General features: G+C 37.9%; 2 protein-coding genes across 2 annotated transcripts; both read left to right on the forward strand.

Annotated features, from left to right (window-relative positions):
* Window positions 1-17,232: 17,232 nt before the first annotated feature.
* LOC149203475 (WAT1-related protein At2g37460-like) lies at window positions 17,233-19,709 on the forward strand. The gene is made up of 3 exons (XM_089400193.1): window positions 17,233-17,419; window positions 17,573-17,635; window positions 19,282-19,709. Exons 1-3 carry the CDS (start codon window positions 17,372-17,374, stop codon window positions 19,486-19,488), a joined length of 318 nt encoding a protein of 105 aa, XP_089256319.1. The 5' UTR covers window positions 17,233-17,371; the 3' UTR covers window positions 19,489-19,709.
* A 4,491-nt stretch (window positions 19,710-24,200) lies between these two features.
* LOC149203476 (uncharacterized) lies at window positions 24,201-27,986 on the forward strand. The gene is made up of 3 exons (XM_089401887.1): window positions 24,201-24,508; window positions 24,611-27,697; window positions 27,923-27,986. The coding sequence occupies exons 1-3, from the start codon at window positions 24,201-24,203 to the stop codon at window positions 27,984-27,986; spliced, it is 3,459 nt and encodes a 1,152-aa protein (XP_089258013.1).
* Window positions 27,987-72,089: the final 44,103 nt, after the last annotated feature.

The raw sequence follows: 72,089 nt of genomic DNA on the forward strand, positions 1-72,089 counted from the left end.
TTCAATCCATATACAGGATCTGTTTATGATTTAAACAACTAATTCACAAACTATCTGATTGCCCTTGTGATAGCTCTTAGATCCTCCTTAGATCTACCCCTGATTGTTGCATTACTGATTGCTTTTTGCTCGGCCAAAACCCAAGAACTGAACTGTAAACTGTGACCCGGAACCCAAACAGAATCTCGTTTCTGGCCTAGCGCAGGTACTGTTCAGAGAATCTGAACTTTAGCGCACTTCCCGAGTGGACAAGGTGCGCTGCATTTCAAATTCTCTATGTTACAGGTGCGCTGATCAGACTAGGCTCTATGCAATTTTGGTTTCTGTGATTCATTCTTTCCAGTTCTATTCCTGAATTTTGCTACCTGTGATCAGTAAATATCTGTTTGAAACCCCTTTTCCTTGCTGTTATTCCGCCTCCTTTGTACAAAATAACTGTAGATGTTTTTGTGTGTTTGTTGAGTCATTTTCAGTTCTCCTTTGCAAAAGTAGCATAATCGTACTGTCGTCCTTTGATTTGAAACTGTCGCAAGTGTCGATTTCAATCGTAGGAAAGAGTTTGATTGCTGTTGATGGTCGGTTATCCTATTACTGTTGTTATTGGTCTGAATTTGTAATTTTCTAGTGTCAAGAACAAGTATTCATTTCAAAATTGTAAGGTGTTGTGATCGTCTCCATTTTTTATTTCGAAAGGAAACTTGTTGATATTTGTCACTTGAAAAGAAATTCAGATTTGTGCATCAACTTTCTTTTTAGCATTCATATACTAAGAAAGTCGAAAACAAATACATGCATGTGCATTTTCATATAGACAGTCTAATTGGCTTGATTTAGGGAAGTGCATTTAGAGTGTGCTCTTTTCTCTTTGTGAAAGGATTCTGTCTTTTTTTCCTTAGTAGCTAGGATTTTCATTGCAAAAAGAGGATAAAAAGTTTGTTTATCATCTTAGATTGCATTTTAGGAATTACATTTACATCTCGCGGTGAACCTGAAAGGCAAACTTCATAAACAAGATCAAGTTAAAATAAATTCAATGAATCTAACAATGCTTTGGAACTTAACGCACAACATTTAGAAGTCTAGGCTAGAGACGTATTCCGGCGTCGTAAAGCCTGGTAACTGTTGTTCTCACTGATGGTTGGGTGATTCCTCCACTTTGAGACGATAAGTGCCAGTACGGACTTGTGCTCCCATGTACCGTCGAGTATATTTTGGGAGACCCCAATAGGCTTAATCCTTTATCCATAGGAAGCCGTGTCTGCCGCCCTATCGATCGCAATGCACTGAACACAGCATTTGGGAAGATTGACTGCCGTACCATAAAAAGTATTCTACAGTTTTGCGATTGGTTTGGTAATCCCTCTACCTAGATTTCCAGAGCAGTCCCTTTCGTTCCTTTTCAGACTCCTTAACGGAAAAGGTCCATCTGAGCACTTGTCACTTCAGGCTCATTAAAAATCGAAGGAGACTAGAGCCATCTTTTGTTTTTTCTCGACTCTTAAAAATTGAAAAAACAAGTTGTGTCAAAGTGTTTAAAATTCATTTAATTCGGAAACATACTTCCCCTTTATTTTAGTTGATCGAGTAATCCGCAATCGTGGAAGAAAGTTAATTGAAACCCCGTCATTCGCGGAGGCTTACGAGTCAACCGTCTTTGTCTCCAGAATTGAAGATAGTACGGACAAAGCGAACTTGTTTAACCGGTTCCAAATCTCCTATTAAAGTTAGAACAAGTGTTACAACAACATCAGAGACTCCGGTTACTCCAAACATTTCTGGAATCCCTGCCTCTACAGAAGAAGTTCAGCAGCCACAGAAGGACAGTAGTACTGATCCTAGTCTGAGAGTAAACACTTGTGTTACCGAACCAGTTCCATTTACAACCGGTTCGGAGAGTCTTACTCCTCAAACATCTGTCGCTGCCGATTCCATACCTTCTTCGACACCAGAAATATTCTACAGACCTGACGGTCTCCCCCTTCCACCTGGTCTGATTGCCATAGAAGAGATTGTGGAAGATCCTCCAACTACTACTCCATCGCAATTTGGAGTCGGGATCACTCTATATCCTTCTTCATCAGAAGTTAGTCTACCGCCAGCGGAAGCTCATGTAGAATCGCTAGGTAATATTTTGGATAGACTAGAAACGTCTGAACAACCGTCAACATCTAAGACTGTGTCATCTGACACAGCGACGGCAGAACTCCCTGCTATCACTCCAACAATGTTCGTCGGTATACCATCTGTCCCAAATAGCTCACAACCGCTAGAAGGAGCCCACTTAGAGGCCGTTTCAACAATATGGTATGTTCCTGTTTGTTCAGCTGGAATTATATCCGGAAACTCTTATGTTGAGTCTCAACAAATTGTGCCATTTGGAGGTCAATTTGGGCAGTCCGGCCCTCAAGGGCAAACCATTCCTTTGAGTTCTGGATTACCACCGTATGGGGGGCACTATGCCCTTTCATTATCCCCTCAAGGAGGACAACCATACGGGAGTTCACAACAAAATTCGGGTTATGTTGGAATTACCTCTAGCGGTTGGGTACCGATACTACCTCAACAACCAAGAGTTGTATACTCGATGCAACAATGCTTACCTATGTCAAATATACCGACAACGCCAGCTATTGTGACGGTGTCGCAAGTTCAAGCACTGCCTGTTGTATGTCAACCTCAGGTTTCTCAGGTTGTGATGCAACAGCCCCTTGACCCTGCGACTCAACCACAATCACCGACTGGTGGAACGACACAGGTTCAGACGGGTACAATTACCCCTCATCTTGGTCAAACTGTTAGTATCGGGCAACAGCACATGGCTTCACAACCATGGCTAGTACAATACCAACAACCGCAATTCCAACAAGTATATCAAGGTTTTGAGCAACAAATCTTTACAAATAGTGGGCAGCCATATATTCAAAACAGTCAAAATCAACCATTTCACAATGTTCATGCCCACCAACCTTACTAAAGTTACCAGCATCAAATGCATTATGCCGGTATGCAAAGACCAACTGCTCAGGCAATCCCATCTTATCCTGGGTATGCTTCACCTAACCTGAATCAGCAGTTACCCTTTGTGGCAACTTTAGAGTTACCTGATTTAAATCGGTTAACAAACGATCCAATCGCTTACGCCCCTTGGTGGCCAGCGATTCTGCATAAACTTCCATCAGATATTCCTAAATTTAATGGAAATCCGGGTGAAGATCCATCAAATCATGTGATGACCTTTCATCTGTGGTGTTCATCAAACACCCTAAATGATGATTCGATAAGGCTTCGCCTTTTTCAGAGGACGTTAACTGGTCCAGCGGCAAAATGGTACATCGAATTGCCTAGAGCTTCATTCGACAACTTCAGTACCTTAGCCACAACCTTTTTAACCCATTTTCAATTACCAATAAGGTACGAAACGAGAACAGAACTCCTTACCAACTTCAAACAGACGATGGCCACTCACATATATGATCATATACATGAGTGGCAACGTCGTCGTAGAATGGTAAAAACGTATGTTCCTGATCAGCTCTTAGCTGAATGGTTTATCAAGTCATTACTACCTTCCATCATGGAAGATGTGGCAAAGGGGGGAGTCATAACAGAAGAGCAATTTATCGCTCGTGCGCAATATTTGGACTTGATTTACACTCAGTCCGGCACGCTCTATGATAAAGTACCTGACGCCCCTAGACCAGAATTCTCAGTTCCTCCTCCTCCTAAATCGAACAATGACTCTCATGCCGGCGATGGCGTGATTGGCACAACAGACACAAAATCGACAAAGGCTACATCCAAAAAGGCCCGTAAGATTTCAGGTCAAAATGCAAAAGATGAACTTCTTTCCTCGGAAGTAAATGCCGTATCGACAGATAAAGGCAAAGAAACCAAACAACCAGGGGGCAAGAAGAAAGGCAAAGGGAAGAAGAAGAAACAGGAAGAATCATCACCTAAAAAATCTTCTGCAAACCCTCCTGGAGATAGGAAACCAAAAAATCCATGCTTTATATGCGATGAGGATCATTGGACCGCAAATTGTCCACACAGAGCTGAGCTTAAAAAATTCTTCAAGAATTCAAAACCTCCGCAGTGTTAACTGATCCGTTTCCAAATCCAGGAACAAATCTGGTTGAAAGTGGAAATGCTTCCCCGTCTCAAGTGCTAATGTTGTCGGTTTCAAAACAGCAAAATGATGCTTTGATATCGACAAGGAACAAAGATTATGGGAATCCACAACTGTCAAACAACAAGGATAAAGATCAACCTAGTAGTTCGACAACAACTTCGACAGAAGTTGCACCGCCCATCATTCCTGAATTGACAATAAAACTGCCGAAGGGAGTAGTACACAAGTCAACGTTTAATCCCCGCGCTAGAGCGGCACAACATTATAATATAGTGGAAGATTTGGCCCAATCGCCATCCGCTATGTCGACTCTTGAAGTACTACAAAATTGCCCATCCCAAAAGCAGGGTTTATTATCAGCCATTGGTGGGATAGACCCAAAGGATTCCAATCTTGTATCCTTCGATCATAAAGGATACGATCCTCAATTACCAGCTCAACTAGCTTTCCTTGTTCAAGTGAAAGCCCTCAACAAAACTGTTCATCGAACAATTATTGATGAGGGGGAATCTACATGCATTATGTCGATGAGTTGCTGGAAAACTTTAGGATCTCCAACCTTTTCGCGATCTTCAACGACATTAAAATCATTCGACGGAAGGACATATACCCCATATGGTATTCTAAGTAACTTGAAAGTTGAACTAGGAGGGAAAACAGTAGAAATAGATGTTGAAGTAATCGATAGAAATCTCGATTACAACATCCTACTAGGAAGACCATGGATATATGCTATGGCTGTCGTTGTATCGACCTATTTTAGAAAGATTGCATTTCCCTTCCAAGGAGGGATTACAGTCGTCGATCAACAAAACTTCCTCCCCAATGGTTCTCAAGTTACAGGAAGCATTCCCATGATCCATGGAAGCCCCCATTCGCTTCAAAATATCGGAGTAGGCCTACTAAAAGACCCTATATTAATGGGAGCTTTCGCCCTTCCGCCTCCAATCAATCTGGCGGAAGTAGTGTCGGTAGGAACCTGCAATATGATATCTTCTAAAAAGATCTCAGAAAACAATATCAGCATGGATCATGCAATGGTTTTGCCCCCAAGCCCAAAGGAAATATTGTAGCAAACAATGTTCCTAGCCTGGATGGCAAACCCAAATCAACGCTCATCAAGCGTTTGGATAGATAGGTCTGAAGAATATGGTACCCCTTTAGATCCTTGGTCGCGAGTGCATGTCACCGACGAAGGAATTGTTCAATCAATGGTAATTGAAGGAGCACCATGGAATGATTCCCACCATCGTTCCCTTCTTCCGGATTGTGGAGAATATACCCCTGATGACATTTATCATCCTTCAGTTTTTTGTTTTCTATCAAATACTGTAAACACGGTGGATTCTGAGCGAAACTTGTCCAACATTGAAGAGACTATCGCCATAAATATCTCGACCAAAACAGATGTTGTAGAGAATATTTATGTTGGCAAATGTTGTTCTCCTTCAGAACTGGGAATATATAATGCTCTTTTTCACGAATTCAGAGATGTGTTTGCTTGGTCATATAGTGAAATTCCAGGCATTGACTCGAGTATCGTTGAACACGAAATTAAGATGTATCCAGATGTCAAACCAGTATGACAACGGCTACGGCAGGTGCACCCCAAGAAAGCCGCTGCCATTAAGGCAGAAGTTGAGAAACTTCTCCATGCTGGTTTCATTTACCCGGTTCCTCTAACCGATTGGGTATCGAATATTGTCCCTGTTATGAAAAAACAAGGAACAATTAGAGTGTGCGTCGATTATAGGGATGTAAATCAAACTTGTCCAAAAGACAACTACCCTACACCCTTCATCGACCAGATAATTGATGAATGCGCCGGATGCGAAATCTTTTCATTCATGGATGGATTCTCCGGGTATAATCAAATAAATATCCGCCCACAGGACCAATCAAAGACTGCATTTATTTGTCCATGGGGCACATTCGCATATCGAAAATTACCCTTTGGTTTAAAGAACGCAGGGGTGACGTTTCAGAGGGCAATGAATTATGCCTTCCATGACATCAAAAACATCGTTCAACCATACCTCGACGACCTTCCGGCTCATTCGCGAAAGCGGACTGATCACCCGCAACATTTAAGAGCGATATTTCTACGTTGCCGACACTACAAGATACGACTCAATCCACACAAATGTGTATTTTGCGTCAGTTCTGGTCGTTTGCTTGGCTTTGTAGTCTCAAAGGACGGGATTCGTCTCGACCCATGTAAGGTCCAGGCAATCATAAATTTGCCTCCACCTTCGAATTTGCTTCAGATTTAGAAACTCCAAGGGAAAGCAAACTTTCTGAGGAGGTTCATTCCAAATTACGCCGAACTTGCTAAAGGTTATACGCGTCTTTTGAAAAATGGAGTACCCTTTGTCTGGGATCAGGTTGCGCAAGCTTCCTTTGATGCTTTAAAAGAATCCCTAATGAAAGCATCATTAATGTACGCTCCTGATTATCAAAAAGATTTTAACCTGTATCTGGCTGCAGTGGATACGACCATCGCAATGGTCTTAGTTCAAGAAGACAACGGAATCGAACATCTTATATATTATTTAAGTAAAAACTTAAATGATACAGAAAGCAAATATTCTTATGTTGAAAAGCTAGTGCTCGCAGCTGATCAAGCGATACAGAGATTTCGACACTATGTCCTCTTTCGAAAAACTACCATTCTGTTAGATTGCAACCCCATGACTTATATATTGTCGCGACAGTTACTGGGGGGAAAATATTCAAAATGGATAGCAATCCTACAAGAGTTTGATCTGGAATTTGTAAAATCCAAGTCAAAGAAAGCTCTGGTTTTCGCAGAATTATTATGCGATCTCCCATCGTCGTCCAACGATGAAACATCCGAAGAAACAATCGTGGATGAAAGTTTGTTTCTGATATCTTCAAGCAATGAATGATATGGAGATATAATAATTTATCTCCAAACCCAAAAATATAGGCCAAACACCTCCCGCTCCGAACAAAAACGTATCTGATACCAAGCAAAAGACTACATGATCGTTGGTGATACACTTTACCGTCGCAGTATTGATATAGTATTGAGAAGGTGCCTCACGCATGAGGAGGCCGAAAAAGTCCTGAATTATTGTCATTCAGGCACGTGTGGGGGGCATCAATCCGGTTATGCTACAATGCAAAAAATCTTACGAGCAGGATACTTCTGGCCAACAATGTTTAAAGATTGCATAAACGCAGTCAGAAGTTGCCATGCTTGTCAAATTTTCGATAGCAAAACCAGAAGACCACCCGCACCTCTGCAGCCAATAGTTGCTGTCGGGCCATTCGCCAAATGGGGCATCGATTTCATGACATGTAACCCCACCTCGACCGAGGGGCATGGGTATATCATAGTCGCAGTTGACTATTTTACCAAATGGGCCGAGGCGATGCCTACATTAGATAATACTGGTGAAACAACTGCCCTCTTCTTTTTCAATCATGTAGTCGCCAGATTCGGCGTACCACAAGCTATAGTCACAGATCATGGATCGCATTTTCGCAATCACATGATGGTTGAATTAGCTGCCAAACTAGGGTTGTCTCACGATAGCTCTACTCCATATTACCCGCAAGCCAACGGACAAGTTGAAGCAATCAACAAGGTCCTGAAACGCATGCTGCAAAGGATGATTGGAGTTCACAAAAGAAGATGGAACCTAATCCTGTACTCAGCTTTGTGGGCTTACCGAACATCGGTAAGGAATGCAACCGGGTTTACACCTTTCCAACTGGTATATGGCCTGGAAGCAGTCTTACCAATCCAGTGCGAAATCTCATCCCTCAAACTCGTAATTGATCTCCTCCCCGGAACTTCAGAAGAAGAAGCTCGTTTCGTGGAACTAATCCAATTGGATGAAACCCGTTGTGATGCTGCTTTGGCTAACGAAGCCCATAAGAAACGAGTCAAAGCACAGTTCGACAAAAATGTCAAACCTCGTGTCTTCTCAGAGGGTGACTTGGTCTTGCTTTACGACCAAGAATCCGATAAATTGGGAGCAGGTAAATTTAAGTCTTTATGGATGGGCCCCTATATTGTTAAGTGGGTGTTAGCAAAAGGAGCCTACGAGTTAATGGATTATGACGAAATTCCACTGGTGCAACCTCGTAATGGGTTGTACCTCAAGCGTTACTATGCGTAATGGTAACCTGTATGCTTTTGTTATGTTTTTTTTTTTTCGCTAAAGTGTTTATTTTTGTCAAGTAATCCACTTTTTACATTTGTTGCAGATGTCAAACCTATTGGAGTCATGTGTTGGATATGCCGACGGACCGAGTTGTAGTTCGCGGAACCTATGTTCCGCAGCCTGGGCCATTTTTGATCCAAGCGGCGAGTTAGTAAGTTTCAGAGGGGTATGTATTGGTCGATCAACAAATAACATCGTTGAATATAGTGCGTTGATAGAAATTCTCTCTAATGCCATCACACATGGTATACGCCGACTGATTGTCAGGCTAGACTCACAACTCGTAATACTACAACTCACTAGTATCTATTCTGTCTGAAATCTAGCTATTTATCGCATGTTCCTGAGGGTTAAGATTTTGGAAAGACAATTTGATTTTATTCAATATCAACATATTTCTAGAAACTTAAACAAATTAACCGACTCATTGGCAAATTATGTGTTAGATAGACATTTGCAACATTTATAAAAAGAAACATACCATCAATGTTTGCATTTGGATTACGTAACTTAACCAAAATAAAACCCCGAAGATCAAAAATATATATAACTGTTTATGGTTTACACATAATGTTCTGTAACCAAGACAAAATCGGTCAATTGACCAAAAACTCAAAATGCTAGGGGGCACCCTAGTCTAATGATGCTCGTGATAGCAAGTCACAGCCTGTGCGATCATGCGTAAGAGACGAGTCCATCGTCTTGGCACACCAGTAGTATGCCGCTGCAACCTCAAGGGCAGCTCGTCAGTCCTCACATCTAGAATACCAAGAGTGAGGCCCTCAACCTGCTCCTGTAATGCTGTGAGAGTCTCGGCCACATCGAGGTCACGAAGGATAGCCCTTCCAACAGCCTCTCCTGCTGGGGCAGCAGCTGGCACTCTCAGGCGTGCTACGGGCCGAACAGGACCAACATCTGCATGTACACATGAGTTTGATTAAAGTCTTGATAGAATAAAGCACAAGGACATTATAAATAAAAAACGATAAACAGGAATATGGTCAAAGGATTTACCAATGGCGCCCCATTGTTCGCCATCCGGCAGTACTAAATCTGGATCACCCCGGAAGTCCATGCCAGCATATGGATACTCGGAATAAACCATCTCCTGACGATCAAACCACCTGAAGAAGGTATCAGAAAATGAAATCTGATACTGACCAGCATGCCTAGACATATGGTCAACCCATCTCTACATACGTGGTTCAGTAGGTGAAGGTAAATCGAGTGCAATATACTGCGGCTGCATCAGTGGTACCTTCTCCAAGGCAAAGGCGGTCAAAATAGAACCATACACAAAGTTATTCAACCTCCCGCTCTTTATCTTGGTCAACTGTTCTTTCATCACAAGAAGTATTGCGTCGCACCAGTTGAACACCTTCGATTGGAAGCATTCCAAGGCATACTGCATATAAGATCGGTTGGCTACATGAAGAGCCGCACCACCAGCCATCCTACCAAAAGTAAACAGAATAGTCCTGAGGGACTTTTCAGTGACATCATGGATGATGATTTTGCCGTCTTTACTCGGCTGAGATCCCTCTCTGCAATACCGGCGAACATAATCTCTCACAGAGTCACCTCCTCGGGCCGAACCTGATAAAGAGATGGGGGCACCCTGCCTCGACAAGCCAGTCAAGAAATAGATGTCTACTACAGTCAAGGGGATATATTTGCCCCTGATCTGGAACATCTGGTTGGTAGGATCCCAAGCATCGAGCAAACACTGTAGTAAGTTGATCTATTGTCTCATGCTAGAAATGAGGAAAAACTTCAGTAAGCCACAGTTCCACAGTGCGTTTACTGTAACCGGATCATGTAGGGCAAGCATGTCCTCTTCTTCATGCTCACATTCTCGCCATGTAATGGTCATCTTACTCCAAAGATCTCTGAAAAACAAACAAGAGAAGAGTTAGATCCTGATTTTGGTAAGAAACAGGCAAAATTTCCATCAAAAACTGTGCATAAAATTCCTTCTTTGCGCCCATCACACCTACAGTAGTGCTCTGGGTGCATTGCATGTCAGATGGCCATTAGACAGGCCAACATCCAACGCACCTTTCGATACACAGAGGGTGCGCTGAAGGCAGAACGAGTTTTTCAAACTCCAGAGGCTCAGAAAAACTAGGAATCAACCTCAGAATGCAAAATGGAAAGCATGAAATGAAAGAGCTCAAGTTTAGCTCCTACCTGGTCCAAACAACGCCGAGAATTGTCCACAGAATCTCCCGAAATCAGCTGATGAAAATCAAAGGGGGAAAGCACCTCCAAAGCTCCAACAAACCAAAGTTCAAATGAAATGGTAAAATGAGAGGTAAAAACACTTTTTCATTACTTTTACGTAGTTCAAAGTAAAATATTAGTGTTCTAACTCGTTTTTCAAGCATATATTGTTCATTTCTGACTAGTTTGATAAGCATTTGAAAATACAGTACGATCTTTGAAAGAACAAAGCTATTTATGGTAAAGTCAAAAAGAGACCATTCAATCGAGCAGTTTTAGCACATAGTTCAAGCTCGTTAAAAAATAAACACAAGACATGAGCAAATGTTTCCCCTCGCATTTAAGCTCATTAAAAAATGAACTATTCACCGGTAAATAACCATCGTGAATGTAGTACTTCAGCCATTTAAAGCCTTGGTCGTGTTTGCACCACCACCTCCACTTTTGCATTGGCTGATCATTCACCTCCATTTGATTGTTTACCCATTTTGAGGAACAGCTGCGAAGAGTGATTTCACTAGCCATCCTTGTAACACTGCCGTGATTGGAAAATTCCAAACCTTACCTGAAATCAGTTGCTATCCATTTTATCACTTGTTCCTCAAAAGACGAGTCTCCTTTAAGCTCTTTTCAATTGACTCCTAAAATATGAAAAGATTGCCAAGCCATTGGCCTCTCCAGCTCGTTAAAGGGACCGGAAGTGCTATCTCTCCTCTAAATTTTAATCTTTTTGGACCTGAGAGATTATTACACAAAAAGATCGAGTGCTTGTCTTGTTCGGCTCGTTAAAAGTATCGAAAATTCATCCCTTCTGTATTGTTTTATACTTTTTGGAACTTAAGGGATTAGATGACGAAAAAGGAATTTTGGAGTTACCTTTACGTTCCTTTTCAGACTCTCTAAAATTGAAAAGGACCAAGTTATCTTTGTCGTTAAACTCGTTAAAAGTTTAATAGCGACAAACTTGTCTATAGACGAGAACGAGTTTCACTGTAACTAGGCTCGGTAAAACATAGTGATGGGTTTTCCCGAAGGGAAAATTATAGAACAAGCATATGTTATCCTCCTCAAGCTTGACAAAAATAAAGAGGTACTGGTCAGCAATGACTAGGGAAAATTGGGAAGAAAACTTGAAGAAACTTTGTTGGTAGCAAGTCGCTCTTGAACATGACACTTCCACTCCGCGTCCGAGTCGGGTTGGGTTGTTTCATTCACTGGTCATATCACCATGGTCCCATCATACCATCTACATTTGGGGTTAATGCTACCAATCCATCACATCAGTGTCGCCGATATGTTCAAGAGAAGTCATTCAGATAATTCACCTGTGTCTCACCCACTACCATACATTTAAACTCCATTCTTTGATGACCGCCACCCTGAACCTTATATCATCAGATCGTTTTCACCTCCATTAAAATCATTTGCTCCGTTCCGTGTCATTGATGTGGGATTCATTAAGGCCCTCCTGTGACGGATCGCTTCTTGTCGACATTAGCTCATTATCCTGAAGTTGATCTAGGAACACCCCATTCAGTACTTTGAAGCTTGCATGCCTCAATGGCAAGTTTCTCACTTCCGGCGACAGGTTTACATCGATGGCCTTCGACCGAAAGATTTTGCATGGTGTTTGACGCCAAGTCCTTTATTCACACCACGTGAATTGTATTGCAGTACCTTGAGGGTCATTATCATTATCGGTGATTCCTCTCGCACTTGTTAACAGTTTACATCATTGGCTGGTAATCAAGCGATGTCTTTCCATGTTCGACTTCAGAACATTTCTCACATGGATCGACTTGTACTTCGAGTGAAGATCGAACGAGATTGAAGACCCCGGATCTAGTTTCATCCATCCGGGCTGCGATATATATTCAGGGAAATAAAGACATCAAATGTACATCATTGCCGCACAGATAATCATCCAATCAAAAGGATGATGGCTCTATCAGAATCATCAGTCTACACTCAGACGATTGTCTGTCCTATGTACATGAAAATGAATTTATAGAGCTGAGCATGGGAATGCCCGCCTCATCTAGATCATGAAAATATTATGAAGATAATGTATTGTATTGTATCTTATTACAGGTCTCCTCCCAGCTTGAAAGAACTTCGGATCCTCATAATAAAGCATTTCACCCGACATCAAAAGATTAACGACCTCATGCTTTAGGGGGCAACTGTTATAGACATTTTTGGGCACTACAACCCCAAGCATGAAATGTCCATAAACCAAGGGCTCCTAAGTCCCTAAAAGCGTTGTTCTAACCCCTAAAGGAACAAGGTCGACAGATTACAGCTTCTCCCAGAAGTTCTCCATGAAAAACTGCTCAGAATTGGTCAAAACAGGATCATTTCAGCTGCTCCACTGGCCAAGTGTGTTGCATCTCACCTAAATACACTGTGTAGGTGCGTTGCATTTCAAAAAGCCCTTCTATGGGGTGCGATGGGCGAGAAATGACAAATGGTAGTGTCATTCCGTGAGGTGGAGAGGCAATGGAAGCTTCCAGAATCTTCTCCTGTGACACTTGCCTCACTGAATTCGACCAAGGATGAGTAAGAGATCATCAATCTCCAAGTGGAAGAAAGAACTATCAGAGGGAAGACACTAATCAAATCATAAGTTGACTCATCTCCATTACAGATATCTATATATGGATCCCTCATCCCAGAGATCCAGAGGCTGGAATTTTGCATATTATAAGGAATTGCTGTTGGTTTCTTGAGACAAACATCAGATTGTTGGGTGATCTAAGCTTTGTTTGAGGTGAAGAGGGGCTTCTTTGCTGGGAGGTTGATGCTGGGTCAGAACAACTGGTTGTAACTCCTCTTGGATCTTTCTTGTTTATCAATAAAAGTTGTTCAAGTTTTCCTCCATGCTCTTGTGTCATTGATGTTTGCTACATTTATATGGTCAATTTACATCTGATCCTAAATTGTTTATGATTATAGATCCATGTCTTTGTATAGTGCTATGCTACTGTGATCTTACAGGTACTTTGTGAAGTTGGGCGTGCGAGGGAGCAGGTAACTAAAGACTATCAAAGAAGAGAGGAATCAAATCAGGAGATTAGCGCAAGACAGAGGTTGGTCTTTCTTTTCCTCTCTATCTATAATTCATAAAGGAAAAACGAAAGTAGCTTTTCTCTGTTTGTTTCTAAGGCAGCTGTCACACCTTAGTGCGATAGAGCAGTTCTATATAGACACTTTTCCCTGTAACACTAATGTAAGAAAATAAATAAGATGAGAAATCAACATTTACACTGAAATCAATGCATCTAATGCAAACAATCAAATATAATTAGAAATCAACATGTATACTAAAATCAATGCATCTAATGCAAGCAATCAAATAGGATTAGAAATCAACATCTACACTGAAATCAATACATCTAGTGCTAGCAATGAAATAGGATTAGGAATCAACATCTACACTCAAATCAATGCATTGAAACCAATGCACTTAATGCAAGCAATGAAATAGGATTAGGAATCAACATATACACTAAAATCAATGCATTGAAACCAACACATCTAATGCAAGCAATCAAATAGGATTAGAAATTAACATTGAAATTAATGAAATCAATGCATTATGCATCTAATGCAAACTATCAAATAGAATTAAAAATCAACATCTACACATAAAATCAATGCATATAATGCAAGAAATCAAATAGGATTAGAAATCAACATCTACATTGAAATCAATGCATCTAGTGCAAGCAATTTTCTTCCCTTTCTCTTCTTCTTTGTCTCTCTATCTCACAGCCCCAAACACACACACACACTCTCTCTTCATATATATATCTATCTCTCCCTCCCTCCCTCTTTCTGTCTCTCTCTTCTTCCCTCTCTCCCCCTTCCATCTATATCTCTATCTCCTTTTGTCTCTCCTTCTTCGTCTCTCTATATCACCCCGCAAACATACACATTGTTTCTCCATATCTATCCATTTCTCCCTCCTTCTCCCTCTCCCTCCCTCTCACTCTTCCTCTTCTCTCCTTCTCTCTATCACTCTCTCTCTCTCTCTTCCCCTTATCTCCCTTTGTTTCCCCTTCTATATCTATTCCCTCCTACTCTCATTTTTCCCTCTCTCCATCTCCCTTGTCACTCCCTCTCTCTCTCTCCACCTTTCTCTCCATGTCTTTCTTCTTACCTCCCTCTCTCTCCCCCTCCAACTCAATCTCTCTCTCTCTCTTTCTCTCCTTCTCAAGTCCTCTCTCTCCCCCTCCAACTCAATCTCTCTCTCTTTCTCTCCTTCTCAAGTCCTCTCTCTCTTCCTTCATCTCTCTCCCTTTCTCTCCCACCTCCCTCTATCTCTCCCCCTCATCTCTCTCTCTCCTCCAACTTTGTCACTATCTACCTCCCTCTATCATTCTCTCTCCCCAAGCTCTCTATCTCTCCTCCTTTGTCTTTCTATCTCACCCTGAACAATACACACTCTCTCTCCATCTATGCCTTGTCACTCCCACTCTCTCTCTCCACCTTTCTCTCTATATGTTTTTCTTCATCCCTCCTTATCTTTTCCCCTAACTCCGTCTCTCTCCCCTTCTTTTCTCCTCCACTCTCTCATCCTCTCCATCTTCCTATCCCCTTTTGCCCTTCTCTTCCCCTCTCTCTCTCCTCTCCTCTTCTTTTTCTTCACTCCTCTTCTCTCTCCATCACTTTATCTCAATCTCTCCCTTGTCGCTCCCTCTATGTCTCCACCTCTATCACTCTAGGTCTTTTTTCTTCCCTCCCGTATATATTTGGAGCTAATATACATCCTAATATATTAATATATATTATCTTAGAACAAATTATATATATATATATATATATATATATATATATATATATATTGTAAGCGTGGTAGGACTCTGTGATTTTTCATGTTTACATGTCCATTATTCAACCCCACTATGGGGGAGGGTAGCACAAAATTCAAAACCAAGATCTTTGGTTCGATGAGACTTCATTTCCACGACCATCGCCACTTGAGCTATCCTAGACAGACTATAACAATTTTTATATTATATCAAAGTTAATATTATATTAATCCAAAATTAATAAATGTAATAATATTAATATTAAGATATATTGATATTAAATTTTTAATATTAATATCATATTTCATAATTTAATATTAATAGTAATAATATTTTTTAATATTAATATTAGATTTAATAATGTTTTTACATAACATGATAACAAAATTTATAATAAAATTTGGAATTTTAATGTGGTAATTTTTTTTGTGGAAAGTAAATTTATGATCCATTCAAATTCAACGTATATGATAAGTTATATTTGGAGCACAAACAAACATACTTACACCTTGAATGCCCCTCTTGGAGCAATAACATAAATCATATTCTAATGTTGTTCACATAGGGATTTGAATTTTTTTAGAGGCTGATCGAGCCCCTCGTTAACTAGTAAATGGATCGATCCCTCTTTAACTACGTAAATGGATCCATGGAGAGTTTAGGAATCCCTCGATCGAGCTATTTGAATTTAAAATTTAAGCACTCAATCGAGCTTTTGAGGTCCTAAAGTCAACAATTTTAGCACCCCTTCTCCAAAGTTTTTTGCAACACCATTTTTTACCCTAGCAAACTTAGGGCAAAATTTGTGATCATGTTGAATTCATGAAGGAATCCTCTATCCAATGGCATATGAGTTTAACATTTTCAAATTTGTATGATATTTTTAATAATAATAAAAAATTAAATAATAAATAAATAATCACATAAATAATTATTATTTTGTAATTTGAAATACTTTGAAAATAAAATTGTAAATTATATTTAAAATATTTTTTATATAATATAAAATGGATAAAATAATAATTTAATTTTATATTTCATATTTAGAATTGGAATTTCCAAACAGATTCATTTATTAAATTTGAAAATTTTCACACTTCCCTTACTCCTTTAATGTTTCAAGAAAAAATCTCAATAATTTATAAAATTTTTAACTATATTTGTCAAATAAATCACTATTAAATTTCATCTTACTTGATAATAACATAAAATTTTAAAATATATAAAATTATTAAAAAATTAAATATAAACTTAAATGTCTCTCCTTTTCAAAATAGAATTCTAATATATTTTTCAGCTTTGAAAAAAAATAAAAAAACAAACAAATAAATACCTCATCGAAAGTTAAAGTTAAAATTAAAATATATATATATATATTTCCACTTGAGATATGATTGTGCCCTTCGACTATGGTGCTTGGTACTTGATTTTGATTGTGATTGAAGAAATAATTTTTAATCGGAGAGGCGCTAAACAGTTTTGGTGATTGGTTTTGGATGTGATTATGCTGTTTAAATATGGGCATACTCTCATTTGAACAATTTTGATGCACCCTGTCGAGAGATTTATTATTCCACATCAAGGTATTTTGCATTATAAAAAGGAATCAGTCACATAATTTTTGTATTATAAAAAGGAATCAGTTACATAATTAGTATATGCGAAGAGTTGCAGAGTCATCGAGATGTACCAAGCAACATTATTGAACCGAGGACAAAATAGTAAAATTCATCTTTTATCACCTAACAGTCTTGATTCTTCACCTACTTATTTCTATCCTCATTAAATGACATTTGAAGAAAATGAAATTAACTTGAATTAAATCCCCTTACATAATAGTTTTCCAAAGAATTGAAAACGTTAAATTTGATTGGTTAAGTTCTTCCGGGCTGGACTCCGAAAAAATGGGTAGTTGGTTGGCCTCATTCAAGCCTCATATAGCTATTCTTGCAGCTCAGACATGCATTGCAGGAATGAATATCATTACCAAAATTGCTCTGTAAAGTGGAATGAACCATTTTGTCTATTTAGCTTACACAGAAGCTGCTGCAACAATGGTGATCAGTCCTTTTGCTTATTTTCTAGAAAAGTATAGTATATGATACATGGTTTTTAACAGTTGGAAAATCTTGTCTAAACTGGAACAAAACATGTTGATGATTTCTAATCTATTAAACTTTTGAAATTATGCTATTTTCATGTTTTTGCAGAAACAAACGTCCTGCAATGACCTGCCCCATATTTTGCTAGATATTTTTGCTTGCACTTTGTGGGTAAGTACATACTGAAATGGTAATTTCATTATCATTTTTTTTGAGTGGGATTGATTTATAAAGATTGGATTTGTTTGAATTACTTTTTTTTCCAGCAGGAAAAAAAGCTTTATGATTATATTATATGCATCCAACAAAAAAGTACAGCAATAAATCACTTATCCATATGATGGATGAGCGATAAATGCCTCATCAGAAATGGCTGTATAGAGGATCATATCCACATGGAGAGAATGGATTTAAGGAGCCATATCAGATCTGGAAAAGATAGGACGTATAGAGAAATATTGCTAGTAGCACCTATGCATAGAATGTTAGTTCAATTGTCGGTCCCATATGCCAAAGATATTTATGGAACAAAAAACAACATAGGAGTCAAAAGCTTAGGAAGAAAAGATAGTCGTACCAGATAGAGATCACAATATAGAAAATTATGTACCCAGCATGGAAAAGTCTTGGATCTGATGAGAGATGTTGTCCACTGTTAATTGCATCCTCCATATACCCTGTGGAGATGATAGACCCTGTTTTGATAAAGCATCTGCCCTCTGGTTTTTATCCTTGGCAATGTGGGAAATAGTGCAGTTCTTCCTAGTGCTCCACATAGCCACAACCCTGTTCAGCTATCCTCAGAGGTGTATATTTGTTATGATATGTTGAGAGGTGTATATTTGTAATGATATATTTAGACTGTATGTGATCGATGATGACTTTCGAATCCCGAAATATATGAAACTTTTACATAATATTTCATAACATAACTATTATCAATTAAATTTAGAATTTCATTAATAATTATAATATTATTAGATTAATAAAGTATTGAATATTTCCAATGATATTGGGGCAGGATCACCGTATTTGAGAATATTTACTTTGCAGGCCTCATAGACACTTCCGCCATATTTGCTTTGCAATGTCAAATATCATTCCTGTTTTCATATTCCTCATGGCCACAGCTTCTGGGTACTCCTACTAATGATATCTCATGCTATAAATATAGGGGTTCGTAAATTTTTATGAGCAATCAGTTTTCAATTGTTTTATGCATATGATAAATTGTTCAGAAGGGGGAAAGCTGATATGACTAGCATGTATGGGCAAGCGAAAGTTGTGGGTACCATTGTGTGCGTTGGTGGTGGAATGATTATGACTTTCTACAAGGGCCCTGTACTTCTTGCAAGGCCTAATGGGCTTACACTCGACACATGGATGCTGGATGCTGGGGGCCTTAATGCTGTTTGTGGGTTGCTTGTTTCGGTCCGGATGGGTTACTTTTCAGGGATTTACCCTACTCAACCGTTGAATGTCCAGATAGATAGAAGAACCACCATTTCTCTCGATTTAAGATTTCAATATCTATAATTTAGTATATTGAGTAAAATCAACAAAACTCTTTAACACACACATAAATAAAAGAATTACCATTTCTGAGTTTATGTAGATTGCAGATTTGAATATCTACTATGTACATGTAGCAAAATCAACCATTAACTTTAGTTTTTTGAATATGCAATACATTGAACACTGAACCTAATATATCTATCATATACACATTTTTTATTATTTTGATTACAGGCTCCAGTGGCCAGGACATGAACCTAATATATCTATCATATACATATTTGGTATTATTTTGATTACAGGCTCCAGTGGCCAGGACATATCCAGCTACACTATCATCAACAGCAATCATGTTATCCCAAGGAGCACTACGGTCCATTTTGGTGGCTTTAATCTTTGAGCCTAGGGCCTCTGCATGGAGGCTAAAGTGGGACATTCAACTTCTCAGCATTGTCTACTCTGTGAGAGTCTGTAAATGTATATTCCTCCTCTGTTATCTGCCCACTTAATAAATACTTTGGTTTGAAACTGTGTTGATATTGGTGCAGCATTGACATTAGGCAGCCCCTTTTGCAAGATGCAGTAAGAGTGTAGTATTCATCTCACAATCTACAATCACAATTGTAGTCGTTGAACGAAAGGGCAATGTATCCATTCCTTTATATCTTAGTTTTTGAGTTTGTCCATGCAATCTTTTACTGAAAACAATAGGGTACGTGTTTCAATGCAAATTCAAAGTCACTTGTGGGGTATCTACTCTGACCTACACTAAACTCTACATCAATAAATTGACTTAGGCTATGTAAATTTATAGTTATGCACTATAATTTTATTTGAAAAATATTTATAATATAATATTTCATCAATAAATTGACTTAGGCAATGTAAATTTATAGTTATGCAATATAATTTTATTTGAAAAATATTTATAATATAATATTTCATTAAAGGTGGGATTTAAATGGAGTGAAAGGGTGTAAAGTTAAAGTACTCACTTGCAAAAATCACTAGTTTAAATTCTCCAATATAATTTAAAGTCTATAATTCAAAAAAAAAAACCAGATTGAGTATTTTATGGATCATTATTTTATAATTTAGCTTGAATATTTCATGGATCTTTGTTCTATAATATCAGATAAAGTGAAGAAATTTTCAGATCATTATTCCATAATATTAGATAAAGTGAAGAAATTAAATTTAGAGATCATGAAAAGTGATTAAAAGAAAGATGAATGAGCATTGATTGTATATTTTTTATATCAAAAAATAATTACTGCAAAGTGATATTTTTCAAGGTGAATTGTTCATTCATTGAATGATATTTTTCAAGGTGAATTATTCTTTCATTTATTGAATGACTAAAAATAAATCTCCAAAAATTTTAATTTTTGTAATTTATTTTTCTTGAGCCATCATGTGAACTAGTTTGAGAGCTAGAACTTTACATAAAGTATTTGTTGCAATACTAATTCTAGCTCTCTTTTCCTTTTTTAATTCAAACCTAGAGTCTAGTAGGATGGACTATCGCTATACTCCTAAACCTAATGCTACTTACCACAAGCACACTATGTGGGTGAACCAAGTCTTGAACCTGGATGGGCCCCTATATTGGTTGGCAAACGAACAATCTCCACTAGATGGTATGACTAGGGGTAGGAATATAATTCCCCAGCCATGCCTCTAGGAGTATCTTATGAGGTGTTGTCCTTTAGGCTGATCTCTGCTAGGGATTAATGCCAAGCCATCCTATGGAGGTTAAGAAAACCTAACCACAATTGGATCAATGCCAAGGCACCCTACCGAGGTTAGGGAAAATTGGCCAGGTTGTTTAAGTTGAACCTTAAACCTAAAGGGATAACCTTCAATATAAGATTAGATTTACCAGTGACACAAACAATAAAGCATTAATAATAACAATAATAATAATAATAATAAATTAAAGCTATATTCCAGTAATTGTTGAAATACATAACAATTAAATAGCTCAATGTAAGAAATAAATTAGTCTAACCCACTCTAATTATAGAAAATAACCTATCATATCAAGCATCAATTTCACATCTAATAGCAATCACATTAGAACGAAAAATTTTATCAAACAATTTTGTGAGATATTAGATAATATATAAACACATAAAAAATAAAAAAAAGGGCTTTAGTTTGGTAATTAAATAAATGAAAAAAGTAAATTGTAAAACAAAGAAAATAAAAAGTTACATAAATGTGTTAGTTATGTCTATAGAAATGTCTATTTCCGAATAGGGATTCCATAATTTTAATTTAATTACCAATAATTATTAGGTGGATGATGGAGATTTAAGCTACATAGAATATTCTAAAATATTCTTAATAATATACAAAAAAAAAAAAAGTTGAGATTTATCTCCAAAGTAATTTTGCCCTTTTTCCCTTTATTAATTAAAAAGAAAATGTCATATGAACAAGTATCATATGAACTTACCTATGATTTTTTTGGGCATGTGATATTGATAAGCCATGGTATTGGTCCATAATATTGTAACAAAGCCTATTTATAGATAAAGAATTTCGTTGGTAAAATGAGGTAAATCTTCATAATTAAGAATCTTGTTCCATGCTTTTAAATGTAAATATGTTTAAGTGGTATATTAATATCATTTTATAAATAATAATAATAATAATAATAGATGGCACCACGATGAGATGGCTCTGCAACGGCGATGGCGGAACCCTAGCTCGGGATCTGCAGACCCCATTCTGCTGGCGCGCTAGACGACATTGGAAGCTGACACTTGGGCCCTCCAAGGTATTACAGATGGGGCCACTGCCATAGGGCAGGGCTGACCGCCTGCCGCTTGACATTTTACTTTGCTCGTTTGCTCGTGATACGCGGCTTCGTTTTGGGCGTTTACTACCTTCTCCCCCGGGGTTCCCTCCCTCCTCGCCATCACTTGCCGTCGCCATCCGGTTCTGTTGCTGCCGACCCGGTATCGAACCCACCAACGCCACTTTCTGTTTCCCGCATCCGACGGCTCCAGTCACGAGTCCTACTATGCTCCCACCGACAGTTAAATATGCTCGAGGAGGACCTGTTAGATTATGGGGAGGACCCCATGCCCAACCAAGAAATATGGGCACATTCCACCAGACCGTTGATGATACCGCGAAGCGTTGCTCTTGGGGTAACGGCTGGCACTTCCGCACGGCCTCAGCAACAGCTGCTGACTGGGAAAGGCAAGGGACCGGAATATCCTCCACTGGACGTCGCTCTTGACTGCCCACCTCTCTCTCCGGCGACTCTTCAGCTCTTGGGTCCATGTTTCCCAGCTTCGCCATCTCTGGATGCTCCTCTCCATCAACCCATCCGACCTCCCCTCCCTACTCCCCCGACCCCTCCCCCTCCATCTAGCTCTCACTCCCTCTCGGTCTCATTTATGCCGCTGAATCAGCGTTTGCCCCCCCCTACTTCCGGCCCGAACCTACAGGGTATCGGTTCCTCGGCCCCTCGCTCCCCTATTCGTTCTGGATGCTTTACTACGCCTACCCCTGCACAGTCGGTACATTCAGCTCAGCAAAGCTCCTCGGACCCGTGTCGCAGGTTACTCCGAGAGACACTCGCGGGAAAACGCTCGGAGAAGTTTACAAAAGGAAGATGCCTTAAAGCTAATAATTCTGGTTTTAAGGTAAACTTGGGACCTGAAGCTCCGCTGCCGGACATTATGGATGTCGCGCGAAAGGTTCTTGTTGGCCGTGTACGTGGACGAAATTACACGGCGGAGAGGCTTAAGTCGTGGGTGGAGGAGATATGGGGACCGCTGCTTAAAGAATTACCGGAGGTGATGGTTCTTTCCAAAGGATGGTTCGCTCTGCACTTCTGCCACCAACAATTCGCTGAATGGATTCTGGGCAAATATTGGCACATTGAGCTTATGCCTGTACTCCTTAAACGCTGGGATCCCTTATTTGATCCTGAGCGCGAACAACTTGGAGCTGGCCCTATCTGGGTGCGCTTACCAGGCTTGCCATGGCAATTTTGGAGTCCCTATGTATTCAAGAAGATAGGCGACACCCTAGGCACCTACCTGGAGCATGATCGCTCATACGAGAAGTCGGGTAAACGCTCCATGGCTCGAATTTTGGTTCACATGGATACTAGACCGGGACTGGAGGAGATTATCGAAATCTATCACAACCATGTCACCAGGAAGCAGATACTGGACTATGAAGGAGTACCCTTTCGTTGCCACAGATGCCACAAGACTGGACATCTCTATAAGGACTGCCCATTGATTACAGGGGGGGGCAAGGAGAGCATGCATGGTCCCAGAAATCAACCTCCTGTCACTCCAAAGGTAGATGTCAATGCTATGGAGAATGACCCGAGGCAACAGGAAACGCCAGCAAAGGGGCTGGGCGAAGGGGGGAAAAAGAGAACATCCAGGAAATTTGCTGTGCCTTCAACTGAGCCGCCGCGTACCAGATCCAAGACAGCTGAAGCCGCAGCAAAGCCGATGGAGACGACATCTTCACATTCAGGTGCTAACTCCACTCCTTTTTGTCAACCTTCTATTTTGAATGAATTGCAATCCAATATGCACTCTGCATTCAGAACCTCCCTTTCTGAAAGTGTATCCTTACCCACCATCCATTGCCCCATCGATCCCCCCCTCCCCACTTTCTCAACTACCCCCCCTTCCTATTTCCCGGAGAATGGTGACCCGGATTCCCCTCCCTCCACGAAGGTATCTGGTGGGCACCATTATCTTTTGCGTTCCAGAACTCGGCCTAAAATACTTGGGCTGGGATCCTCCCCAGGTAGGCATCGTAAACAAAAGCGAGGCCGGCCATCCCAAATTTCTTCTACGAAATTATCTGCGGTGGCAGATGTGGCTTCGGGTCGACAGATCACTATTGAGAGGGCACTTAGAGCGAATGAGCCCCAGAACAGGGTGACCCCATGATTTTCCTCTCCTTCAACTGTAGGGGTTTAGCCAGCCCTAAAAAACGTTTGGCTCTCAAGAGACTGGTACTTGAATCCAGATGTGATATCATTTTTCTTCAGGAAACCCTATGCTCCTCTGAACTAGCAGTTCGATGTCTACACTCTTTCCTCCCTGGATGGTTCCTGCATGGGGTGGATGCCTGTGGTAGATCTGGTGGTCTACTCATTGGTATCAATCCTAGAATACACAGACCTCTTTCGGTTTGGGGAGGAAGAGGATTCCTTGGTATGGACATCACTATGGGTGAATTGGGCTTACCCATCAGAATTCTCAACATCTATGGACCCAATCAGAACAGGCTCGACTTTTGGCAAAACTTTCTTTCAGAAGGACATATTACACAGAGCACTATTATTGGGGGTGATTTTAATTTCTCATTGGGATCTGGGGAGACATGGGGGACATCATCTCAAGGGGATCCTATCGCGGAACAAATGTCCATGCTCCTCGAAGCCCAGCAGCTTGTGGACATACTCATGAATAAAAAACTACCTACTTGGCACAATCAGCGTACTGGAGAGGCGGCTTTAGGAAGGAGGCTGGACAGGTACATGATGCATGAGGCGCTGATACAGAAATTCCCATTATATAGACAGTAGGTCAGCATCGGGGGTTTGTCTGATCATCACCCCATCTTACTACAAATTAGTGGCAACATTCCAAAACCGCGCTCCCCTTACAAATTCTTTGCTGGCCATCTTCAAGACCCAGAATACAACAAGTTGGTCACGGATTTCTGGACCACTCAGCCCCAGTTGACAGAAGGGAGGAAAGCATCGGACTTCTGTGACAGGCTTAAAAAGCTCAACAAAATGTCAGAAACCTGGGCTCGTCGGAAGCGAAGCAGAGAGGAACAGAACCTGAAGGATAAGGAAGATAGAATTGGCCAATTAACAGACGAAAGGGGAATAGGTTATCAATCGGATGGAACAAAAGCTGAACTCTGCCATCTGATAGAGGAAAAATCGAAGATCTTAAAGGAAAGAGAAGAACTCTGGCGTCTGAAGAGCCGAGCCATCTGGCTTAGAGCAGGGGACAACAATACCAAATTTTTTCATAATATTGCCAATGGCAGGAAGGCCGCTAACACTATATGGAAGCTTCCAATGGAGCCTGATGGTTGGGCAACCACCCATCAACAGTTGGCTAGACTGGGGATCACTCACTTCAAGGGTCTCTATACGGCCCCAAATTCAGTTAACCTCCCAGAGATTATCAGACTTGCTGGCAAGTTTCCAAGGTTTGTGTTACAGGAGGACTTTGAGGATCTCTGCCAACCAGTCAGCGTACAAGAGCTTGAAAGCACGCTTAAGTGGTTCAAAAAGGATAAGAGCCCAGGACCAGACGGATGGCCTGTGGAATTCTACCTGGCTTTCTATGAGATGATGAAGGATGACCTATTGGCGGTGGTGGAGGAAAGCAGGATCTCGGGTCACATCCACCCACCCATGAACCAGACCTTCATTGCCTTGATCCCCAAATCTGACGAGCCCTCATCCTTCCATGACTTTCAGCCTATTTCCCTCTGCAACTGTCTCTATAAAATCATAGCCAAAATCATCGCCAACCGCATAAAGCCAATCCTATCCTCTCATATCTCAGCTGAGCAATTTGCCTTCCTCAGGAACCGACATATTCAAGAGGCTATTGGCACTGCCCAAGAAGCTTTACACTCTATCAAGCAAAAGAACCTGAAAGGCATCTCCTTAAAAATTGACCTTGCCAAGGCTTTTGATAAAGTTAATTGGCTATATTTGAAGATGATACTTACTCATTTAGGTTTCCCTCATATTCTCATTAATTGGATCATGGGCTGTGTTACTTCGGTATCTTTTGCTATACTCATCAATGGTGCGGCTTCGGAACGCTTTCATATCTCCAGGGGGATCAGGCAAGGATGTCCACTATCCCCATTACTTTTCCTCATTGTTATGGAAGGTTTGAGCAGGCTTATTGCGGAAGCTAGAAGGACGGGAGACATAAGTGGTCTCAAAATTACGGAGCAGTTTGTACTTACCCACCTATTGTTTGTGGATGATATATTAATTTTCCTGAATGGCAGTATCAGGGACAGCGTTGCCCTTAATGACATCCTACTCCTCTTTTGTAAAGCCACGGGCATGGAAATAAACGAACAGAAGTCCACCAGGTCCATGATGAATTGCTCACAGCAGGAAGCTCTTCTAGCTGGCCAGTTCTTCCCATTCTTAGAATGCCAGTTGATGGATGGTTTCAAATATCTGGGATTTAGATTGAAGTCGGATGGGTATAAAAATACTCACTGGTTTTGGCTTATTAACAAAATTGAAAGAAGGATTACAGGCTGGCAGCACCGTCTATTGTCTAAAGCTGGCAGACTCCTACTGATCAAGACAGTCCTGGAGGCCACCCCTGTTTATTGGATGTCTCTGACTTGGATCCCTAAAGGCATTTTGAACAGGATCCAACAAATTTGCACCCGCTTTCTTTGGAATGGAAACAAAAAAGGCAGGGTATTTGCCTGGACCAGATGGTCTACCGTTGCACTGCCAAAGCAATGGGGTGGTTGGGGATTAAAGTCCCTACAGGAATTTGCACTTGCCCTCACGGCCAAGCAGGGCTGGTCTCTCACCAAGATGGACAGTCTATGGGCTAAGGTTATTCACCACAAATACATATGGCCATCCTGCTTCACGGAGTGGCTTCGCAGACCTTCTTGGAATCAACAGGGTATTTCAGCGATCTGGCGTGCCACTCTCAAGGCGATGCCCCTTATTAGAGATAATCTACTCTGGAGGTTGGGCAATGGGGCCCAGGTTCACATTGGACTCGACCCTTGGCCTGGTTCGGCGAATGCTCACATACTGCCCAGAGAACTGATTCAACACCTCAATCACAGGGGCATCAAATTTTTAGCTCAGATCGGAGATCGGGAGCGCTCCACTATATTTTCCCAAGCTTGGATCAATGACAGGCATGGACAGATCCCGGAGGCATGGACAGAACAGTGGAATGGATATATACGAGCACTAATTGAATCTCATATTAAACTTCGGGAAGATGAAGATCAGCTTATATGGGCCCCTGCTAAATCCGGGACATACTCACCCAAGCTAGGATATATCAGGCTTATGGAAGCCAGAAAACCTGTAAATTTGCTAGGCTGGTGGAAAATTGTGTGGAAGTTACAGGTGCAGCCCAGAAACAGGCTGCTCCTGTGGAACATAATTGCAAACAAATTGCCTACAGGGGATGCCCTCAAGAAGCGGGCCATTGCAGGACCATCTTGGTGCGTACTTTGCCAAAGTAATGAAGAATCCTCGAACCACCTTTTCCTCCACTGTGAGACGACTAAAGGAATATGGCAACAGGTCACACAGGTACTGAATATCAGATCGAATTGGCAGGGCGAGGACATACCGACTGCATGGACATATTGGTGGGCAGCGTTTGCCACAGAAAAGGCCCTAAATCTCCCAGCAGTGATTTCGAGCTTCATATGGCAGAGCAGGAACGCCTATATTTTTGAGAACCGTAGAGTCAACAATCAGCTTCTCTCGGCTTCCATCTGTGCTGCATATAATGAAATTCCTTTTGAGAGCACACCCATCCGACCTAGACTTATTCAGCCTGAAAACATAAATAAGGATATGCCTTGGGCATATTTTGACGGGGCAGCTCCGCCACAAGGATGTGGTGGAGGGATTGCTTTTTTCCTATCTGAGACACATTTTTTTCACCTGAGACTGGGACTGGGGTCGGGATCAAATAATTTTGCGGAGCTTATCACTTTGAGACACCTTCTCTATTTTTCCCTCACTAAACATTGCAGACAAATTCAAATTTTTGGGGACTCAAAGATAGTGATTGATTGGATAAACAATAAATCTATCTGTCATGCATATTCTTTGGAACATATCTTGGAAGAAATTGTTTTTCTAAAAACACATTTTGACCATATCACTGTTTCTCATATCTACAGGGAAAGAAATGCGATTGCTGACCAGCTTTCGAAAGAGGCGGCGGATCGGCCTCTAGGAGACTGACAGATTGATGAACACACACCAGCTGGGATACACAGGTTCTATCATCGTCCCTACATCGACGGCCTTCTGATAGGGGGTTCTCCCCCTCACTAGTTCTTTTTGTAGCTGCTACTTGGGAGCTTCTTTTTGTATAGCAGGAATCTTCTTAATCGGATATATATTGTATGGACATATGGATGTACTATTTCCTATATGGCCTTGGGGCTTTATTTTTTTGAAATTTTGGGGAATCTGTATTACTGGTGATATACAGCTCATGTAATCACCTAGACTCATTCTGGATATTTATATCTAGCTTCTACTTTGTAACGTGGCTCTGGCCACCCTTCAGCATACGCCTCGGCATCTACAACATGTAATATCTATTAACAACTTTTTAATAGAAATTACGAACTCTATTTTCCACGGAAAAATAATAATAATAATAATAATAATAATAATAATTATTATTATTATTATTTAACATAAAATTATAATTTAGTTTATTTTTATAATTTTATTAATTTTAAGAACATGAAATATATCATATCTAAGTATTTTGATATTTATCATGAATTGATTTTTATTGTTATTTATCAATTATTTAATTTATATAGTTTTACTAATATTACAAATTAATTGAACACTAAAACACCAATAATAAATATCTATAAACATTAAAAAATTAAATTCATTTAATTAATATTTTTTTATATATAAGTGTATAAAAAATTAATAAAATAAAATCTTAAAAAAAATCCTGTAAAACCAGCCTTAATCAAGGTCAAAACTTCAATAAACACGTCAATTACACAAAATACATGAAAAATATAAGATGAGTTGTTAAATCAAAATTGTATTGATCAACATGAAATGTTATACCCTACATATGAATCCATAAACATTATAATTCTCAAGGTGTAATTGAGTTAAAAATATATCGTAACATAAATGGACATTGGGTTAGATGCTACTATGTTATTCTCTAATTCTTCCCTTCTAAATTAGTTACAAGATGGCTTGTGTCTTCTACCTTCAACGTTGTCCTGTCTGACTTTTCCTGCAAAGTGATATTATTCCTGTCTTCTATCCATGAACCATGGTTAGCTTGCATTTCAATAGCATGATTGTTAAAATCTTGATAGGGGGAAAGTACAATTTATTAAGGTTAGCTTGCATTTTAATAACATGATTGTTAAAATCTTGATAAGTGGAAAGCCCAATTTTTTTTGTTTGTTCAAAAATGATGGGGAAGGATCATACTTCCACATAAATATTTCCTGCCATTTTAAACATAAAATATCCCTTTCAAATAGATCACATGCACTTCTCTTTTAATAAAAAGAGAGAAAATTTATGAGATAAAATAAACATTTTTTTTTTAATTTTGACATCAAATGAGCATTATCCATTAGCCATTGCAAGTATTTGTCTAGCCATCTTAAATACAAAGATCCAAGGAGTAATGAAGGTTGGTAAGTAAAAGGATTATTCTTCAAATCCACAAATTCCTATAACTATGTGGTTTTTGTAAAACAACCAATCCCCTATCTTGGGTTTTTTACTTAATTGCAAAACTCTCTTATATTCTTGGGAGTGTAGGTTTAGTCATTAGAAGGTGGAGACTAGCTAAGAAAAATGTTGGCATATTCTAAATAACCCCTCTAGATTTCTAAATATATGATATTCATCTTGTCACACTTTCATTTTCCTTCATTGTCAATAATGTTAATTTCAAATCATGATTTTAAAAAGAGTTAGGATAATCAAATAAAGTCAATTTTATCAAATACATTTAATATTTAAATTTAAAAAAAATAAAAAAATGTGCCAATGGTGTCCAACTGAAAGTAAATAACAAGAGAATTGAATACTATGTTTAAAGGGTTTGGCATTATCTCTTGAACACAAATAAATTCCACTTCATCCATCTCCTCATGATCATCACAACCTAAGATGGCCATTGGAAGTGAAGGGTTTGGCATAATATCGTGAACACATATTAATATCACTTCATCCATCTCATTATCATCATTACAACATAGGATGGACACTCGAAGTGAAACTATGTGTTGAACCTTAGTTTTCAACATGTTATTTTTAATGGGAGAAGTAACTTTTAAAGCACTAAAAGGGTTCACCAATATATCTTCTACAACTTGTAGTTTATCCACTCATTATGAATTTAGAAAATCTTTTAGGGATAATTTTAAGAGTTATTTTGAGTATGTTATCACTTTGTAACTTCCCTAGGTTGAGGAGAGAAACTCAGAGGTAACCAAAAAACCACTTTTAAAGCTGGGGTCTAACCCTTCTAGATTCAGAGAGGGATTGCTCTATCAGATTTAGATTTCTGTTTTTAAGATTTTAGGCTAGCTATTAAGTTTGAGTTAGGTTTTTCAAAGGTTTGGTTGAAAGATGATGGAAAATTATATTGAACATGGAGTCATAAAATTATGAGTAATCAATAGAAAAAATGATAGAGGAATTGTAACAGGGCAGGGTAGGCAAACTCCTGGATCTTATAGACTGCTTGTGGTGTGAATAAGATGAATTATATTTAAGTTCAATTAAATATAGAGCATACAAAGATGAATTATATACTTAATATCAGAAAGAAAACATTGATATTGTTAACAATCCAGAGCATAATACACTTAAGAAAATTCGGCCCTTAATCTTCTTGCAACAATAAGGAGGGAAAAAAAAATATGGAAACTGAGGAAAAGAAACAATTTTACATGAAAGAACACATCACCAATTGCTTGACATGGGAATCCTAGAACAAACTTTCTCTGTATTTCTATAAATTGATCACTTTGAGTACAATCCACGGCTTACATCAATGTACAACTCTTTTCTTCATACAAATTCCAACATAATCCAACACATTCCAACCCTTTCTAAGTTTTATTACAAAATATTTATAGATTGTCTTGAATAAATTCGGACTTCAAATCAAAACTCATTACAAAATAATATCTAACAAAGACATAGATATTTCTTGAAACAAAACTAGAAAATAGGAACTCTGGTCAAATTTGGTTGTTCTGTTGAATCTTTAGAGGAAAAATGTTGCTGATGGTAGGAAAAATAATTGAAAAATACACTAAAGATAAAAACAATCACTGGAAAACTGCAAGAAATTTAGAACTGCTGGGAAATCTTCAACCTTCAAATCTGTAAATTGGTTCATTAATGTTGATCCTCTGCCTTTAAATTTGGAGTGGATGTAATTATTTTCACACAAGCTTGTTGGTTGTCCATTCCAAACTACCAACCCCCTTTTTCCTGCATTTCAACAACTTCTGACCCATCCACCTATTAACTCTCTGTATGATCTTATTGGAAGAATCTTGCTTTATTGTTTCAATGATACTCCTCAGCCCATTGCACTTGCTTCTTTTGCCTTTATTTTGTTATATAAGCGAGCCAAGTGATTGTCAACTTAATGCTATCGGAGCCCCTTTATATAACGTAACTTAACGCACAATTCTAATTTTTCCTCGCTCCTTTTGTTTTAGCCCTTCCTGCATTTCTTCACCATAAGACCAAGGGTTGTGGCCATACCTCCTAGCTTTGAGGTCCTAAGGATTTGATTTGTTGCCGGGGTCCATTTTCCTTTGTTAAATGCTTTTACAACCTCATTTCTTTAAATCTTAATGATCATGCACCAACCCCTATATCGGAGACCACTCTCATCTGAAAATTTTCAATTGGAACTTTTCCAAGTGGCAATTATTACAAAACGCTAATATCCTCAACCTCTGATACGTCGATCTCCGATATGACGTCATCACTACCACGTGGAATCTCGTGAGTGGTGACACATGTCACCTCAATTTTCCCCCTTATGACCCCTCAAAACACCAAAAATTCCTTCCATGTGTCCTTTGTACTGCCAAGTTATGCTGACATCAGATGCCACATAGCTTTATCAGAACCAATCGTATTCTGCCACGTGTTCCTTATAAAAAAACCAATCATATTGTGCCATGTGTCCTGCTAGAGGAGAGAGAAAAAGCCCATGCACCTCTAGTTTTTCGATGAATTCCTTTGTTAATTTGTTTAGGCGTTCCCTAGTGATTTAACATTATCGACTCTTTTTCCCATAATTTTAGCATTATCGACCCTTTTGTATATCGCAACATTGCATATCATCACATTTATGTATCACAACATTGCAATTCACACTATTTGCAATTCGCCAAACGCCGAACGTCGATATGCTATGGACTTGCAATTCGCCGACCACTAATTGTCGATATGTCATATGTCATGTACCTCCAACATGTGATATGTGATCACCAATGTGCTTTATCATTGATATGCCTTGGACCTTCTAATATGCCTGATCGACGAGTGCCCCTATACCTTTGATCGCTGATATCATATGTGTGCTCTGATGTGCCTCTTACATATCCTTCTAATATGAAAACATCGGAAATTCTGTGATGTCACACCGAGCTGACACGTGGCAGAAGGAAAATACCCAAAACTTAGAATTTTTTTTATGTTTTTCTTTGTTTTCTGGTTTTGAGGAGCAAAACTTCAACTTGATCTATCTTTTGATCTAGAAGTCAGTTTGAAGAAATAGATATACCATTGGAAAGCTGCTTCTAAGCACTTTCCAATGAGAACACCTGCAACATGATTTGAACCATAATTTATATGCAAAAAATCTCCCAAACTTTCAGACTTGTCTTGACCACAAGACTTCAAGAACTAAATGGCTCCTTTGACAAGTAAACCTTTAGGCTATGACACCTTAGTGATACATAGGCTAAATTGACCATCAAATTTTTGAAATTAATAACAAGAAGTAGACACTTCAACCTTAAATTATATGACCCTGACATTGGCTCCAATGGGGTTGGAATCCTCCCTATAAGGTGCCAAGAACATCGTAGATCAGTAGCCTTATCACTCGGGCAATGGAATAAAAAAAAAGACTAAAAATCAACGGACTAAAAACTGATTACAAAGCTGAAAGCTTTAAAGGACATAAAAAATTTGACAACACATCACCAAAGTCCTAGGGCCTTCTCCTCATGCTTCAAACGTTGATGATGGTTGTCCACACCCGCTGAAAGTATATACATTAGGTGATCTCTTCTCTCCAATGTAGCCACTCAAGAAAATGGCTACTTGACTGAGTTATGCTCACAGTTGCCTTGAGAAAACAGAAGAAGAAAGTGAATGGAAACTAAATCTCAAACTGAATCCAATCTTTGCACTGGTGAACAAAACAATATCTACCTTGACTGATGATTCCAACAGTATTGTAAAAGGATCTTCAAATGAATGATCATTGAAATTCATCTCATTTGACAAATTACAATTTTTCTCCAGGTGGTTTACATACCAGGACTACAAAAATTTATATGCATTCTTGCTTTTATGCAATTTCAACTTATAGCTTTCATGATAGGGCTGCAAATTTTCATGTGACTTTTGTAATGAAACCACTATTGGAAAAAAAAATGATGTTGGCTGCCAAACTAAGTATTCATCACCCCTGTTTTGAAGTTCACAACTGACTAAATGAGGAGAATTTTGATTGTAGAAACAATCCAAAAGATTGGCTATTTGATCATTGAAAAGTGAAAAGGGTTGATGTAATTTATTGTGTATTGGTTCCAAAGAGACTATAGGCCCCTCTCTAAGCTCACCATCCTTTGCTCCAGTGATAGTTTTAACATTTTTCTTCAAGAACTCAAATGAACCAAAACTTAATGGCACAGAACCACCATGAATTAATTCACAATGTTCTTCATGTTTCAACCCTCCAACCACGTCTTCAATCTCTTGGTTACTCAATGGCTATGATTTCGAATTAAAATAATCATCCATATAACAAATAACAGGGTCATCAAATACATGAGAAGGTTGCTGCCAATCTATGCTATTGTCGAATTTCTTCCTTGTTTCATTAGTAATCTTATAGTTTTCTTTCAATAGTTCAAATGAAGCAAAAGATAAGGGTAGAGGTTTACCATCATGTAACTCATTGTTTTCCTCATGTTCGATGTCAATACTATGAGGTTGTTGAATTATAGCACTATGAAAGTTCTCCTTCAGTAATTGAAATGAAGAAAAACACAAGGGCAAAGTTTCTTCACTTGATTCAGTATCTCCTTCATGTTCTTCATTAATGCCTTCAAGTGAATATATAACACAATCAATATATAGCTCATGGTGACATGAATCAATAACTTCTCCTTCTTCTACAAAATCTACTTGGAAATGAGGTCTTCTTTGTTGCTCCTTAACAATAAGTTTGTTTTGAAATGTGAATTTTTCCATAAACCTCTGCACGATTTTCACTAATGCATCCATCTTATTGTATGATAATGGAGGAAACTCCTCCTTAACCACTCCTCTTCTTTCAGCTTCCATTTTGGTCGTTTTGATCAACATATATGCTTCTATGTCAACTACATTTTTCTTGCATTTCTTTTAAAGTTGCTAGGTTTCTTTCCCTTAATTGATAGGCTATCTCTGCATCAAATCCATCTGGATAGTGAAGTAAAGCCAATCCCAAGGAAGGTTTTATGTTTGCTGGGATGGAATTGTAAACTTTATTGAATCTAGTTGAGAAATCTTGTACTAATTCTCTCAATTTCCTCTCTAGATTCCTATACTCAGCCATAATATGGAAAAGGTTATTTTTAACTTCCCATCTATTAAGGAAAGTGTGCTCAAACTGTTGAAGATTAAAAATACTTCTTGCTGTTAGTCCTCCATACCATTTTCTGACCTCTCCAACCAGGCTTTGGGCAAAAAGCCTCATCTTAACATCATCAAAATCAACTTCTTCAACATCTACAAAGTCATTCATTTTGTCTATGTGTTGTTGTGTTGTAGTGGGTCTAGTGCCATCAAATTTAGGCAACCTTTGACCATAGTTCTGTGGTAAATCATGTAAAGGAGCTTGTAGATCTAATGGAGCATATCGGGCAACAACCATGACTGTGGTTTTTTGAGATGGAATTGTACTGATTTGACTATGATTATCATTTGGATCTTGTTCAGGATCACTAATACAATAAGGAGATGCATTTGCAACTTCAAAGGAATGATATACAATTTTAAAAGGAGAATTATGTGCAGATTTGTAATCTTTGTTTGGATACAGCAGGTAAAGGAAAATCCTTTTGACATTTTTAGGAAAGGACAGAAGGTACCTAATGAGAAAGAATATCTGATACCTGATTTTTCTGAGATGTGCTTCCATTCTTCTGTCAACAAGTTTCATTCTCTAGTGGAGTCTCTAAATCTAAATGTAACAATGATTGGAATCGCTAGGAGAATGTTTCATCCTTCTTGTGTTTGATCACTATCCACCATCAACAATAAAATCTAAACTCTATGGATCTTTCCAATGGAATATGGAACCTTCCTTCCCTAGTATGGTCGTTAGAATGTTATCACTCTGTAATTTCCCTAGGTTGTGGAGAGAAACCCATAGGTAACCAAAAAAACACTTTTAAAGCTGGGATTTAGCCCTTCCAGCTTCAGAAAGGGATCTCTCTATCTGATTTAGATTAATGTTTTTAATATTTTAGGCTAGCTATTAAGATCGAGTTTGGTTTTTTAAAGGTTTGGTTGAAAGATGTTGGAAAAGTCCATTGGAAATGGAGTCATAAAATTATGGGTAATCAATAACAACAATGACAGAGAACTGTCACAAGGCAGGGTAGGCAAACTCCTAGATCTTATAGAGTGCTTGTGGTGTGAATAAGATGCATAGAAAAATGAATTCTATAATTAATATCAAAAGGAAAACATTGATATTGTTAACAAGCCATAACAGAGTACACTTAAGAAAATTCGGCCCTTAATCTTCTTGCAACAATAAGGAGGGAAAAAAATTGTGGAAACTGAGGAAAAGAAACAATTTTACATGAAAGAACACATCAACAATTGTTTGAGATGAGAATATTGGAGCAAACTTTCTTTGTATTTCTGTAAATTGATCACTTTGAGTACAATCCACGACTTACATCAATCTACAACTCTTTTCTTCATACAAGTTACAACATAATACAACACATTCAAACCTTTTCTAAGTTTTATTACAACGTATTTATAGACTGTCTCGAATAAATTCAAACTTCAAATAAAAAATCATTACAAAATAATATCTAACAAAGACATATATTTCTTGAAACAAAACTAGAAAATAGGAACTCTAGTCGAATTTGGTTGTTCTATTGAATCTTTAGAGGAAAATTTTTGGTGATTGTAGGACAAATAACTGAACAACACACTAAAAATAAAAACAATCACTCGAAAACTACAAGAAGTTTAGAACTGCTAGAAAATCTTCAACCTTCAACTATGTAAATTGGTTCATTAATGTTGATCCTCTGCCTTTAAATTTGGAGTGGATGTAATTGTTTTCATATAAGCTTGTTGAGTGTCCATTCCAAACTACCAACCCCCCTTTTCCTACGTTCCAATAGATACTGACCCATCCATATGCTAACTCTTTGTATGATATTATTGGAGAAATATCACTTTATTGTTTCACTGATACTCCTCATTCCCTTATGCTTGCTCCTTTGGCCTTTATTTTGTTATATAAGAGGGCCAAGTGATTGCTGACTTAATGCTATCAGAGCCCCTTTATATAACGTAACTTAACACAGAATTCTGATTTTTCCTAACTCCTTTTGTTTTAGCCCTTCCTACATTTCTTTGCCATAAGACCGAGGGTTGTGACCATACCACCTAGTCTTGAGGTGCTAAGGCTTTTATTCACTACCGGGGGCAAATTTCCCTTTTTAAATGCTTTTAGCACCTAATTTCTTTAAATCTTAATGATCATGTGCCAGCCCTGATATCAGAGACCCATCTCATCAGAAATTTTTCAATCAGAGCTTTCCCAACTGGAAAGTATTAAAAAACATTGATATCCTCAACCTTTGATACGCCAATATTAGATATGACATCATCACTTCCAGGTGACACCTCATGAGTGGTGACATGTGTCACCTCAATTTTCCCTCTTATGACCCCTCAAAATGCCAAAAATTCCTGCCACATGTCCATCGTACCGCTATGCTATGCTGACGTCAGATGCCACGTAGCTTTATCAAAACCAATCATATTTCACCATGTGTCCCTCATCGGACCCAATCATATTGCACCCCACGCGTCCCGCTAGAGGAGAGAGAAAAGGCTCGTGCACCTCTAGTTTTTTGATGAATTCTTTTCTTAATATGTTTAGGCATTCCCCGACAGTTTAACACAATCGGCACTTTTTCCTGACATTTTAACACTATTGGCCCTTCTGTATATCACAACATTGCATATCGACACATTTATATATAGAAACATTGCAATTTGCACTATTTGCAATTTGTCGATCGTTGAATGTCGATATGCCCTGGACTTGCAATTCGGCGATCGCCGATTAACGATATGCCATATGCCTTGTACCTCCGACATGTGATATGCGATCGTCTATGTGCTTTATCATCGATATTGCTAGGACCTTCCAATATGCATGATTGTTGATTGCCCCTGGACCTCCGATCGTCAATATCATATGTGTGCTCCAATGTGCCTCTTACGTATCCTTCTGATATGAAAACATTGGAAATTTTGTGATGTCACACCAAGCTGACATGTGGCAGAAGGAAAATACCCAAAACTTAGATTTTTTTATGTTTTTCTTTTGTTTTCTAGTTTTGAGGAGAAAAACTTCAACTTGATCTATCTTTTGATCCGAAAGTCAGTTTGAAGAACCGAATATACCATTGGAAAGATGCTTCTGAGAAATTTCCAATGAAAACACCTAAAACATGATCTGAACCAGACTTTATATGCAAAAAATATCCTAAACCTTTAGACTTGTCTTGACCACAAGACTTCAAGAACTAAATGGCTCCTTTGACAAGTAAACCTTTAGGCTATGACACCTTAGTGATACATAGGCTAAATTGACCATCAAATTCTCGAAATGAATAACAGGAAGGAGACACTTCAACCCTAAATTATATGACCCTAATATTGGCTCCAATGGGGATAACATCATCCCTATTAGCTGCCAAGAACATCGTAGATCAGTAGCCTTCTCCCTTGGGCAATGGAATAAAAAAAGAAATACTAAAACTGAAATGACTGAAAATTGATTACAAAGCTGAAAATTTTAAAGGAAATAAAAATATTGACAAGACATCAACAAGGTCTTAGTGCCTACTCCTTGAGCTTCAAACATTGATTATGGTTGTCCGCACCTGCTGAAAATATATACACTAGGTGATATCTTCTCTCCAATGTAGCCAATCAAGAAAATGGCTACTTGACTAGGTTCTTCTCACAGTTACCTTGAGAAGACAGAAGAAGAAAGAGAATGGCAACTCAAATATCAAACTGAATCCAATCTTTGCACTTGCGAACAAAATAAGATCTACCTTGAATGATGATTCCAACAGGTTTGTAAAAGGATCTTCAAATGAATGATCACTGAAATTCATCTCATCTAACAGATTACAATTTTGCTCCAAGTGGTCTACATACTAGGATTATAAACCTTTATATGCATTCTTGGTTTTATGCAATTTCAACTTATAGCTGTCATTATAGGGCTACAAATTTTCATGTGACTTTTCTAATGAAACCACTACTAGACAAAACAATGATGTTAGCTTCCAAAACTAAGTCTTCATCACCCCTGTTTTCAAGTTCACAACTGACTAAATGATGAGAAATTTAACTGCATAAACCATCCAAAAGATTAGTCTATTGGATCATTAAAAACTGAAAAGGGATAATGCAATTTATTGTGTATTTGTTCCAAAGAGACTATAGGCTCCACTCTAAACTCACCATAATTTTTTCTAGTGATAGTTTTAATGTTTTTCTTCAAGAAATCAAATGAACCAAAACTTAATGGCACAGAATGACCTTGAATTAATTCACAATATTCTTCATTTTTCAATCCTCCAACCACATCTTCAATCTCATGGTTACTCAATGGTTGTGATTTTGAACTTAAAGAATATTCCATATAACAAATAACAGGGTCATCAAATACATGAGAAGGTTGCTTCCAATCTATGATATTGTCCACTTGCTTCCCTACTTCATTAGTAATATTATATTTTTCTTTCAATAGCTCAAATGACGAAAAGTATAAGGGTAGAGGGTTACCATCAACTAACTCATTGTTTTCCTCATGTTTGATGTCAACACTATGAGATTGTTGACTTATAACACTATGAAAGTTCTCCTTCGGTAATTGAAATCAAGCAAAACACAAGGGCAAAGTTTCTTCACCTAATTTAGTATCTTCTTCATGTTCTTCATTACTATCTTCAAGTGAATATATAACACAATCAATATGTAGCTCATGGTGACATGAATCAATAACTTCTCCTTCTTCTGCAAATTTTTCTTATAAAGGAGGTCTTCTTTGTTGCTCCCTAACAATAAGTATCTTTTGCAAAATGATTTTTTCCATAAACCTCTGCATGATTTTCAATAATGCAACTAGATTATTGTCTGATGATGGAGAAAACTCCTCCTTAACCACTCCTCTTCATTCATCTTCCATTTTGGTCGTTTTGATAAGTATATTTGCTTCTATATCGACAACATTTTTCTTTGTTTCTTCCAAAGTTGCTAGGTTTGTTTCCCTTAATTGATAGGTTGTATCTGCATCAAATCCATACGGATAGTGAAGTAAAGCCAATCCTGGGGGAGGCTTTATGTCTGCTGGGATGGAATTGTAAACCTTATAGAATCTAGTTGAGAAATCTTGTACTGATTCTCTCTATTTCCTCTCTAAATTCCTATACTCAAGCATAATCTAGAAAGGGTTATTTTTAACCTCCCATCTATCAAGGAAAGTGTGCTCAAATGTTGAAGATTAAAAATATTTCCTTCTGCTAGTCCTCTGTACCATTTTTTGACCTCTTCAGCCAGGATTTTGGCAAAAGGCCTCATCTTAACATCACCAAAATCAACTTCTTGAACATCTGCAAAGTCATTCATTTTTTCTATGTGTTGTTGACATGTTGTAGTGGGTTCAGTGCCATCAAATTTAGGCAACCTTTGACCATAGTTCTATGGTGGATTCCCACCTTCTCCTTCACAAACATCTTTCCATAATTCAATGAAAATGATGGTATTCTTTATATTTATGGAGCATTCATGTTAGTTATCATTTCCAGTGAGAATTACTCCAACAATGGAAATGAGTGAATGAATTATTAAATGAAATTTTGAGATGGGAACTAAATACTTGCAGAAAAAATATAACATGTATCTATAAATAATAAAGACCCATCATATAATAGCCTAAAATTGTCTCCAAAATAACTCGAAAAAAATGTTGCCTCTCGATATCATATATATATATATATATATATATATATATATATATATATATATATATATATATATATATATATATAACATTTGTATTTGGTTTCATGTGATACATTCGACCAACACCAATTGCTCCATTATATAAGAAAAGGCAACATTTTTATATGGATATGTAGATTTCCATCAAATGTTGCCAACATGGTCAAACACGAAAACCACACGATGCTCAATGCATATAAAAATGGTTTAACATATCAGTGAAATGACTCTTAAGAGAATGTAGCATAACATAGAATAAACTAACTGAGATATAAATGGAATGACCCTCAAAATCTATTGGAGATTATTCAACATAGAAAAATGAATTCTCAACAATTTAACGCACCTTCAAACTCACGCTCCAACATTCAACAGGACGCTTAAAATTAATTATTCAACATTCAACACACCGCTCAATATTCAACATTCAATACAACACTTAACTCACATTCCAACATTTAATATGAACCACCACATATAAAGAGCATGAACCAATACATAATATGAAACAACGCATATATAAATAGAAGTTTCAATGCATATACCATGAGTTTTAATCAACACACAAAGAATATGCATGGTGACAACTTCAACATTTTGTATTCACTTCAATTGCATGAACTAATGATTTTCTCAAAGCACAATCTATTCAACTCACGATTCCAATGTAGAAAAAAATTAATGTATATGAACTAGCGTACATTCAACCAGTGCATATGAACAACATACATTCAATAAAAACATTTAGATAGAGGTTATTATGACAACAAACTGGTATAACTAGGAAATGAGTTGCAACAACAATAGGCCTTAGGCAAAGGAGTTATAGGGACAAAGAGAACCAAATTTAGGACCTGTGCTCTGATACCATGTCAAACCAGGCATTGATAAATCCATGAACATTAAATTTATATTAAGAAGAGTCATTAATATATACACTAGATAGGGAGACATTTGGAATTCATATTCCAATGTCTCTTCATCTTCTTATTTTCATATTTACAATATTTTCCCAATCCCTAAGGATTAGGTGTCAACACATCTAGCCTTCATTTCAATGCTTCCATTTGTATAAAAATCATCAAGAGAAAGAGATAGTCTATGTTTCACATACAATGTCAACCCCTCTTACGTTTGTATGAACCCTGGGTTGATAATTAAAGTTGAGACCTTTGGGATTTGTAGTATCGTTGTTGCAATATTTAGGGCCATCACTTTTTGGCATCATTTTTTGGGAGATGTCAAAGTATGTGCCACCATTTTCTTTGGTTCATTTTCTCTTTATTTGATTTAATCTCCTACAAAAATAAAACAAAACATATTAGCATCTTATTTTCAAAAAATACAAAAAAATTGTCTTTTCTACCTCAAATAATTTGGGAAAAGACAAGAAAATATCTACCAAGAATCCCCACTTCTACTAGCATCTAGCCATTTTCAATTGACTATGAGCCTCCTACCCTTTCCACAGGAACCTTTGAGGCCCTTTTTTGTAATAAAACAAGGATATTTGAGGACCTTGCAGAAAGATAAATACCTTCACACCCCACCAACACTATGGTTGAGGATAGACAACGACCCTTTTTTGTAATAAAACAAGGATATTTGAGGACCTTGCAGAAAGATAAATACCTTCACACCCCACCAACACTATGGTTGAGGATAGACAACCAAAAGTGTTTAAATTTCCCATTAGAGAAATAGATGGAGAAGCTAGAATGAAAAAAAGGTTAACTCGTCTGTTCTCCCACAATTCTATTGTTTGATTACAGAGTATCCTAATAATTTCATGCTTGAGTTTGTTGTGGTATGCAACACTTATGATTACACCATTTGTGAGCATAAGATCAAGTTATTTCCTGCAACCCTGAAGGATGTAACCTTCTAATGGTTCATGAGATTAGAAGGAAATAACATCACCACATGGGAATAAATGTAGCAAGAATTCTTAGAGGCCCAATAAAAACTTAATAAACCATAGAAGGACTCATCCAAGAAAAGGAAAGGGGAAGTAGTGTCTAGTCCTACAAAGAAAAAAATGATAGGCACCCTAGAAGAAGAGGAAAAGGAGATTGCAACAACATTGGTAGGTGTTAGCACTCCCACCAAGTCCAAGGAAAGTAGGCCTAACTAAAACAATTGTGTATACAAGGAAGAAAAGTACCATAATTAGGTTCAACGGAAACAAAAACCACCATCTAATACCGCCATCACCATTGAAGAAACGCCTAGTTTAGAAGGTGAGAAGCTATAGAAGGGTGAAATTCAAGAATTACTAGAGCTAGAGACACAACAAAGAATAATGTTTGTCCTACTTGAGGTCACAAAGTGATGCAGGAGCATTCAACTCAAGAGAAAATCATTGTATTTTAGTAGACATAGGGGGTGATGTATTTTAAGGAAGTTGGATTCCTAAGTGATGAATTAATGTAATATTTAGGTTTTTGAGTGAGTAGGATAAGAATTAATTAGATAATGTGAGGATGTTGTAAATTCTCGAATTAAGGAAAACATGGGTGGTTAATAATGACAAGAGAGTTAGAAGTCAATTATAACTCTTAAGGCAGTTTCATGATTCGAGAAACTAGAGAGAGTTCTTAGGGATTAATTAGAGTTAGAAGTTGACTTAGAGGACATTTGGGAGTTAGTTCAATAGATCTAGGATTTGAACCAGAATTAGTTCAAAAGAACCTTTTCTGGTATAAATGTAAGCCTACGGGCAGAGTAAAAAGAGGGAGGAGGCCACTAATATTGAAGATCAGGCCTGAGAGATAGAGAGTCTCGACATGTAATCAATTGTTCATATTTATATATACAGAGGTTCATTTGGGAACTGTGTAATGTGTGAAATAAGTATGTAATGATTGATTTATGTGTGAATTCGTAGGTTCTGTAACAAAGGTTGCAGGCAGAGTTCTAAAGAACTACGCAGAGGAGAAGAATGATTCGGAGGAATCATAATGGATCATTGAATCCACTTGAAGGATCAAGAAATGCTCTGAAGTGACATCGATCAAAGGAGCATGCGAAGTTAAGCCCAGGAGGAAGAGTGCACAGTGAAATAGCAGAAGACCCAGAACCTTTTGAAGAACCTGAACCACAGAGAAAATGTTGAAGAGATAGCGTAAAACATAAGAAAAGGGACAAACGGAGAAGCGAGGCGACAATACAAAGGAGCTGTTGGATCGTTACAATCAACGGACAGGATCATATCGCAAAGACAAAGGAATTGATATCGCATCGGTGGGTTTAAACAGTAGAAGTGGTATTTCGGGTGGCCTCAAAACCATAAGTGGTATTGAAGGCTAGTCACCTGATTCCATACATATCGTGACACGTAGCAGCGAAGGAGGGAAGGAAAACCACTTTTTGGGCGGTTATTCTTCATACGTGTTGTCTATTCGAAGTCACCGTGGACCATTGGATCTATTAAGTGTAGATCAACGGTGGAAGATCGTCAAGTGACTTTTGTAACGGGGCAGGATCTTGATTGTTGGATCAATCACAAAATCAATGGTCAAGATTTAATCGGAGTTATTGGAACGAGGTTGGAACGACCCTTTTAAATATGGCAATAGCGATAGCAATTTAATCATAATTGTCGGATTGGAAGCTAGATCTACGATCCTGATTAAATCAGAGACCGGCGGAAGGAAGGAGTAGCACTTTGTAAATGGTTGAAAGGCGCAGACCCAAAAGTTTATAAAGGTGGACTCACTTCCATTTGAGTTCCGGCCTTAAGCATTGGAGCGAGGTTTCGTGTATTTCCTATGTAATGTAGATTTCGGAGGAAATGCAATAAGGCATATGGAAAAGGCAGACTCGATAAAGTATTGAGGCCCGATTAATAATATTTGAGATCCGATAGTGCATTATCACATATTAGATGCAATAGAGCCAGTGTTAACGAAAACCTGCAGAGGCGCCAATACCCAATTGCGATCAGTGATAAAGGGGAAACCTCAAGAACTGTGCAGAGGCCGTACCAAGGCGGAAAGGTATGTTTTACGCATATTTCCTTTGTAAATGAGTTATAAAGGATTAAGCGTGAATATGTGAAGTTTCATATATAAGTCCACCATTATAAAGGATAAAGGGGTTATAATGAGTTAAGCACCGATAGAGGGTTTTGTGGTTAAGTCCGCATTAACCATGGTTTAAAGAGGGGTTTTATTATATATGCGGCAACAATGCTATGAAGGCCTAAAGCATGGGTAAGGCTTAAACTAAGGTTTATAAGGGGTGATTGAGTTCCGATAGAAGGAAATGAAAGACTGGGCTATTGTAATGAATGGTTCCGTTGAGTTATTAAGGGGGCCTTAACCATTGATGGTTGAAGATTTCGACTCGATGGGGAGTTAAAATACCTAGGAATGATGTGCTTATGCATTGTATATGCATACTGTGGGTGTAAGCGAGGGTAACCTTGCATTACAAAGTAACTAGTCCAATCTACATAGGAAGATTTTCCAGCTATAGGAGTAGCCTATACAACTAAAGGAACAACTTGCTAGGATACAGGAGATAGAAAACGTTGCAGCATTGCTTGCCCCAAGGAAGCCACCTTCCTTCTTCTCCTAGCCACTAAAGCTTGATCATTGGGGCTTCACTAGGGGAGAAATACCATAACACGTGGTTTCATATTGGGGGATATATATGAGGAAAAAATGACATAATATATTGGGGTATATAGGGGGTAAAGGGCTTTTATATTGACAGGCATAAAAATGGAGCTCAAAGTTAATCAAAAAATATAAAGGGGTATAAAAATGTTAATGAAAAAATGGATACCTACAATATCTAGTGAAATTAGGGGTATTGAAATTGGGAAGGTGCATTGGGTTCATATTGGTAAGGGGTTAAATAATGTGATTTTTAGAGGTATTTTCCAATATGTAGTCAAATTAAGGGTATTGTTTAATATGCCATGAACGCACGTGATATGTCTGAGGTTCAATGAGTGAAGCCCCTGTGAGGTTGATCCCCTTACTACAAGAAAATTAAGGAGAATTCTCCTTGCACACTTTGTGCCCTATTTAATGCTTGAAGTGGATAAGGCCAAAGTAGAGACACACATGTGGAGAAGAATAACACAATACAAAGTAGTTGCTGACATTGCCAAGGTGGAGGATGAAATGAGAAAAATGAGGTTAGAGATGGATTTCTTCAAGATAGATTAGGAAAATAAAAGAAAGCAGCTTGAGAAATAAAACCAACAACTAAGGGACCAATTTCAACAAGCATAAGAGTTTTTAAAGGGAAAATATGCTCATATTTCATCACTAAAAACATCCTTGGGGACTATGGCGCACTTATCCTTGTAAGTTGTTAGTTATAGGTAGCCTTCAAGGGATTATTCACTATTTTTGAAGGAATGGTGGTGCAGGTTCCAAATAAATGAATATAGCACAAAGGGGGGCAATCCAGCTGCAAGATAGTAAATAGTTCATTGATTCTTTCCTTGAATATAGTATGGAGGGAAAATATAAGGATGGTGAATTCTATGTCCATAATATTGTGCTTACCAGCATGCCCTTATGGGATCCAAAGCCATACCTAGGGGATGCACAACTATTAGCAATAACATCATGGTTGAGACATGAGGAAATAAAGGTACAAGAGGTGAAGAAAACATTGGGTGGGGAACTAAAATAACCACTATGGATCAGCCTTGAATAGGCGAATCCTTCCATACCCACCACATCTCATTCCATCATTATAGAGGACCCCGAGATAGTGGAAATTTGGAAAAGAGAAGTGAATCCATACTCCATTTTAAAGAAAATTTCATACTATTATGGGAGGAGAGCTCACAAGCTTGTCAAAGAATATGGAAAAAGTTACTCCATAGCATCAAGATAAAAGAGTACCACTATTCTAACTAGTTTTAGGGAGCATTAGCAGGAAATTTCTTATACAAAATGATCATCCAAAGACTTGGAATTCAGTGGATAGGTCTTAGGTTCAATACAACCTTACTGTTAGGGCTCCAAGTACATGAAGACCGGGAAGAAGAATCCAGGTAATGGAGTTCTATAGATGGAAATGAAATATTCCACCTAGAATTAGGGGATCTTTTAGGTATAAAATAGGCCTCCTAAAGAAATTATAAAATAATAGTGGAAATAATAAAATAAGACAAGATTACATCATCAAATTTTAGAGGGAAAAAAGAAAAAACTATTTTTTCAACTCGTATTTTCAACTTATATCCCTATGGGTTTACTCAAATTTCAAGTGACAACACTCGTTGGATGCATAATTTGATTCCTGATTGAAGCAGTACCCATGTTTCATAATTTCGATGGACCCTGCTATATGAAAAATGAGAAATACATGAAAAACTTGATTGCAATCACATTTTTTCATGTATTTCTCATTTTTCGTGTAGTAGGGTCCATTGAAAGTATGCAGCATGGGTATTCATTGGATGAGGATTTGAATTTTGCATCCAATGAGTACTCTCGCTTGAAATTTAAGTAAAATATTAGGGAGATAAGTTAAAAATACAAGTTGAAAACGTAGTTTTATTATGCTGTTATTTTTTAATCTTTTTACTTTTTTACTCCAAAAATGGTGAATCACCCCCCATGGTTGACATCATTATCTTGAATCCTATTGGTTCTTATAAAGTTTATTTTTGTTGTACATTTTTCTTAGGAGGCCCATTTTAGACCTCAAAATTCCCTTAATGTAGGGGTAACCATAATTAACTTAGCATGGGATATCAAGTAGTTCATTAGGAAGATGAATGAAAAAGAAAAGAGAAGAGAAGAAGAGTGAGTTTATCAAGGGTGATCAACAATTCTAATAAGGGAGTATGATGGGCCTCCAAAATAGGTAAATTATAAGTCCCATCAATTCAGTCCTAAGAACATAAAAACTATATTGAACCCATCTTTTGCACTTAATGATAAATTTTCCTAGCTTAATGGGTTCTTAGAAAAGTCAATGAGGTTTTTAATATTTATGTTCCTTAACATGTTTATTTTGTGGGATTTAAAGAGATATTGCACATATTTCAAGAGATCTAGAACTAGAGATATTCTTGGGACTTGTTCCACACAGTAGGAGAGCCTTAACCAAGATGGTTGAGGGAATTTAATGCCCCTTCTTGTTATTGTGAGGTGGACTAGGAGTAAGATCCCCTTTTATAGGAATTTTTGGAGGGAAATGCAATCCTCCTCTCAAGGAGGTTTCTCCCCACTCATTGTATAAATAAAAGGATCCAGTATCTTAGTAGAGACATAGAAAAGCATGTGAAGAATAGGAGGAAACACTAGATTTGTATTTCCATGCAAGCTTTGTAATTTTGTAATGTGTAAATAGTTTCTCAATTATTGAAAGAAGTGTTACATTTCATCTCTTAGTTTTTATTTCCTTTAAGGAATTAAGCATCCTTGGCCTAGGCCCACCCCAAGAGCTCCATATCCATCTTGTACTTTTGCTAGTGTTATGCTTTTATTCATTTTTTCATCATTTCTGAAAGATACATTTTCATAACTCTTATGCATGGCTAAATAGAAGATTTTATGAAATTCTCTTTTTTTTTGGTTATGTGTGCATTCGATGATCGTGGTGGCACTAGTTAATACCATTCCATATCCTCATTTCACTTTATTTCTCTTACTATTGCAACTTTATTGTTCATACTTTTCCTTTGTTTTGTAACTATTTTTGCAACTATAGGAAACACACAGAGTTTCGTTTTACTACGATAAATTTGCACCAAGATGTCTCAAATATTTGATCAAGTTGATGTTATTATTTTCTAACATTTACATGGCTTCCCTACTTCTCAAACCCACATTTTCCATGGTTTACATGTTTGTTGGATTGTCTCCTGTAGAAAAACATGTTGAATTTTTGTAACTATGGTCGGTCATCATAATGTATATTTTGGACCTTGATGTATTTTATTGATCATTTTAAAGCATGTTCTTCATGCTAGAGTCAAAAGAAAAAAATATTTTTGTGTCATGTCCATTTGGAATTTTAAAAGAGAAAATTTTTAATTTTTGAAATTGAATTTTTGCCTCCAAAAACTAGTCAAGTCAGCTCCCCTCCAAGTCAATTGGGCCCAAGCAGAAGACACACGCATTAAACCCATAAGATTGCTACATATACATATACATACATACATACATACATACATACATACATACATATCTATATATATATATATATATATATATATATATATATATATATATATATATATATATATATATATATATATATATCTATCTTACATATATATATATATATACATATATATGTATATATATATATATGTAAGATAGATATATATATATATATATATATATATATACATATACATATACATATACATATTTTTTTTATTTTTTTTCTAAGTTAAGACTAATCTAAGTACCCAGGGGGGATTTGAACCGGTGACCTATCGCAAGGAGTGCCTTAACAAGGCACCCACTCACCGTCAATCCAAAGCCCCGTGGGCCATATACATATACATATACATATATACATATATACATATATATATATATATATATATATATATATATATATATATATATATATACACGATTGAGCTCCTCCTGAAAGCAACAATTCGATATTTCTCAAGCAAGAACATTTTGGGCATCCAAGTGACGGACAAGAAGGACTAGGAAGATGAAAAATAAGGATGAATTTGTCTCTTTTTCTCTCTATCTAGCTCGCATGCATGGAAAACTTCTCTATCTCTAGTTCACATAGTTCTCTGGGAAGTTACAGTTGTTGGGCCAAAATTTTATGGGAAATTGTAGGGATGAAATTTTGGGTTTCTAGGCATTTACTGGGAGATCGAAATTCAGCCTAGGGCAGATTAGAAGGCCGAGTTGTTGGATCAAATAGGAGGCTTCTCTTGGAGGGTGTTGACCAAGCTTGACCATGGATTTTTTGAAGGCAGTTTTGACCTAGTCATTAAATAGAAGTCTAGGTGTGTCACTTGTTGAAAATAAGAATTTCGCTATTGAAATGGTTGTTGGGTTTTCCCTCAAGTGGGATTTCCCAGGGTAAATCTTGTGCTCTATTTCTGCATTAAGATCTCTACTGTTGGGTCCCTATAATACTAGTGATTACCCCATTACTATTGTAGTTATACCCCTTATTTATATTGTTGTGCCCCTATTACCCCAATGTTGTTATTTCTGTGCCCCATAGAATCCCTCTATTGTTATTTTTGTGGCTTTATATTATTATTGTTAGGTCGGCTTGATTATATTGTGACTCCTTAGACTCCTATATATAGAAAGGAGGTTTTGTCATTTGTATCATCAAAGAATTGTTCATTTATGTAATGTAAAGGAGGTTTCCCCCTCGAAGAGGCTGAATTCTAAGGCGTTGATATTTCTTTTCTATCTTTTCTTGAGCTTGTTTCATAACATTTGGTATCAGAGCTTTGGATTCTAGGGTTTCGCTGCTCCAAACAGGTCATCGTGGCATTTTTGCTATAACGTTTTTTTATGTGATGTTTCAAAAGTCGCAAAAAAAACCCATTTGATAAGAAATCGTGCTGAACCTTGGGTCCGAATTTCAGAGCTTTTTGCATGATATTTGCGGAGATATGATCTGAGGAAGTTGGTCTTTTTGCAGACTCCTGAATTACATTCAAAATAGGTGACCTGGGGAAAATCATCATAACTTTCTCTCTGGGGATCGGATTGAAATTTCGTAAGAAGGTACAGAAAGAGGACGGACTGCAGTTTCTTGTATGCATGTTTCAGATTCAAAGGTTGAAACAGTGACTCGTGGCACGTCGTACAAGTTCGCTCTACTGAACTAGTCTAAAAGCAAGTCACTGTGGGAGATTTCACATAACTCTTCCTTGGAGAATCCAATTTGGGTCAGACTTGTGGAATTGGAAAGAGGACGCAGAAGGCTACTATAGGACGGAATTTCAGAATTTGATGATCTGAAATTACAGAGATACATCAGATTCAATATCAGGCTTCTATAAAGTGAAAAACGGTGTGTAGTTTTTTTTAAATTTTTGTGTAAGCTTGGTTTAACGGAATTCAAAGGGCATAGTAAAGCATTATTATCGGTAACTGATGCCCCGAGGAAAGAAAATGCAAACACCTATAAAGTAACCGGAAAGATCTAGCATGACTCATGAAGAAGAGGAAGAAATGCTACATGATATATCAAAATTACAAGAACAAGTGCAACAAATGTCACGCTCACAAAAGCTAATAAAAGTTAAGATAAGTTGCGTGGAATCTAAGATAAATGGTGTGGAATCTAAGATAAATGATTTGAAGACAGATTTGAGGACAGATTTGAAGACAGACATGGCAGATTTGAAGACAGATTTGACAAATTTTCTACAAGAAATACTTACTAATGGTGAAAAGGTTGTAAAGGAAACTCATGATGTGAACAAAAGAAATGTTAATCATGATTCCATAGACGCTAATGTTGGATCGAAGACCCACCATATTCCAAAAATCGATATGAGGAAGTTTGATGGCAAGGATCCCGCCACATGGATATTACAGATGGAGCAGTTCTTCGATCTCAATAATGTGCAAAACACACAAAAGGTACGTATGGCAACTGTATATTTGGAACCAAATCAGTTTGTATGGTATCAATGGCTTTGCTCTCGTAAAAAAATTATCACTTGGGCAATTTTTACGGAAGAATTGATAGCACATTATGAAGATACAAAAAGCAACACTTTTTTTAGCCAATTGATAAGTCTCAAACAAAAGGGTTCAGTAATGGAGCACATTGAGGAGTTCCAAAAATTGAACATAAGGGTAAAAGATATTCCAGAGGAGCATAGGATTGATGTGTTCATAGGGTCTTTAAAGGATAATATCCAACATGATGTTTGCCTTTGGGAACCTGATTCATTAGAGAAGGCATTCAGGTTAGCAAGAAAAATGGAAAGAAAAATTATGGCAACCAGGAAGCATACCACTCACAACTATAAAGACGGAAGTGTTGTTGCCCCTAGTCTTCCACAACCTATAAGGTTGACACCACAACAATTGGAAGAAAAAAGAGCAAAAGGGCTTTTTTACAGTTGTGATAGCAAATACACTAAAGGTCATAAGTGTGCTGAGAAGAAATTATTCTACATAGATTGTGAAGAGGAAGAAGAAAAGGAGCAAGAAAGGTCAAAAGAAGAAGATATACTCCAGGAACAAAGCCTAGATGAAGAACAAATAAATCCGACCATATCTTGTAATGCATTGGCGGGAATTACCACTCCTCAAACCATCAAGATAGAAGGACAAATCAAGAAGAAAAAGGTAATAGTGTTGATTGATTCAGGAAGCACCCACAATTTTATTCATTGTAGGGTAGCAAAAGAATTGAATTGCTTCCTATATCCAGCACCAGAGTGTCAAGTGATGATTGCAAATGGAGGAACAATAAATTTCTCTGGAAAGTGCCATAATATCAAGCTATCCATGGGAGAATATGTATTGACTAGCCCAATGCTTTCCATTCCAATGGGAGGTGCTGATGTTGTACTAGGAGTCCAATGGCTACAATCCTTGGGTACAATAGCTTTTAATTTTCAAGAACTTTTCATCAAATTTTCTACGGAAGGAAAGGAAGTTGAATTAAGGGGTATTGCAGGGAAACCAGGAAAGATAATCAGCTCTAATGGTATGACAAAGCTTCTAAAAAAGAGCAAAGAGGTGTAATTGCACAATTATGTTCGCTAGATGTTTCCACATCGGAATCATCTATTTCTCCAGATCTCCAAAAAGTCCTGGACAATCATTCCAAGGTATTTGAGACTCCCAAAGGTCTCCCACCTATGTGTGATCATGATCATGCTATTCATCTGATTCCAGGAAGTGTTCCTCCAAACATCAGGCCGTACAGATATCCCTATGTCCAAAAAAGTGAAATTGAACGTATGGTTGCAGAAATGCTAGAGGCTGGTATAATTCAACCAAGTCAAAGTTCTTTCTCTGCTCCAGTAGTATTGGTGCACAAGAAGGATGGATCATGGCGCATGTGTCCGGATTATAGGGAGCTCAACAAGCTCACTATTAAAGATAAGTTCCCCATTCCTGTCATTGATGAATTACTGGATGAATTGCATGGATCAATTTACTTCACCAAGTTGGATCTTCGTTCGGGATATCATCAAATCAGAATGAAGATTGAAGACATTCCGAAAATGGCATTTAGAACTCATGAGGGTCATTATGAATTTTTGGTCATGCCTTTTGGCCTTACCAATGCACCTTCAACATTTCAAGGTTTGATGAATTCAATTTTCAAACCATTCCTTAGAAAATTTGTGTTAGTATTTTTTGATGATATACTAATCTACAGCAAGTCTTGGAAGGATCATGTTGAACATGTTGACAGGGTGCTACAACTATTGGAGGAGAAACAATTATATGCAAAAAGATCCAAATGTTTCTTTGGAGTCCAGGAGGTGGAATATTTGGGTCATATTGTATCTCATGAAGGAGTTAAGGTAGACCCTAGCAAAATTAAAGCCATTAAGGAATGGAAAATCCCCACATCCATAAAGCATCTGCGAGGATTTCTTGGGTTGACAGGGTATTATCGCAAGTTTGTTAAGAATTATGGGAGAATAGCAGCACCTCTAACAACATTATTGAAGAAAGATGCATTTTCATGGACTCCGGAAGCAACAAAGGCCTTTGAACATCTTAAAGAGGCAATGTGCCAAGCACCGGTCTTAGCTACACCGGACTTCACAAAAACCTTTATTGTGGAATGTGATGCTTCAGGAAATGGAATTGGTGCTGTTCTAATGCAAGATGAAAGACCCATTGCTTTTGAAAGTCGTCCAATCAAGGGAAAGTTTTTAAGCAAAGCTATTTATGAGAAGGAAATGTTGGCAATACTCCATGCACTTAAGAAATGGCGACCCTACCTAATGGGAAGACACTTCAAGGTAAAAACGGATCATGATAGCCTTAAATACTTTTTAGAACAAAGATTATCCTCTGAAGAGCAACAAAAGTGGGTCACAAAGATGTTGGGTTATGACTTTGAAATCATCTACAAAAAAGGGAAGCAAAATGTGGTGGCAGATGCACTCTCAAGAAAGGATGAGGATGTGGAAGCATTGTTGTGCGCCATTTCTATTATCCAACCAGATTGGATAAACGAAGCAAGGGAGGAATGGAAGAATGATGAAGAAGTGTGGGCACTTATTCGAAAGCTACAACAAGATTCCAGTACGTCTGATACATTTAGCTGGCAAAATGATTCATTATGGTACAAAGATCGCTTATACCTCTGTAAGAATTCCCAGCTAAAACAAAAGATTCTTATGGAATTGCACACTTCTCCCTTAGGAGGGCACTCAGGATTTTTAAAAACTTACCACAGGGTTAAGAAGGAATTTTTTTGGGATGGCCTTAAATCAGATATTCAAAAGTTTGTGGCGGAATGTTTGGTTTGCCAACAAAATAAAGTTGAAACAATTAAGACACTGGGTCTATTACAACCTTTATCCATTCCAAGCCAACGTTGGGAGGAGGTTTCAATGGATTTTATCACAGGTTTACCCAAGTCTGAGGGAAAGAGTGTCATCATGGTGGTAGTTGACAGACTTACCAAGTATGCACACTTTTGTGCATTATCACATCCATTTAAAGCCAGTACAGTTTCTACTGCATTTATGGAAACAATTCAAAAGCTACATGGAAACCCAAAGATTATTGTAAGTGACAGAGATCCCATTTTCACTGGAAATTTTTGGACAGAATTATTTTCTTGTCTTGGTACTCAGTTAGCTCATAGCTCATCTTATCATCCTCAATCTGATGGGAAAACTGAGATAGTAAACAAATGTTTGGAAGGATATCTTCGTTGCTTTGTATCTGATAAACAGACACAATGGGTCAAATGGTTGCCTCTGGCTGAATGGTGGTATAACACTTCCTTCCATACAACAACAAAAATGACCCCATTTATGGCACTTTATGGGTATCAACCACCATCCATCACATCATATTTAAGAGAAAATTCTAAGGTTCAGGCAGTGGAACATCACATCGAACATCAACAACAAGTCCTCCAACTCTTAAAGGATAACCTCGTGTTGGCACAAAATAGAATGAAACAACAGGCAGATCAACATCACAGTGAAAGAAGTTTTGATGTAGGTGATTGGGTATTCCTACGGCTACAACCATATAAGCAAATGTCCCTAAAGCAAGCTAAGAAGGATAATAAATTATCACCAAAGTATTATGGTCTGTACAAGGTGTTGCAAAAGATTGGTACTATGGCATACAAATTGGAGCTTCCTGCAGCTTCTCGATTGCACCCAGTTTTCCATGTTTCATGTTTAAAGAAGGTTATAGGCGACAAGCTCCCAGTGCAAACAATATTGCCAGAACTTGATGAGGAAGGAAAAATTATATTGGAACCGGAAGCAGTCACAGAAACAAGAACTCGACAGCTACGAAATCGATCAATTTCAGAGTATCTTATCAAGTGGAAGAACTTATCCGCTGAAGATTCCACATGGGAGGATGAGAATTTTATGCAGAAGTATCCAGAACTACTCAAGCGTTGAGGACAACACTTTTTTGAAGGAGAGGGGCATGTTGGTTCCCTATAATACTAGTGATTACCCCATTACTTTTGTAGTTATACCCCTTATTTATATTGTTGTGCCCCTATTACCCCCATGTTGTTATTTCTGTGCTCCATAGAATCCCTCTATTGTTATTTTTGTGGCTTTATATTATTATTGTTAGGTCGGCTGGATTATATTGTGACTCCTTAGACTCCTATATATAGAAAGGAGGTTTTGTCATTTGTATCATCAAAGAATTGTTCATTTATGTAATGTAAAGGAGGTTGCCCCCTCGAAGAGGATGAATTCTAAGGCGTTGATCTATATTTTCTATCTTTTCTTGAGTTGGTTTCATAACATCTACTATCCTATTAGTTTTATGTGGTAGAATTTATGAAGTATGCTTAATAAAAGATAACATAGAAAAATTAAAATAAGATCAACATCATTAAAAATATTGTGTTTGTATCTATTACACATGAAAAATAAACAATATCAAAGCCTTGGTATATACATACATACATACATACATACATACATACATACATACATACATACATACATACATACATATATATATATATATATATATATATATATAGATATGTATATATATATGTACATATATATGTGTACATATATATATATATATATATATATATATATATATATATATGTACATATATATATGTATATGTGTGTATATATATATATACATATATATATACATATATACATATACATATATACATACATATATATATATGTATATATATATATACACACACACACATATATATATATATATATATATATATATATATATATATATACGTTTGAGCTCCTCCTGAAGGCAACAATTTGATATTTCTCAAGCAAGAAGATTTTGGGCATCCAAGTGAAGGACAAGAAGGACTAGGAAGATGAAAAATAAGGATGAATTTGTCTCTTTTTCTCTCTATCGAGCTCGCATGCATGGAAGACTTCTCTATCTCTAGTTCACATAGTTCATTGGGAAGTTATAGTTGTTGGGCCAAAATTTTATGGGAAATTGTAGGGATGAAATTTTGGGTTTCTAGGCATTTACTGGGAGATCGAAATTCAGCCTAGGGCAGATTAGAAGGCCGAGTTGTTGGATCAGATAGGAGGCTTCTCTTAGAGGATGTTGACCAAGCTTGACCATGGATATTTTGAAGGCCAGTTTGACCTAGTCATTAACTAGAAGTCTAGGTGTGTCCATTGCTGAAAATAAGAATTTCTCTATTGAAATGGTTGTTGGGTTTTCCCTCAAGTGGGATTTCCCAGGGTAAATCTTGTGCTCTATTTCTAGATTAAGATCTCTACTATCCTATTAGTTTTATGTGGTAGAATTTATGAAGTATGCTTAATAAAGGATAACATAGAAAAATTAAAATAAGATCAACATCATTAGAAATATTCTGTTTGTATCTATTACACATGAAAAATAAACAATATCAGAGCCTTGGTAAAGGAAGGGACACTGAGATCACATTTGGAAGAAACCTTACATTGAGATCATTATTGACGAGTCCTTCTTGTTGATCTATATCCATGGATTCTTTTATGAAATCGGAGAACAAGTTAGAAGGGACTTCAAATTTGAAATCTTGGAAGACTAAGATTGATCTTATACTTGCAAAGAACAAAGTTTTGGCTATTGTGAATGGTAGGTTTGTAGAACTGACAGATAATGCAGGAAAATAAAATTTCAAGGAGGATGACATCATTGCCATGAGTCTTATTTTGGATTCTATTATAGATCATCTGATCCCATATATATCAAATCTTGATACTTCAAAGAATATGTATGATGCCCTAACCAAGTTATTTATAGTCAACAACATTTGTCAAGTCATGAGTTTAAAGGATGAGCCTCATGATGTAATACAAATGACGAGACTATGGCCTCATACTTTGTGAGAATATCTAAAATCAGAGACCAAATTCGAGCAATTGATGAAATTGTCTCTGAGAAGGAACTTGTGACTATAACACTCAATGGGCTACCTAGATCATGGGATGCATTTGAAGCTAGTATAAGTAGCAAGAAGGAAGTTACCTATTTTGAAGAACTATGGACCCCTTGTGCTCAAGAAGAATCAAGGCTTATATTAAGAGATATAAAGGAAGAATACCTTCAAGAATTTCTAACACATTTCAAGAGGAATAATGGGAAAGAATAAGTTTGGTTTCCAAAATAGAAAACCAAAAGGAATACTTGCTCCACAAGGAAAGAAAGATATGTCATAGATTCAATGTTATCATTGTCATAGATTTAGGCACTATATGATCCAACGTGTTGAAGGAGGGAATGCTAGAAAGAGGAAAGGAAAGAAACAAGCTTCAGTAACCGAAATTTATGAACATCCAAAGAAATTCAAAGGTGACAAAGATTTCTTTTACTTTTCTCCTCTAACAGGTTCTATTACAGATGATGATGGTATGTGGCTGGTAGATAGTGGTGATTCAAGACATATGATAGGAGATAATGGAAATATCACTAGCATTATGGAAGGAAGATTATCTAAAACGATAGAGCTTAGAGACAACCATAGTTATGCAATCAATGGAATTGGTAAGACATCCATTGAGTTGGAATTTGGTAATAATGTTCATCTCAACAATGTTCTATATATTCAAAGTTTGAGAAATAATTTAGCCTCTACTTCATGTTCGTAAGATAAAGGAGATATGGTAGCATTTGTTGATGGAAAAGTAATTACATGTACCAAGGGCTCTAGTATAGATGATGCTAGAGTTATTGGAATTCATGAAGGAAGATTGTATAGAATCTTGGGTCAACCAACTCAAGATTTAGTACATGATGAAATTAATCCATGTGAATTATGGCATAGGATATGCTCACCTTCATTATAGAGCCTTGCGTGCTTTAAATCAATTGGTTTCAGGTCTTCCCTAATTGTAGATAGAAACATGAAGGTGTTTGTAAAATTTATGCACTTGGAAAGAATAACAAGAAGTAATTTCCAAGCAGTGATAATATATCCAAAGAAATTTTGGATTTGATTCATTCTTATGTATGTGGTTCTATATAAATGAAAATTCTTAGAGGATATTTATACTATGTAGTTTTTATTGATGATTTCTCTTTTAAAGAGTGGATCTATCTAAGGAAGACTAAGGATGAGGTCTTCACCAAGTTTTAATAATTCAAGGCTGAAGTAGAGAACTTGATAGGAAAGAAGATCAAGATTTTAAGATCTGACAATGGAGGAGAATACAATTCAAAAGAACTTGTTGCAAACTGGAAAGAAATTGGGATCCAGAGCGAGCTTGTTATCCCCTATAATCCTAAACAAAATGGAGCACAAAAAAGAAAGGATGGGTCCATTGAAGAATATGTCAAGGCTATGATGCATGACCAAGATTTTCCTATGAGATTTTAAGATCTAAAAATGGAGGAGAATACAATTCAAAATAACTTGTTACATTTTGTAAAGAAGTTGGGAATAAGAGGGATCTTGTTATCCCCTATAATCCTTCACAAAATGGAGTGGCAAAAATAAGTAATAGGTCCATTGAAGAACTTTTCAAGGCTACTATGCATGATCAATTTTTTCATATGTTCTTACGGGGAGAGGAATCCTTAACAACTATATACATTCAAAATAGAAGTCCTCATTGAATTGTGGAAGTATGACTCCTAAAGAAGTGTTCACTACACAAAAGCAAAAGTTTGGGTATTTGAGAGTATCTTCCAACCTAGCTTACATTCATGTTCCTAAGGATATGAGGAAGAATCTAGAAACCTCACGAAAGAAAGGAATACTTGTTGGTTATAGTGAATCATCAAAGGCTTATAAAGTCTACATTTCAAAGCAACAGAAGGTTGAGGTTAGATGAGATGTTACCTTTGATGATACGATTTCATATTGGAAGTGTAAAGAAGTTTCCATGGACTCCATGAATGAAAAGGATCATGAGGCTTCTAAGGAAGAAAGTTCAAGTTCTAGAGAACAACCTAAAGAGACAAAAGGGCCTTGTGATCCTATTGAATGAGTTGTTGTTCCTTAGATCAAGAAGTGACTGGCATAACTTAGATCTACCTTGGAAGAAGAAGAAGGACATGCAGCTCCATGTGGAACATCTAGAGAAAGTAAAAAAACCTAAAAGGTTTTCTAGTTATGTTGCTCTTATGACTAATCTTATCGATGTAAAACCTTCCACTTATGAAGAAACAACTAGCCAACAAATGTGGAAGGATGTTATGATTGAAGAAAACCAATCCATCATGAATAATGATGTATGGGAGATTATGCCAGGATCTAAAGGGAATTCCATGGTGACTTCCAATTGAATATACAAGATCAGGAATGAAACAGATGGAAGTATTAACAAATACAAGGCATGATTTATGGCTAGAGGGTTCTCCCGGAAAAAGGGAGAAGAATATCATGAGATATTTTTCCAAGTACACCTCTATTAGATCTATTATTTCTCTTGATGCTTTGTTGGGCTAGACTTTACATCAAATGGATGTAAATACTGCTTTCCTCAATGGTGTAATTGAGGAAGAGGTGTACATAGAGCAGCCTCAAGGTTTTGAGGTGCATGGGAAAGAATCTCACTTTTTGTAATTGAAGAAGGCCTTGTATAGACTCAAGCAAGCTCCAAGAGATTGGTATGCTTGAATTTATAACTACCTGATGAAACTTGGATCCTCTAAGAGTGATGTTGATCCAAATCTCTATTTCAAGGTTATGAAGAATGAACCTATGATTTTATTGCTATATGTTAATTACTTGTTTCTAATAGGTGTTGAGATTCTCATCATTTAATGTAAGAGGGAGGGAGTTAGCCTTTGCGTAACCATCCCATCCATATCTACCCACTTTCACAGGCCTACCAAGGTAAACATGATCTGAGGGCTACTATGACATGACCCAACCTCCTAGATTCATTAAGGAAGTGGAGTCGACAAAATGAAACTTTACTAACCTCCCCTAAGAGCTACAGGACCCCCAAGAGTTAAACAACCCCTCCAGGTGCCCAAACCCTGCGATAACTTTCCTTTTTACTAATCTGGGCCACCATTCGCATGCATCACAAGGCCTCTTGATCTAGGTGGATGTTGGTGGCCACCCTCCTATCCCAATTGGACCCCCACAACTATCTCTTTCAATTTTTTAGTTTCTTTAATTGTAGCACAATTTACTATTTTTGGCAATTTTTCGGGTCCTGAACTTTCAGAGCCATTTTGAGGCCCTAAACGACGTCTTTTAGGAAAATGGGGGCCAACATGGACTATGGACCATGTTGGCCATTCGAAAATTGTATTCCTTGGATATATATTTCTAACGAGGTATTGTGCATGCCAAATGGAGATCGTATGCAAAAGTTACGACCCCGAGAAGTTAAAGTATCAATTTACCCAAACGGGGCCCATAGTTTGGCACTTCATCTCCTAGGGTTAGGTTTTTGGATGTTTAGGGTTTTCCATTGTTTCTCAACAATATATAGGTCTTCAAGCCTCATTGTAACACAGTTCAGAGGCATGTAGTTGCCACATTTCTTCTCTGAGATAAGCTACCATCGCCCGAGCTAGTTTATTTCCATTTCTATTTGTAAGCATATTTTAGTATTTTACATTAATGCAATGAAGTATTATTTCTGTTGCATCTCTATATTTATGGTTATCTCTATAATTTCTTGCGTTTCTATTTAAATCCGGATCACCTCCATACAACTATAGGCCTCCAGTCGCATGCATAATCCTAGAAGGTAGAGACTACAACCCAAAATTGCCAATTCTAAGCATGTGACCCCAGAATTAGTGACACCTTTTAAGGGCCTGGCTCCTATCCACTTCTCATAATGAGACTTTCTAGAATGATATATCACATCAATCAAAAGTTATTCATACAAAAATTAGTCAATAGCTTGACCTAACTAGGCCTAACCATGACAGTCATTTTGTTAAACATATAGTCGACATGAAATCTACAGGTCATGAATGCATATCTAAACATAGGGGCCTGAAACCGATCTGAGATTCACCAAGAAGGTCTAACGCCCTCTCTTAATAGTTGCAATAACATTTGATAGCTCATGAATTCATCAGCCAAAAAAATACATATCAATTCATGAACAAGACATAGCTAGAGTATATAACAAATCCATGCTTATAACCAACAAATAATCAAGATATTAACCATGACATAACAATCATCAAATCATCATATTAAATAGTACAAATGCTTCATATATTTCCATAGATAAATACCTCTCATTAAATGATGCAAAAGGAAACCAATTCAGGGACTTCCACGTACCACCCGACCATAGATTGGGTTGAACCAAATATTTCTTTCAGCCCATCACCCTCATGCCATATTCCAAGAATGAATGTGGGATCTCATGGGATACATGAAGACATAAAAAAACAAGGGAATCTAGAGGTTAAACCACCTCCACCCTCATGCTACTGTGATCTCACCTAAGCCAGTTCTGAGATCACAAAACCAAACCATGCTTTGATGCCTCATAATTCCTTCACCATCCCTTGAGGAATTTTTGTGTCTACACCCACTTTTTGAGGGCTTCCCAGAGAAAAACATCTCCAACCCCAACCCTTGGGATTTTCCTAAGACCACCTCAAATGGATCCAAAAACCTTCTAGCAATCTAAAGCTCAACCAAGAATGAATCCCATCACACCATGACTATCCAAGAATTGGAAAGGTAAGGCTGAAACCAATGTAAAACTAGGCAAAACCCATGATAATGAAAACAAATGAACCAGCTTCACAAGTACATGCACCATGCATTCACAATTCAGCTAGGAAATCACATGTTGAGAAATGGGAACAAGAAATTCCAGTTTAATTTGTCCTTGAATTAATCTGAGAATTAAAATCGAATTCTATTCTCATAGCAGCTTGTAAATAGTTAATTAAGTTTAATTGACTTAATTATCTTAGGAATTTCAAGTTGGAATCCTTTATGTAGTCATGTATATGTTCTCCCTAAATTTTAGGGGTCCAGGATGAGTTTATTTGTGTTGTAATTAGATAACTCAGTTTGATTGAGTTATAGACAGTTAAACTAGTTCTAACTGTTTGTGGAACTAGTAGAGGATTAGTAGTGAGTTGGTGCACTGGTGCATCCTCAATGCTACTCCAGCTAATTTAATATTCCCTCATGAGAAACTCATGCATGTTAGTTCAGAGAAAGACCCAGTTGAGATTAGAGTGCAGGGGTAGTGTACTATAAATTGTAGAATGATCTGAGTTGTACAGGTCATGTATGCAATAAGAAGAGGGCCTAGTTTTGGATTGCACAGTTATGGAAGAAGGCATTCCCAATTAAATATGGGCTATTCCTCATAGGAATTGTGCAAGGAAATAAGGGCTCAACAGACATCAGAAATTGGCTAAGTGTTGGTCAGTGTGGGCTTGTGAGGCAAAGAGTTGATCATACTTGTGCGGAATTGTTCTTGTGTGAACAAGCTTTGTATTATCACTCAGATTTCTGATTAGTGCAATAGAGAGTTGGGGTTTTGAGTAGTGGCTTTCCCCAGAGAAACAATTGTGTTATGTGTCTTTGATTATCTTCCTCTTGTAGATTATTTCTTTCATCAGTTCTTGGTTTCCATTATTTAAAGAGTAGAGTAGATTCTTGTCTTGTGTTTTAGTACATTACATGAGCTGTGAATCTAATAGAAAATATACATGGTATCAGAACTGAAGAGAGTATACTAGAGGAGATTTCGAAGTTTTGAGTTTTGGGTTACAGGTGAAATTCAAATTTGCAATACATACTTCAAGATTGGTAGATGGTGTTCTACGGTTTGCGGCTCGAGTATGCCCTAGAAGACAACTCAAATTATATAGCTTGGAAGGACATAATGGAGGTTGTGTTGGAGGATAATGGCTTGAAGGAAATTGTTGATCAAGACATTCATAAGCCAACAGCTTCAGATGCATAGAATCTATCTGAATGGAAGAAGTGTGTAATGAAGGTGAGGCGATAATCCTTGAGGGATTTTGAGACCACATTATCTCGAGACTCCATGGGAAGGAAACTCTGTATGCTATGTGGAAAGCATTAACGGACCTATTCTAGAATAGAAGTGACCATGGGAAGTTGGCACTAAAAGACAAACTTTAAAAAATCAATATAGAGAAAGGCGAGACCATTCCAAAATACTTGACCAAGTTCACTCACTGTCGTGATGAGCTTGGAAGTGTTGGAATAACCATTGCCGAGGATGATATGGTGAGCCTAGCTCTCCTAGGCCTTCCCAAGAGTTGGAATAGCTATCAGGACTCTATCAATGGGAGGGAGAAGTTGCTAGATTGGGAATGACTATGGTCGGATTTGATGCAGGAGGAGATTAGAAGGAACACCAGAGATGGTTCCTCATCAAAGACTGATGATGAGGAAAACTGTGCCTTAGCGAGTAAGGCAAGGAAAGGGAAAGGGAAGGCATCCCATTCCAAATCAGATTCTTGCCATGGAGGTAAGAAGAAATACATGATGAAAGTTAAGTGCTTTCATTGTCACGAGCTAGGCCATTTTGCTACAAATTGTCTGCTCAAGAAGTCCAAGAAGAAGTCCTCAGGAGGAGCAACGGGTGAGGCTTTGGCCTCTCAATTTGAATTGGAATTTACTCTCATTGCATACATCGTGTCATCAATGATGGGTAGTGTATGGTATCTTGATAGTGGGGCCTCATTCCACATGATTTGTGACAAGGAGTTGTTCAATGACCTGTAGGAGAAAGATCTCCATATGCATATCGAGATGGGTGACAATGGGAGATATAGTGCCATTGGATTGGGCACAATAACTTTTCAAAGGGAGCAAAGTGCTCCTCTCACCTTGAGGGATGTTATGTATGTGCTCGGGTTGAAGAAGAAATTAGTATTAGTCGCCATGCTTGAGGATAGAGGGTATGATATATTTTCTCGAAAGGAAAGGTGTTCCTTCAACACATAGCCATGGTTCAAGTAAATAAGATAGGGATTCGAGTTAAGAATCTCTATAAATTGTAGGTAGAGTATTGTGCTGCTTTGAGCACAGAAGCAAAGAAGGTGTAGATCCAAGACGTTGGCGAGTTGTGGCACAAGTTATTGGGCCACTTGCATCAAGGGGCTTTGAAAATCATGCAGCAGATCTCTATTGGTCTTCCCAAAGGTATGCTAGAGTAAGTTGATACATGCAAGGGTTGTACTTTGGGAAAATACACCAAGGCTTCCTTTCACGATAGAGATAGTCGAGAAGAGGTGATTCTAGAGCGAGTCCATTGAGATTTGTGTGGACCATTCTCGACAGCATCCACGGCCAAACAAAGGTATTATGTTATATTTGTTGACAATTTTCTTGTAAATGTTGGATAATTTTAATGTAGAAGAAGGATCAAACTTTCACAAAGTTTTGTGAATTTAAAGCATTGGTTGAGAAAGAGTCTAGTAAGAAGGTTAAACATTTGAGGAGTGATAACATTGGTGAGTATGTCTCAAATGAGTTTAAGAACTTATGTGCAGCATAAGGGATTAAACGTGAGTTGACGACACCCCATAACCCATAACAGAATGGGGTGGCCAAAAGTAAGAACATAAGTAGTGTAGGGGCAGCATGGGCAATGTTGTATGATCAGGGCCTACTCCTAAACTTGTGGGTTGATGCATGCAACACAAAGATTTATTTTCATAACCATAGCCCGCATCAGACTCTGGGGATGAAGACTCTAGAGGAGGCTTATTTTGATAAGAGACCAAATGTTGGTCACTTCAAGATTTTTGGGTCATCAGTATATTTCCATGTGAAAAAATATGCACGAACGAAGCTTGATCCGACAATAGAGTTGGGGATATTTATGGGGTACATTGATACACCTCAAAACTATCGAGTGTATATTCTAACCAGCAAGATGATAGTGGTTTTCATGGATGTTACATTCGATGAGGAGAAGGCCATGAAAGTTTCCCTTGAGAGGGAGCTTGAGGTACATGCAATTGAGGATCTTTTAGCTCCTAATCTTGAGGATCCTCAGATTCATGTGGAGCAGCCCCATGCAGAGGATCTGGGAGTGGAGACACCCACTCAGGCAGAGTCTTCCAAAGATGGGAGAAAGCACACCAGAGAGACTAGCAGATTATTGCATAATGCATGGGAGAATGTGGGATCACCCACATCTCAATGTAGGAAGAGGAGGTCACCTAAGAGGTACACTAGATACATGGATCTTATGCGCGGATGTGTTGAGACAGAGTCATCTTCCTTTGCGGAAGCAATGCAGAAACTGGTTTGGGTTGATGCCATGGTGGAGGAGTATGACTCCATAGTTCATAACAGTGTTGGGGATGTGGTCTCGAGACTGATGGACAAGCTAGTGGTGAGCTCCCGATGGCTTTACAAGGTAAATAAAGTTACAGATGGTAGTGTGGAGAAGCATAAGTCTAGGTTTGTTGCCCATAGCTTTTCACAGGTAGAGGGGATTGACTATGATGAGACCTTTGCTCCTATTGCAAGGTACTCATCGATTAGATATATATTGGCACTATCAACATAGACAAGTTGGAAGATACATCAGATGAATGTAAGTACAACCTTCCTTAATGGCACGATTGAGGAAGAGGTGTACATAAAGCATCCTGAAGGTTTCGATACCTTTGACCGTGAGTCGTATGTGTGCCAGCTCAAGAGGGTGTTGTATGGGCTAAAGAAAGCACCCCATGATTGGTACACCAAGATCGATAGCTACTTCACTGGGTTGGGCTTCACTAAGAGTGATGCGGATCCGAACCTGTACCACATACTAGTGGAAGGTAAATTATTGATCATTGTATTATATGTTGACGATTTGATTTTAACATGTGATGATCAGTTGATCAAGTCTTGCAAGGAGGACCTTGCAAGAGAGTTTGAGATGAATGACATGGGGCTTCTTGTCACTTTTAATGGCACCTTTAGCATGAGCACTTCGGGAGACATAGAAAGCTTCATAGAGATAGCCTCTGGGTTGATTGTAGACCAATGCCTAGGACATCTTGAATAGAGGAGTGCTTGGAAGATTATCTATGGGGTCTTTTAGTGCACCCCAATTGTCACGTTATTCAAAAGATAATAAAAGGGTCTTGGTTCAATCATCTTTCATGAAGGTAAAATCAAGCGAAGATATGGATCTAAATGCTCAGGGGGTAAATCAGGCCAACTTCAAGGAGAAATTCCTTGTTCTGGTGGCTGACACACAATAATGAGTAGTCTTAATATCGATGTTGTAGTAACATGAAGAGGAGGAAAGAAAGGAGGGAATTAGATGGATAGGGCTGCCAACCAAATCCAAAGCAACAATGTTCCAGCAAAAATATTGAAGAGGGAGGAGATGAAAGAGTGGAAGGAGTGGAGCACTAGGTAGGGTTTCAGGCCATGTACTCATGGGCACATTTGTCACCAAAATATTAAGCAAATATGTGCACATTACAAGTACTTAGTAAATCTGTAGCTAACACAAATACTGTTGCTACTTGGTAAAAAATATAAAATCATGAACAAGGGAGAAACCGACAGCTTCATCACACTATTTTAGAGATAGAAAAACATATATGGAATGAGATTATAGAGGGGAAAACATATTGTGCATTGCCCTGATTGGAACCACTAGAGAGTTTCATTAATCTTCAAAACGAGTCCCATTCACCAGTCCATTCACATTCAACGATATATCCTACGAGTCCCTTATGAAAAAGAATTAGAACCAAATAGAATTTCGACCACTCTAGGTGTGGAATTCTGGAACCTGTATTAAGTGTTTCTTCCCCTTATTTATACAGAGAAGGGGGGCTTTGAATCCAAATTTACAAAATATCTCTGCCAATGGCCAGCTGTCTGATTGACTAGCTGCCTATGCTTGTGATAGCTCTGCTGCCCAAATTGATTTCCTCGGATTTGATTCCATTCTTGGAAATATAGAAATTATAGTATAAAAGAAATTACAGAAAAATAGAAAAGAGGAAACTAAATGATGATGGATGAAAATATCGTCCTAGTGGTTCTTGTGAAGGCCCCTAATTAGGCCACGTATCTACCACAATGTATCCCTCCTGCTGCTTGTCCAGTTTTTGTGGCTTTCACCTAAACTGCATGAATCACTCGTTCTCTAGAGCAGGGAGTGGATCCATTGTGAGTTGCCTATTACAGACTAGAAGTGGAGAATGTCCTGGTAGTCCTTCATTATGCATATGAGTGGAGCCCCATGCTGAGCCATTAATCTTCTTGAGTCTCCATACCTTCATTTACTATGTATTATGTTTGATGACTGTGCTGCCCCATACCTTCATTTACTATGTATTATGTTTGATGACTGTGCAGCTGGATATATGCCAAAAAATACCCTCGTCATCCCACTGAGTGGAAGCGAAATAGACGTTTTAATGTTCGTTGATCTAGGTTGTTGATTCGGGCCAATTCAATCTGGGTCATTTATCCGGGCCTATTAATATCGCAATCGAAATATAGGAGAGGGCATTTTTACCATATTTCATAGCACTTGCCAATTATCGGGACGCAAAAATTCAATAAAGCATGACACACATAAAATATCGCATCCGGAACCAAGACTCGTATATCGCCATCAAAAAGCGAAAAGGGGCTTTAACACTGATTTTATGGTGATTTCCCAATATGTTGGACCTGTAATTTCTCAAAACCATAATACATAACCTTTCAGGTCCATCACAATTGCAAGTTGGAAGGGAGTTCAGTGGAGGAGGGAGTTATGTTTTGTGTGATCCCCAATTGCAATATCGCAATTGGCAAGGGGAGGATTTATCACGATCGGTGGAGAGGACCTTATCAAAATTGGAGGGAAGGCAGAAATATCATGATTGGTGGGCAGGACCTTATTACAATTAGCAGGCGGAGAAGGGACTTAGATATGAAAATCAGCAGGGAATTTGCGATATGTGATATCAGTGGAGAATTTGCGAAATCACAATCGGCAGGGTAAGAAGTTTATTGCGGTAGGTGGGAAACCTTGCGATATGCGATATCACAATCACAAAAGGAAAAGGGAGATGAGAAGATATGTAATGCAAAGGAAAATGGGTTGATATCCATAAATTTTTGTGGGTCCCAGCCTTTTGAAAGGCCTTTGGTATGTTTTATGAATGTTTTTAAGATATTTCAAAGGGGAATGGGGAAAAACTGCTAGAGTTGGAAATACAAAGGTATTTTGGCTAGAGTTAAAGATGGGTCACCGCGACTAGAGTTTAAAAAACAAAGAGTAAAATGGGGTTTGTGAAAGAAATGGTTTTTTTAGAGAATATGGGAATTTCTCCAAAACAAATTAGACTAGGCCTGTTCTTCTTCATTTAATCTCCAATTTACAAAGCACAAACTGGTTATCATGGATAACATATAGCTTGGAGGCTAGCTCCAAACATCTCTGTTTTTTTTCACTCTTTATAAAGCTGGAACTCTCTTTTGCAGTGAGTGACAATATGGCTCATGCATTACTTTCTAGGTATGGAAGTATGGTAGGGTGATGGGGAATTGTTTGTGTCTCAGGGTAAGTATGCCATTGTGTCTCAGGGTAAGTATGCCAATGAGATACTCAAGAGGTTCCGTGTGGAGAGTAGTGAAACCATGGAGACTCCTCTAGCAGGTAACTAGAGGAAGGAATATGTTACTTTAGGGGAAGTAGTGGAAGCTATTGTGGAGTTCACTCATGTATTTAGTGAACACATGACTGGATATGTGCTATGTAGTTAACCAACTTAGTCAAGCGATGGTTAGGCCTACCAATTTGTGTTGCAAGGTGGAAAAGCATGTGTTGAGATACCTCAAGGGCACTACTCAGCATGGATTGTGGTACAAATGGACAGAGGGAGTGAAGCTTCAAGGCTTCATCGATGTAGATTGGGAAGGGAGTCCATCCGACAGGAAGAGCACATTAGGAGGGATATTCAGTATTGGGTCAACAGTAGTTTCTTGGTACATTAGGAAACAAAGATCGGTTGCACTCAATTCGGAAGACGAAGAGTACATGGGTGCCAGTCAGATAGAATGTGAAGCCATCTAGATGAGGAACATCTTGGTTGGTTAGTTTGTTCAACAGATGAATCATGTAGAAAATCTTATAGATTCACAAGATCATGCAATGTACTAAAGCAAAAGACAATAATCTACTTCTACTTTCAACCAAAGGAAGCCAATAGATCAATAAAAACAATAATTGACAAGAGGAAGATAAATCAATGGCACACAACACAATAAGTATCTAGGGAAAGCCACAGCTCAAAACCCCTACCATCTATATTGCATAAATTAAAAATCCAAGATGATAATACAATGCTTGTTCTCGCAAGAACAATCCCAGCACTTAGTATAATCAATCTCACAAGAAATCTCATGCCAAACCTTAGCCTCTTATGCTGCTCTCCAAGCCCTTATTTCCTTGCGCAATTCTTATGGCTGAATAAGCCCATATTAATGGGAATCCAATGCATCTAAACCTGTGCAATCCACACTAGGTTCAGTTCCTGATTGCATGCATGATCTATACAACTGATTGTACATTGTCCCTACACTCTAGTCTCAACTGGGTCTTTCTCAGAATCGACATGCAAGAGTTTATGATGAGGGAATCTTCAGTTAGCTGGAGTAGCACTAGTGAGTGCACCAACTGACTATTAAATCTCTATTAGTTCCTCAAACAGTTTGGAAATAATTTAACTTAACTTAACTCAGTAAATTGAGTTATGTAATTACAACTCACAATTAAACTCATACTAGACCCCTAAAATGTAGGGAGAAAATACACATGACTTCAGAAAGACTTCCAACTCGAAATTCCTAAGCTAACTAAGTCAACTTAACTTAGCTAACTATTACAAGTTTCTATGAGAAAAGAATTCGATTTTAATTCTCAGTTTAATTCAAGGAAAAGTTAAAATGGAATTTTTGGATTCTATTTTTAATATTTCTTGTTGATATTTTCAACACTCCCTCTCAACAAGAAAGAATTCAACTCAATCCTGATCTTGAACCTTTGGAATGTTCTACATGCAACACTTCTCTCTAGTGTTGTTGCTACAACAAATCCAAAAACAAAACAAAAAAACATCCAACCTGAATCAGTATGATGCGTCTATCATCAAAGTCTCTGACTACTATTTCCTTTGTCTACTAAAAACTTTATGCTTCTACTAACTCTGCCTTTTCACACTCTTGTCAACCCTTCTTTGTGCTCTTTAGTATTTGACTGCTCTAGCCTCTGTCACTTTGATCTTTGACCGCATCAATCCCATCGATTCCTCCCACTACTATGTACTTTGGGCTCTCGTAGCAAGGTACAATCCATGAGATAAAACCTCTCAATGGACCTTGTCTAATTTTAGCCCTCATGGGACTATCACTTCACATAGCCCCACCTCACACCTAGAGGTATGGTTGCATGTGATCCCTCTGCCCACTTGCCTCAAAATTCCCCCCTACTATAGGTCTCTACATGAGTGGATGCCTCCACTCGGTCTCCTCTCAGCTTCTCCAATTGTGGTTGCTCCACAATTGTCTGAGATTGCTTATGAGATTTCTCCTTCTCTGCTTGAGTGGATCTCTCCACTCGGTCTCCTTTCAAATTATCTAATTTTGGTTGCTCCATAATTTCCTGAAACTGCTTCTGAGGCTTCTTCTGGGGCTGCATGTTGAGAGGTAATTTACTCTCCCTCTCAACCACCAAGTCTCTAACCTTTTCCTTGCTCCTCAAGGCTTTGCATGCATCTTGAACCTTAAGAGCATACAGGTTCTTGACCTATGAACTGATATGTTTCACCTGTCTTGTGGTGATGTGTCTAAGGAAAACCTTTCCCTTACTAAAAACCACATCATAGCCATGGTCTTCCAATACTGAAACAAGATTCTTCTTTAGTCTTGGAACATACATCACATATTTGATCTTGAGAGGGGATCCAGACTCCCTCTGAAAGGTAACTGTAATGATCTCAGTAGTTATATACCTCTTGTCATCTCCAAACTCTAATCTCTGCTTGAGGTCTTTCTCCTCAAAATCACTAAAGAGATCTCAACTCCCTGTCATATGGAATGAGGCACTGCTGTCAAGATACCACATGCCTCCCATGAAAGTGCTAGCCATGAATGCAATGAGAGTGAAATCAAGTTCGAATTTTGAATCTATAGCTTCACCTGTTGCCACTATTGTCGTCTCCTTCTTGCTTGCTTTCTTCTATGGACAATTCTTGGCATAGTGCCCATGCTCATGACAATGAAAACACTTGACTTTCGTTAAGTCCATATTCTTTCCACCCTCCTCGCCTTGGGACTTCTTTCCCTTGGCCTTCTTTGCCTTACTTACTAAGGAAAAATCCTCTTCCACTTCCTTGGAAGAGGTTCCATATCTAGTGTTCCTCTTGACCTCCTCCTGCATCAAATACAACCACAGTTGTTCCCAATATGGCAGGTTCTCCTGACCATTGACAGAATCCTGATAACTATGCCAACTCTTTGGGAGTCCAAGAAGAGCAAGACTCACCATATCATCTTTGGCACCATGATTCCAACACTTCTAAGTTCATCACAATGTTGAGTGAACTTGGTCAAGTAATTTGGAATTGAGTTCCCTGCCTCCATCTTGATTTTTCAAAGTTTTTCTTTTACTGCCAACTTCCTTTGGTCACTGTTGTTCTGGAAAAGTTCCTTCAATGCTTTCCACATAGCATGCAAAGTTTCCTTGCCATGGAGACTCGAGACAATGTGGTCTCAAACTCCCTCAAGGATTATCCACCTCGCCCTCGCCACACACTTCTTCTATTCGGAGAGATTCTGAGCATATGATGCTGGTGGCTTAGGAATGTCCTGATCAATGAATTCCTTCAATCCATTGTCTTCCAACATGCCCTCCATCCTATCCTTCTAGGCTATATAATTCGAGCTTCCATCCAAGCCATACTCAAGCTGTAGACCGTAGAATTCCATTTGTCGATCCTGAAGTATGTATTGTAAATTCAAATTTCACCTGTAAACCCTGAACTCAAAACTTCGATCCTGAATTCAGCTCTGATACCATGTAGCAAATCCTGTAGATTCACAAGCTCATGCAATGTACTAAAGAAAAATCCACGAATCTACTTCTACTTTCAACTAGTGGAAGCCAATAGATCGATGAAAACAATAATC

The sequence above is a fragment of the Pinus tabuliformis genome, chromosome 2_1 (genome assembly GCF_031772625.1).
Source record: "Pinus tabuliformis cultivar Carrire ecotype Pingquan chromosome 2_1, CPIR1, whole genome shotgun sequence".
NCBI lineage: Eukaryota > Viridiplantae > Streptophyta > Pinopsida > Pinales > Pinaceae > Pinus > Pinus tabuliformis.

What these genes read in the sequence shown, in the direction of transcription:
- LOC149203475 (XM_089400193.1), top strand. Translation starts at nt 17,372, where the DNA reads ATGAACCATTTTGTCTATTTAGCTTACACAGAAGCTGCTGCAACAATG. An exon ending in CAGAAGCTGCTGCAACAATG is followed by an intron (nt 17,420 to 17,572) that starts GTGATCAGTCCT and finishes ATGTTTTTGCAG; the next exon opens with AAACAAACGTCCTGCAATGA. An exon ending in TTTTTGCTTGCACTTTGTGG is followed by an intron (nt 17,636 to 19,281) that starts GTAAGTACATAC and finishes TTTTGATTACAG; the next exon opens with GCTCCAGTGGCCAGGACATA.
- LOC149203476 (XM_089401887.1), top strand. Translation starts at nt 24,201, where the DNA reads ATGGGTGAATTGGGCTTACCCATCAGAATTCTCAACATCTATGGACCC. An exon ending in TTAGGAAGGAGGCTGGACAG is followed by an intron (nt 24,509 to 24,610) that starts GTACATGATGCA and finishes ACTACAAATTAG; the next exon opens with TGGCAACATTCCAAAACCGC. An exon ending in CACCTGAGACTGGGACTGGG is followed by an intron (nt 27,698 to 27,922) that starts GTCGGGATCAAA and finishes TCATATCTACAG; the next exon opens with GGAAAGAAATGCGATTGCTG.